This window comes from Furipterus horrens, unplaced genomic scaffold (genome assembly GCF_987537825.1).
Source record: "Furipterus horrens unplaced genomic scaffold, mFurHor1.1.pri manual_scaffold_3, whole genome shotgun sequence".
Lineage (NCBI taxonomy): Eukaryota > Metazoa > Chordata > Mammalia > Chiroptera > Furipteridae > Furipterus > Furipterus horrens.
Genome location: NW_028327173.1, coordinates 131,113,750 through 131,185,838, shown reverse-complemented (window position 1 = coordinate 131,185,838; position 72,089 = coordinate 131,113,750). Strand labels below are relative to the sequence as shown.

Below are 72,089 nucleotides of genomic sequence, written 5' to 3'. Positions count from 1 at the left end.
TGAGGTGATGCCTGAACTAGGTATTGAAGGATATTAATTAGATTCAGAGCAAAGGAAGAATATTTCAGCCAAATAATCAGTCATGTGCAAAGTTACTGTAGTGGAAGGGATTATAAAAAATGTCCAGCACCTGACTGAAGTGGAAAGGTGCGGGTGAGTGTAAGATGTGACTGGAGAGTAAGTTTAAGACCAAGGCATACAAAGCCTTGTGGATCTTGTAATGGAGTTTTCCCTTTAACCCGAGACAATGGAAAGCTAGAGAAGGTTTTAAATCCTGTGCACAGAAGGTCGTATGATGAGATATGCATTTTCTAAACATTGTTTTATCTTAATTGGAGAGGAACTACAGTGGACACAGGAGGACAGATCTGTTTCTTATACAAATTAGGGAAATAAATAAGGTACAGATAAAGAATATGGGATTTACAGCTGAGCAAGCTTGGACAGATCCAGATTTCGACATTTCTAGGACATCATGAGGATCAAATGAGAGAACTTAAAAAACTTGACAAAAATTAATTCTTTTTCACCTCTCCAAAACTATGTTCTCATTAAACATTTGTCAAAAAACTCTATGTTAGGGACAAATCACATTCACTTTCAAATTTTAAAATTCACCTTAAGCTTACCTTTAAGATTTATATTCTTATATTATCCTGAATAGCTATATTATTAGCATCTATCCTTACTTTTTATTCTTGACTTCTAGTTATTTGTTTAATGTGAAAACTAAATTCCAGTCTTACAAACAAAAAGAAAAAAATGAAAAACTCATTATATAGACTTAATAAGTAGGTTGAGGTAAGCAGAGAAGATTACAATTTGGGCCAACCACCATCAACTCTAACCCCTTAAACAATGCCTTCTTTTATGTACTGCACTTCATATGGGTATCAGAGTAGAACTGTGTAATGACAGCCCTAATAGCTACCAGTCATAAAGAAACAACAGAAGAACAAATGTTGAGACTTGAAAGTTGGAAGGATCAATAGCTAGATAGCATTTGTTATTTGAGAGCTGAAATTAGATCTTCAAAGAAATGCTGCCGAAAGCAAAATAAATTAGGTAATTTAGTATGTTCAAAAAACAACTTATTTTAAGGTTTGAATCCCAACACACACTATATATTTCTGTCACTGCTCATCTGGCTTAAAGGACTTATCCAATTCTACTTTTGTTTATCCTCTGGCTATTTTCCAGCTCAGTCTAACCTATCTGGTATAATTTTAATTAAAATACTACCTTTTGGGGTGTGTGTGTGTGAATTTCATCTTCTTTGGGTAAGCTTCTTAAAGTCAAATACTATTTACTTTTTTATTTCTAGCAACTGAAAAATTATGTGAATCATGGTGGATTCCTAAAGATATTGTTGGTCAGGTTAACATTTAAATTAATGTAGAGAGTCTCTGCTAAAAGACTAGTTCTTCAAAAATCCTCTTACTATCTATTTGCACCTCACTTAATGTTTCTTCATGACACTTATCACTATTTGCCTACATTTGTATTATTTGTACATTTACTTGTTGTCTGCCTTCCCCACTAGAACACATGATGCCCGAGGGTGGGGTCTTTGTCTTCCTTACCTCTTTGTCTCCAAAGCCTGGAAGAGAGCGTGGCACAGAATAGTTGTTCAAATATATTTGATAATTGAATGAATAATCAATATTTTTAGTATTTCCTCTGTGTTCCCTTTTCATATTTGTCAGTATTTAATAAGGTAAAATTTTTTATGCTGGTAAATTATTATCCTTTAATTGTTGGGATATATTAGAGCTTTCCAGAAAAGCAGAACCAATAGGTTAAATATACATTTAAATGAGAGACGAAGAGATATTTATTTTAAGGAATTGACTTATGTAGTTGTACGGTCTGGAAAGTCTGAAATTGGCAGGGAAGGACAGTAGGCTGAAAATTCCAACCAGTTGATATTGGAAGATGGTTTGGAGGCATAATTCCTTCCTTTTCTCTTAAATTCTCTCACCTGATTGGATGAGGCCCACCTACATTATAAAGAGTACTCCTCTTTATTAAACGTCTACTGATTTAAATGTTAATCACATCTAAAACATATGTTCACAGCAATATTTAAATTGGCGTTTGATAAAAAATGAGATGTCATGGCCTGTCAACCACAGTGAGCTGCTAGCATAGCTACTGCCAGCAGAGGGCACCATCAGGCACTGGTTTTGAGGCTCTTAGGTCTATGCCAGATCTACTCTTAAGTGTGGTCTGCAGACTCCCAGCATCTCTACCACCTGAGAGCTTAACGGAAGTGCAGAATCTCAGACCCCATTTTAGGCCTACTGAATTAGAATCAGCATAATAGTAAATCACGAGGGGATCCCAATGCACATTAAGCAGTGGTAATGCTCTTTCCAGGGAGTTTGGGGCAAGTTAAGTCTTCCTGTTCTACACCCTCCAGTTTTTAGATCCTCCTTTTCTGCACTTTTTATTTGTGTATGAGTGGTCATTTAACTGGTTTGGGGGTAGAAAAGAGGCTGATGTTAGCTGGCTTTTTCTGCTTTTCTCTATTTAGAAAGAATACGGAGGCCTAATAAAAGTCTGTTAGACTCTCTGCAAAACATGAAAAGTAGGCCTAGCCTTCACATTAATATAAGCATTCAAGGAAAAAGCAGCATGGTAGAAGGTAGACTTCACAGCCTGTTGGAAGTCAAGGGTTCTTGATGTGAGTGCAACAGTTTCTAGACATGTGACCTTGAAAAATGTTTTACCTTTGGCTGCAGTTTCCTTTCCATTTATTGAGAAGTTTAAATTAGTTCATCATTTTTGAGCTGAATTCAATTTCCGATATTCTGCTTTCAAATGAGATATGTATGTGAAAGTACTCATAGCTGTGGAAGAACATGGTGAGAGGTAAGGTAATCACAAAGAGGACTATTTAGCATAGCATCAGAGGATTTTCATAAAAGAGGTAGATCACCAAATTCTGAAATTCCATTTTGAAGATTATGAAAAATTTAGCCTTTTAAATCTACATGAAAACATTAACAAGAGGCTTTCTTTGTCTGGGTATGGCATGGAGAAAGAGTGTACACACTCTGAATCATATGGAAGAAGAATGGGAATTTTTGGAGGGAATAGAATGGTCCAGAAAGTAGACTCATGGGGACCCTATATCATGGTTTGCCTAGTGCTATAAAAGAAGGTGCCCATCTAGAGTGTTGGGTGGACTGGTTTGGGATAAGTCAAGATACATGATTCTGCTGTAAGATGAGCAAGCACTGATCTTTAGAGTCTCAGATTTAACAAGATCCAAATTCTTACACAGTCTTAGGTCTTATTCAGTTCAGAAACACTAGTATCTTAGGTGGAGTAGTTCTATTTAAATTTAAAAAAATAAAGATTCTAGGAGGACGGGACTAAATATTTGATTGGTCATGAGTTGAAGCAACACTATTCATACATCCACTCAGGTATCTTGACTTCAGTAAGAAACTTTTTACTTTTTCTCACCAACCACATACACTCAATTAGTAAGTCCTCTACTGCAAAATGTACCTGGACTTTCTGTATTTCTCCATCTTAGGTCTACCATTGACGATCATTCAGACTGCCCTCATCTCTTACCTGGATGACTACAATAACCTCCATGTTCACTGCTACTGCTCTGTCATCCACTTCCATAGAGCAACCAGCCAGATCTTACTACAGTTAAATCTTATCACATCTCTGTATTTAATAAAAACTTATATTACACTTAGAATTATAACTAAACTTCTGTGGTAGAGCCTCTCTCCAGCATCACTTACTTTAATGTCTTAATCATTCAACATATTCCAGATGCACTGACCTCAGGTATTTCCTACACACCAGATCTTCCCTGCCCAGGAGTCCTCCTCAATGTTGGCATCTGCCCCAAACTTTCTCTGCTGTTCTCTACATGGTGAGCTGCTTCTCACCCTTCAGTTTCAGAGAAGCTACCTTATAGCCATCTAGGTCCAATCATGTTAGAATACACACATACAGTAGGTTAAATAGGAGAAGTTTATTATAAAGAGGATTAACTGTGATGAAGGAATAATTGTAAAATTCAAATAAGGAAACTCTGCAGGGCCCACTAGGGCTTAAGAAGAGTACCCAAAGAAAGAAACACTGGGAAGTGGTTCAGACTACTAGACAGCAGAGAGGGTTGCTAATGGAACTAGGGCAAAGCTGGTGTGGACTTGATGGGTGAACAAAAGGCAACCCTCTGGAATCTAGAAGGGGAAGAGATGATCAGTAGTGGGTGGCTGAACATACAATAGGAGTTTGCCAGCCAGCAGTGACAGAACGCCATCTGAGCCTGAGGACCATGAGGAGTTTGGGGTAGGTGTGAAGAACAAATCATTGCAAGGCGTGTGACACAGTGATATGTGAAAAGTATTTAGCTGGGAAAGGGGCTATGATGATGTTTAGCCTCCTGGAAGCTGTGCTCCAGAGGGCTGAGGAAAGATTATCACCCACCAAGGCTGCAATATCGCAGAGAGACCACTTTTTGGGCCTTACTGGGGCAACCTCTAGGGAATGCCCTCATATTCCTATACTCTCACCATGAACCACCTCTATCCTGCCCTCTTCCCCTGTCCTCCACCTCCTCAAAATTAGAGGAAACCGCTCCTTTCTTCACTCTCTCCTCAGCACCCTCCACTGAGAAAGCTTAACACCAAACTCACTTGAAAGCAGCGGTCCCCAACCTTTTTGGTGCCAGGGACCGGTTTTGTGAAAGACACTGGATGGTTTCAGGATTATTCAAGTGCATTAGAGTCAAGCTCATCTCCTGCTTTGCGGCCTAACCCCTGCTTTAAAAGACACATTCTCAGAGAAATTCTGTTGTTTAGTCCAGAGCATCTTTTGAAGGGTTTACTCAGAGCTTAGAGGCAATACATTGATAAATAACACAACATCATTGTACCTCAAACTTAAGCGACCCTGCAAGCTAATCCCTCTGTTTCCTCAGTAGCACTTCGTTGATTTCCTCTGTAATTTTATTTGGTTACTTTAATTTTTCTGAGTCTCTAATCAAAATGTAAGAAAATTAAAACAGGGGCCATATATGTTGTTCATTGTATTCCTAAAACCAGAAAAGGTGCTTAAAATAATTTTTAAATTAATGTTGAATGTTTCCAGAATTGAGCCAGAAGAAACTTCTCTTAGACTAGCAATAAGAAGATGTTTTCACCTCCAGGTCTGACAGGAAGATAGGAGTGACAGGAGAAATGAGAACACTAAGACAAACCTTGCAGGCCTGTTTCACTTCACTGTTTCCTTCCTTCCTTCCTTCCTTCCTTCCTTCCTTCCTTCCTTCCTTCCTTCCTTCCTTCCTTCCTTCCTGCCTTCCCTCTTTCTCTCAAGAATAGAGAAAAAGAAAGTATCATTATAATACTCATACATTTGGATACATTTAACCCCTCAATGCTGTGTTGATATTCCTATTCAAATATTACACTTATCTTCTTTGAGTTATGGGTATAGCATCTTGGTTTTGAGTTGTATGGAAACTGCATATTGCCACCTAAAGGTGGAATTTGCACAAAAGATCTGCAATGTACATTGCAAGTCCATCTTCATTTGCTAAAAGTTATTATGCCACCGGAAACGTGTTTCTAGGCCTGAAAATAAAGTATCACTAAAAAGCATTTAAGCCCACGATTAAACATATCTTTGAGTAAAGAGTAAAATAGTCATTTGGTTCCAAATTTTCTCAGTATCCTCCCCTCCACTTATTTTGTTATCTCTGAAATATAGTTCCTAAAATTTCCTTTGCATGCATTTATTTCAATCATAAAAACTGAAAATCACCGATGCTTTTACATTGTATATTCTCATATACTGAGGTGGCTATGTCCTCAAAGTAAACAGTTTACAAAATTCAGGGATGCAAGAAAACTAACAGAGAAAGAGACTATTAATATGTTTACTCAACTAGTTGATTCTTCATTCTTAAATATTTCTAATGACTTTTCTAAAGTTGTTTTTCCCTCCCCAGTTAGAATCATTGTTATGATGAAAAAGAATGGGGAGCAGGCATGGTAGGAGGAAACTGACTTATGTTGGCTTCAGGGAAAGCCTTTCTAAGTGACATCTAAGTTTTGACTTAAAGTTTGAAAAGGAGTCCGCTAAAAAAGAAAAAGAAAAAGAAGAGGAGTGAGTGTTTCAGGCAGAGGAAAAGCATACTTGATGACACTGAGGGAAGAAGGAGGTGGCATTTTCTGGGAGCCAAGAGAAGGTGGCAGAGCTGAACAACAGCGAGCACAGTGAGTGAGGGGCGAGGCTAGTAGGAGATGAAACTAGGCAGGAGCAGAATGTGCTCTGCTTTAAAGGTTACATGAGGGGCTTTAGATTTTATCTCAGCTGCCCTGGTAAGCCACTGAAGGAGGTAGACAGGGAGTAGCACAATCCTCTTTACTTTTAAAGAACCCCACTATATTTATTCATTATTCTATGCAGGTATAAAGAAATAAACTCAATTTGATATTTCATAATATAATTAAATTAATAATTTATTAGGTATAAAATTCTAATAATTAAAACTTCTTTTTTGATTTTTAGTGAGGATTATCTTTTAGATAGAAAGCAATACATGAAAAATTTGGAAAAATAAATAAAATATTTATACCCTCAACACATGAGATAAAACCATCTTTGCTATCATTATACCACCTATATTTCTGGTCTGTTTCCTGATTCTTTTAAAACATTTTAACATAGTACTGCAAGGATATCTATGTGAAGGTGACCGAGCAAGGTCTCCAAAGATCGTAAGGGTAATGGGAAAAGAAAACCTGTAGGACAGAGCCTTAGGTCACACTTAATAGGGCTGGATCAAGGTAAGGGGTGAATGAAAGAGACAAAGGAGAAGCAGGAAGAATGAAAATCAAGAGAATAGAATGTTGTGATTCAACGAGAGAGATTTTTCAAGAATGAGAGTGTAATCATCAGAGTCAAGTTGATGGCCTTGGATGATTGGCCTACCATATAATTAAGTAAGAGTGTCTGCCTTCATGGTGGGATATGCTAAGCAAAGTGATGATATTTGTGTTAAATTTTATGTTATATTTCAGGTTACAGTTATATATTCAGGCTATATTTCATGTTCTCTTAAATAAAAATATTTAAGTTGGCTTGCAATATTGGAAGGAATTAGTGTGGGAGGAAGGAAGCTGAGTGGTGTTTCAAAGAAAAAAATTTTTTTATCCAAATGTGTATATATACCCAGAATGAAAAATAGGTTGGAAACAGAACTAAACAAGTTCTGCTAGTGGACTATAATTTTAATTTCAAACTCCCAAACTCCCTTAAAATGGTCCACAAAAGAAGGAAGTGTTTTGCAGATTTCAAACATATGACATATGAACATTTACATATCTACATTTCTTTACTTATTAGAATAAGAAAGCAATTTTAAAAGAAAGAGAAAAATGTTAATATTTTTTGGATGGAGTAACTCATTAATGCACAATATTTGTGTTTCTGAGTTTTTCTCTTGTTCCTATAGTTCAATACCTCTACACTCTCCCCAGGACAGGAAATGTATTTTCCTCCATTGTGTTTTACCAAAAAGTACTGCTGTTGTTCAGTGAATATAAAATAATAATTATATAAACAACTATTCTGGCATCCTAAACAAGGCTAATATATGGCAATGGAAACATGCAAATGAAAGAATAAAGTCAAAGCACTTACAGTAACTTTTGTTTACTGATGTCAGACACCTGTGCTATCTTATTAATTCTCACAATGTCTTTTAAAGGTTTTGTTATTTTTATCTACATTCTGGAGGAAGTAAGTGAAGCACAGAGGATCAAAGCAATTGTCTCCTAGTTGAATGACAAATTAAATGAAAATCAAATATCCAGTTACCCAAAAATGTATTAACCATATGTTTCATTAGCTATTTACACATACAAATTTAAAGAAAACATAACCAAGAATAAACAAAATAAATATTTTGTTATTAAAAAAATTTCAATTTTAATTTCAATTAAAGATCCTTAAATAAAATATCTTGGTATATCTATTAACCAGTGTAAAAATGAAAAGTAAAAAAAAAAAATGTGGTAGCCTACGAACTGGAATGGGGTCTGCAATAATCCTGGGATGATTCCAGTACCTTTTGTTTATCCATGGGTGGATTATCTGTTTTGTGAATTATTCATAACTAATTTTGAATCTTAGAGTCCCACTGCTTGGTTAGCTCTGAGGCCCTTTCCTCCCACTACCCAGCTGGTGTGTGCTCAGGGAAGGAAAACTCTTTTAAATATGAATCCAAGCAAAACACAATTAGGAGAGCAAATGTGCTGAAAAATAATAATATCATGAATTACGAGGCCAAATATGAAATATTTGAATGTCACCTACCATTTTGAAGCATCCAATTGTTTTTCCTATGTGATGCTTAGGTAATTGCTTTGGGCCAATTATATCACAAAGAGACTTTGATCTATGAGAGGTCCCCCTCTTTTGATTTGATCAGAATAATTGAACTACAAAGTCCATGTCAGAGCAGTAGCTGTAAGCCTGATTCCTTCCCAATAGCTTGCAGTTTCTTCCAGAAGAGAAAGAACCAGCTACCATGAAGACCCATGGCCATTGCTTAAAACTATTTTTCTCTTCCAATTTGAAAATACCCAGAGCTAAAAAGGATACATGCCTACATCTGAAAAGCTTCAGAGCTCCCAACCAGGTCACAGACTATCTCCTGAACATATTGCATGCATGCACATGTGAACACACACACACATGCACACTCACTCTTTAGAACTCCCAGCACCTGAAGGATTTCACTACAGATTTTGTAGCTTGAGTAGGTTAGCTAGTACACACAAATACCACCATTCTTTTAAACAAATCAACTTCCATCATATTTATGAACATTGTACCCATTTACAAATGACAGAAAGCTTTTAGCAGAGTTGTATCCAAATGATCCACTTCCTTAAAAATTAATGAATTGCACATACAGGTGTATAAATAAAGTATAAATTTTCATAATGTTTTCATTATTCAAAATGGCCAATATCTAAAATGTTTTTTAAAAATTAGGAAAAGAAAACATACTCATTGATAAAAATTAAACTCTGAATGCTATTGTAATTTGATTGATCACTAAATTCACTACATTATTTTTCTAAATAAACTGACTCAGATGAAAATACTTAAAATATCCACAGATAATTTTAGAATACACTTAAGTAATTAGTTTTTATATCTATTACAGCTTTTCTTTTGCAAACAAGTTTTGCAATACCACTTAGTGTTCATATTTAAATGAATGTTTATTAATATATTAGCATTAACTGTTACAAGGAAAGTTTCTTTAAATTACTCTCATAATGTAAGGGATTTGAATTAAAGCATATGCTGTACTTCATGAATTTTGTTTCTTCTTTCACAATAATATGCCTCAAGATTAGCATAATTTATTTTTAAGAAATTGGTGTTTTTCTTCAGAGTAATAATTATTCTCATTTTGACTTGTTGAACTAGCTTTGTATTTACAACAAATAAGTTTTTAAGTGTTAATCAGAATGTAGAGTCTTCTGATGCTTCCTAATCACCACCTCCACCCATAAAGGGTAGTTCTTTGCTGACCTAACATAAGTATACCTGACGAACCTTTAAGAGACTTATTTTTCTACAATAAGTCTTTCTCAAATTACTTCACATATATTTTTCTTCATGTCATAGATGAACTTTCTTCTTGTTTTATTTCAATCTTTGATTTTGCTCATTGCTCAAGGGAATTAACTGTTGGTAGCATTTTTAAAAGTTCAAATTAACAATAGAGATTATAACAAAACTTCATCAAGGTTTAGAGGTATACCCACTTCATTCACATTAATTAGAAAACTTTTGTTCCAATTGTAATCATCTAACAGGAAATATTTCTTTACAGTACTTTGCAAAATTTCAGTACATCTTTAACATTATTGAAGCATAGAATGCATGAAATGGAAAGGACCCATCTTATTTTACAGCTATTTTAACCCCATCTTATTTATAGCTATGTTGATAGAAGCCCAGAGAAGTGAAGAAATATGCATAATGTCACACAGCTAGTTAGTATCAGATGGTATGCTATTCTTATGTAAGTTAAGAAAATATTTCCTATATTTGTTAATCACTTTGAAGTTATTTGTATATATACACACATACACATACATCAGCGTGTTTTAACTTTGTCAGTTAAAAATGGCTGTTATCTCAATGCAGTGCTATAGCATCCTGGCTTTGCTTCTAGAGTAGGAAGAAAAAATTAATGGAAAAACAGGTGAAATCCAAATAAAGTCTAGAGGTTAGTTAATAGTTATATACCAAGGTTTATTTCTTAGTTTTGGCAACTGTACCATATGTAATGTAAGATGTTAACATTAAAGGTGTTAAAAACAAGATAACAAGCCCCATATGGAGTTGTTTATACTAAGCCCTATGTCACCAAACCAGCCTGATTTAATAACAATTTCAGCTCTCCAGAAATGGAATCTTAAATCAGTGAATTAGGAATCACCTGATCAGCACTAGATCTGCCTGATAGATTCCTATCATCCCATAAAGAAAAGTTGCTTTGCAACAACCAACCTACTTTTCTGCATAGTATAGCTTCCTTAATCCACTCCCTCATGCCTATAAAAGTCTTTCATTTTTCCATAGCTCTTCGGAGCTCCTTTGTCTCTGCTAAATTGAATGCTGCCCAAATCAAATTGAATTTTGCTCAAATAAACTCTTAAAAATTTTAATATGCTCCAGGTCTTCTTTTAACAGAGGAAAACTACTTGGAAGAAGAAAATTTTGAGCAAAAGTCTTCTGGCTTTAACTACATGTGCCCAGTAAAATTTCTTCTTTGCCTAATTTCACATTCATCCTGTAGCTGCTGAGGCTCAACACCTGGCCCCCTTTCAGGGATTTTAGGATCAAAGTGTTCATTCCCTCCAGCTGCAGGGATGTGTGAATGTGGAGGGTACAAAGGCCTTTGTACTTACCATGTTCACAAGTCATTGGAAGTGGGCTACCTTGGGGAGCGACCATATTTTGGGCAGGTGGTGCTCTTCAGTCAGGTGCAATTCCTAGAGAGGGACTCATCTGTGAGCTCCCAGTAGGGAACACCTGGTGGCTAGGGGAATGAACACCTTAGTCCTAAAAGGACCTGAGTGTTATGCCACAGCAGCCACTGAATTGAAGCTAACTCTTTAGCACAATAGTTGGACACAGAATAAAAGTGTAATTAGGCAAGGAATAAACTTTTTTGGCTAGGCACAGGGAGTTAAAACCAGGTGAGTTTGGCTCAAAATTTTCTTGTTACAAGTATTTTTTCTCTTCATTTTTTTCTTGTTTGTACCTGTAATTATCTACCATTTCATAACATCTATTCCAAGATGTTAGTTATTTGAGTTGAAGAGAATATTTAGAATAATTTAAAAAATATACACCTTTGGATCTTTAAAGGATGCATTTTTTTTGTTAATTTTTAAAAAGTAAATTTATTGGGGGTGACATTGGTTAATAAGATTATATAGGTTTCAAATGTACAATTCTATGCTATATCATCTATCATATATATTGCACTTTGTACCCAGCACTCAGAGGCAAGGGATGTTTTTTTATATGCAGAAAATATGTGCAGTAAGTCCACTGAACTTGCCCATCCAAGGGTATAGTAAATCCTCACCCCAACCCTATCTTCCACATTTGTCCAGGTGAACTCATCTTCATTTTCATTAGGCATAGCTAATTTAAATAGTAGTAACAAATCAATCCACAAATCTCAGTGGCTTAACACATCAAATCTTAAAAACCATAAGAAAGCCCAGTGAGTAGACTGGCTTCTGCAATCCAAAGAGAGAGGTCTCAGAAGATATTAAACCTTCATCTTGGATTTCTAGCCTCCAGAATTGGGAAAATACATTTCTTTCGCTTAAACCACCCAGACTGTGGTATTTTGTTAAGGCAGTTCAGTCCTAATACACTAATGCAACATATTTTTTGGATTGAGTAATGCCAACATTTTTGCTTCCTATCTAGTTTGCCAAGCAATCTTAAAATATATACTGTGTCTTGTCTCATTTAACATTAGTCTTTGGGTTGGTGAAAATTATATATTATACTTTAGTGGTTCACTTCAGAATAAATAATTCTTACTCGGAATCTTTGGGGTAGTGATAAACAATTACATTTGTTATTTAGACTCTAGCACACATTTATCCATAATAATTTTTAATGTTGGAAGAAGTAATGTTGAAATTATATTCAAATTGTCACTTTGCCCCATCTATTGTACTCCCCCGAGCCAAGTTTATTAATATCAAAGATTTCTATTCATTCTATGTAAATTTACTTAAGTCTGTTAAATCTCCTGATTGCTGACATTTTAGAGTTTAATACACTTTTTGTCTCTCTTTTGACAAATCATACACATATCTTCAGGGACTCTTATTACAAAGCTAAGTACATTGTCTGACAAAAGCTGAAGAATTTTAATAGATAAATGACAAATTTTAACAAAGAGCTCTACTGAGTTAATTCCTGAAAACGTTTACTGTATGTATAGAAGTAATTTGATGAAATGCACATTTTCTATACATAATAAAAGAATTATTGTAGATATAGTTGATAAGATCCATAATTTGATGGATATCCGCAAAATAATCTACCAATACATTTATGTTTCTTGCTTTCTTATTAGGTTATTTTTCTCCTGGACTAAAAAACAGTAATGTTACCATTTATTAGTATCTATCATTTCTATCAGTTAGATCCCTGCCTTAGCAGGGTCTAGAATGAATCCAGAAAGATCAAGTTCAAATAAGAAAAGAAAGCAATTCTGCTACTACAAAATCAATGTCATCTTTGACTTCAAAATCCAAAACGCTTTATATTTTAAGTATATACCTCTGGGTAGTTAGACTTTTTTTTGAATACTCAAGTTTACATTGTGTGAAGTATATGTCTCTGTGTGTGGTGTGTGAAGTGTATGTGTGTGTGAAAGAATGTGCTTGATAAAATCATCGCGTGATCTGTTCTCTGCAGATGCTAGGAAAGGTCACAGAAAGAATCATCATCAAAAAGTGAAGGAATTTTCTTCGTTACAAGCCCCTGATGTAAACAGACTAATGAACACACACGATCCTTACTCACTCCCATGACATCACACACAATCACAGCTAAATGTTTCTATCTGTCACAGCCTGGAGAGTCACTTTGAGATTGTGCCTGACTGACATGTAATCCCAAATGGTATTTCTGTGGTGTTAGTTAATCAGTGCTTATTTTGCATGATTTGTGGGCTCAACAGGGGCAGGTCAAAGACAGCAAGCACAGAGAGTAAGTTTACCGTTTAGGCTGTTCAGAAAATGAGCAGGCTGTGTTGGTAATTGAGCAGCAGCATTACTGAACATGTTAACTGAAGAGCAATAAATCAATAAGCAAGCAAATAAATAACATTTCTTATTGTAAAATCAGAAATTACATATCCCTTTTTTGGGAAAGAGAAGGTTTGTAAGCACATGGCATTTAATCTTTTGTTCACAATTTATGCTCCTGTTCAAGACATTTAAAAAAACCCCTTTTTTTACAGGCTCTAATTTTGCTGCTACATTTACTGCCAGTTAAGCAACAGCTTTTAGTATAGGGAGGCCCCACTGAAAATTCACCTTCTGAGTTTTCTTACCCAAGACATTTAAGTCAGAATCTGGACCCAATCTGCCACATCAGAGCTACCAGCAAGTGAGGAGGACTCAAAGATCCTGCTGGTATAAACATACTCCTTGAGGAGCAGCCAAATAGTTTCAAAGTTTGAATTTTTTCTTTTAAGAAAAAAGAAACACTCCCTGGGTAAAGAATGTTCCAGAGTATCTTAGAAAAGATTTATATACTTTCTGGGAATGATAAAATTATTTTAATTAAAAATGAAAGTATGAAATTATGCAATGTGTAAAATTTACAAAATGTCAGATCAGACAGGAATGGGAAATAAAATTTTCTATAATTTAGGGTAATAGTTTTTCTACTAATTAAATCTTAATCTTGTGCAATCTCTTGTGATGTATAAGAGCTATAGGCAATAAGGCAGACTACTATTTTTAAGACGTGGAAAAATAAGATAGAAAATTTCAGCAGCTGTGTTACAGCCCACTCCATACATGTGTCAAATCTTTGTTTTGGTGTCAATACCACTACCTAATAAAACAGAAAAATATAGGCAAGCAAGCAAAAGGAAATGTGCAATGATGCACATCAAATGTGAATATCAATGAAGTAAAGCACCACGTATGTCATTTGCTATTAAAAATAAAATAGACTTGTAATATTTTTTTCTATTCTCACTGCCAAATAAAAAATTATCTAACATATTTGAAGAGACATCGCATTATTCAATCATAATTATGGTTCCATCAGGTATGATGGAGTTCTTCTAAAAAAGTTAGTGGTAGCTTTCGCAGTTCATAGATTTTCACCTAATAGCAAGTTGCATCAGTTAGTTTCCCTCAGTAGTCTAAACTTTTGATTGATCTGAGCCATGTTTAGCTTTAATCTATCCTTGCACATGCCTATGGAAAGAGATGTTCTATTGGATTCTGTCCTTGTAGCTTCAAGTCTTTCTCTGTGTGCATCTAGAGTGGGAAAAGTTTTCAAATCCAAGTAGGGTCAGGATTTAACCCTTATTTGGATTTTATTGTGACTGACTGAAGGAAGACTTGTAACCTCCACAAAAGAACAGGTCAAGACCTAGGGGGAAATACAGAGGATTTACGTGGGGTTTTGACTCTTGGCTTGAGCAAATAGAGTTAATGGCTTGGAAAAGGATTTTAGCTTATTCTGGTATGAAACTCAGTGCTGAGTCACAGAAGAGCCAGAGCTGACAGCTCCACCAAGGATGGGTTGGCAGTGGGGCAGAAAGGAAGTCGATGCTAAGTGGAGAACAGCAGGAGCTTAATGCAGGGCTGGAAGGGATAGACAGAGTGTGTTATGAGTTGGGGGAAGAGCAGATGGGGTGTGACTGCCAACCCACTGGCTAATTAGAAAATCCTGGTTTGTTAAACCTGAGCTCTAAGAGAAAAGTCCTTAATGTGTACAATCTGAAAGAAAGGCCAATTGGTAAGTGTTTTTCTTATGAACACATTCTGAATTAGTCCATAATACCACTTTTATTTATGAAATATGCTTAATATGTTTCCATGACTTGAAATGACAAGATATGCTATTTCCTCTAAGAGAAAAAGCCTTCCAGAAAAAAATTCAAAATACGAGGCATAATACCTCAAAATGTTATATGAGGATAACACTGTTTATTATTATATTAAACAAATATAATTATACTTGTGCTTGACCTGAAAATAAACCTTTGTTCATTTAAAAGCAGTTTATAAGCTAGGAATAAACCATCAGATTTGGGAAAATGGATCCATCAAAACATGTTAATGAGTTATCTTCCTGATAAATCAGAATATAATTCATTGTACATTAAACATACAATTTGAATTTCAATCAGACCGTATTTTAAGTTTCTGAACCCAGTTTTAAGGTGGGTGTGTGCAGAAGGAGGTGTGCTTCCCACACAACACCGAGAAATTCTCGAACACCAGCAGGGCAGCTGAGAACTCAACTTAATTCAACTCAGTTTGGATACTATTTACCCAGAGGTAGTCAGATCCCAGAGTTGAGTCTGGTCCTACAGTACTGCTTCCCCACACCCCACACTTAAATTGCCAGTCGGAAGCCCAGATTATCACCTATGCTTCTGACCAACCTGTTACAAATCGGAGCTTCCAATGACCCTACTTGGACTTCAGACAACAGTTGCAAATACAGGTGATTACCTATAGTTTTGCCTGACTGGCTATAAATCAGAAGTTCCCATGACACCCAGTAGGGTTCAATTAATTTGCTGTATTGGCTCACAAAACTCAAATAAATATTTTACTTATTAAACCACTGGTCTATCGTAAAAGGATGTAACTCAGGCACAGCCAGATGAAAGAGGTGCACAGGGCAGAGTATGGGGGAGGGGGAGGAGGGACGATGCCATTTCCCTGCATCTGTGCATGCTTACCAAACAGGAAGCTCTGGGAACCCTGTCTTTTTGGGTTTTTATGGAGGCTTCCTTAGATAGTTATGACTGATTAAATCATTGACCACTGGCTATTGATCTCAATTTCCAGCCCCTCTCCTGTCCCAGGAGGTTGGGGGTTGGAGGTGACTGAAAGTTCCAGCCCTCTAATCATGTTTAATTCTTTTGATGACCAGCTCCCATTCTTAGGTTCTTCCAAAAGTCATTAACATAACAAGATGCACCTCTGTTCTCTTAACTAAGGAAATTGCAAGCCTTTTAGCTCTTTATCAGAAATGGGAATGAAGACCAAATATAAATTTCTTATAATAAATCACATTATCATAAGCCCTCTCTCAACAGTATATTTCCATCTGCTTTATAGAAAAAATGATTTAATATTGACATATCTGGGGCCACATGCATGTTGGGCAAATATGTGACTAAAGCGTTGCTTGACTATTGTCATTAAAAAATTTTTGTATTGTATTTTTTTCCATTACCATTTAGTCTTTTTATACCCCCCCCCTGCAATCTCCACACTATTGTCCTTGTCCCCGAGCCCTTTATTTTTTGCTCAATCCCCCACTCCCAAACCTCCCCCATCTATTACCTGTCAACTGCTCTCCATCTATGGGTCTGTCTCCATTTTCCTTGTTAGTTTAGTTTGTTCATTAGATTCCACATATGAGTCAAATCATATGGCATTTGTCTTTCTCTGACTGGCATATTTCACTTAGCATAAGGTTCTCCAGGTCCATCGATACTGTCACAAAGGGTAAAATTTTCTTCTTCTTTATTGCTGAGTAGTATTGCATTATGTAAATGTCCCATAGTTGTTTTATCCACTGATCTACTGATGGACACTTGGGCTGCTTCCATATCTTGGTGATTGTAAACAACACTGCAATGAACATAGGGTACTTATGTTATTTTGAGTTAGTGTTTTGGGTTCTTTAAGATATATTTCCAGAAATAGGATCACTGGGTCAAAAGGCAGATCCATTTTTAATTTTGGGGTATCTCCATATTGCTTTCCATGATGGCTGCACCAGTCTGCATTCCCACCAACAGTGCAAAAGGGTTCCCCTTTCTCCACATCTTCGCCAGTATTTGTTGTTTGCTGATTTATTGATGATAACCATTTTAACAGTTGTGAAGTGATATCTCATTGTGGTTTTAATTTGCATTTCTCTGATGATTATAAAGTAGAGAATCTTTTCATATGTCTAGTTCTGTTGAATGATAGACCATATCCAACAAATCACTCTACCCTGATCTAATAATTATTAGTAGTATTAATAATTACTAGTAGTAACAGTAGTAATAGCAATAATAGAAGTATTGTTTGACTGACCAGAGTTGTTACGTTATTATGTTTTTATAACTTAGTATATGGTAGATATGACCTAAAGAGGTGGATTTCATTCTGTTGTTTCCATTGGGAAGTAATTCACTGACTTGAGTGTTCATATTACCAAGATAAAAATACCTTGCAGATAATTATATTTAAAATATTTTATTGTTGCGACTATTGCCCATTTTGGATCAGAAAAAGATAGTATCTTATTTACTCCTCTTGGACTATGTTAGATATATATTTTTCAATTTAATTTATTTATATTTAGAGAGAGGGCAAAGGAGGAAGAGAGGCAGAGAAGCATTGATGTGAGTGAGAAACATCCATCAGTGACATCTCATGCACTTCTGACCAGGGCCAAGTCTGCAACGCAGGCATGTGCCCTGACCAGGAATTGTGGAACTGGTGACCGTATGCTTTGTAGGATGATGCCAAACCAACTGAGTCACACTGGTCAGGGCAGACTATGTTAGATATGTTTTAAAGTTTCCTGCAATGCTTCAAATTACTACGTTTCTGCAGAGTTGGCTTAAGGTAGTTAAGTTCCTGAAAATAATTTATTAAGAAAATTAGGAAATGAGAACATTTTCCTATTACTAGCAACAAGTCCAAAATAACAGCCAAAAAAAATCACATAGTCTATTGGGCAATAATGTTGCCTGGCCCGTGAAGTTCAAAAATTGCTTTGGGGAGAAATTGCTCATGTCTAACAACTTTTTCTCTCTCATTTTTAATTGCAGTAGAAGGGAATGAAATTAATCAGGAATTTAGGGTTTGACAAAATGGCAGACCTGAAAAGAGCTAAAACTTATAATAAAAATATATAAAAATGTTCAGATAGAAGGAATCTCAGGTTATTTAGATCAAACTCTGCATTTTATTAATGAGGAAACTAAGGCTTCAATTAAATGTCTGTCTTTCTTCTTCACTTCCCATTCTCTTCTCAGCCTCCTCAGCCTGGTGTTTATCCACACTGGTTCAGTGAAACCTTGTCAAGGATATTATTGATACCTATCATTTGCCAAATCCAATGATCTATTCTAAGTCCTTCTCAAACTTGATGTCTTTGCAGATTGTAACAAAGTTGTCCACTGCCTCATTATTGACATATACTGCTCACTTAGCTTATGAGATACCACACTGTTCTTCTCTTCCTTCCTGTTTGCTCTCCTGTTTCTTTGTAGGCTCCTCTTCTTTATTTTAGAGAGCCCTGACTCATTTCTTTGTCTTCTCTTTTCTATCTACAGTCATTTCCTATGCAATCTCCTCTAGTCCCATGACCTTCAATATATCATCTAAATGCTGACGATATCTAAATCTTTTCCACCACTACAGACTTCTCTCGTGGGCTCTCCTTTTTTTGTATTCAACCACCTACTCAAGATTCCTTTTTTGTTGTCTAATATGCATCACAAACTTGATCTTAATTAGAACCCTTTTTTCATACTTTTTCCCACTCCTCCTTCACAACCTGTTCCTCTCCAGTTTTTCTTACCTCAGCACCTCAGCACTACACATTCATCTGTTTGCTCAGACCAGAATCCTTGGATTCAGATAAAATGGAAACCAGTGACATATCTCTCCTCTAAAGGGAAATCTTTAATGTTTCTTGTCAATTCAGGATCACATTTAAACCCATTGCTGTAGCTTATAAAAAGCCTGTATGATCTGGCTCCTGCCTAACTTTCTATCATGATTTCCATTTACTTCCTGCTTAGTTCTCTCTCTAGCAACAATGACTTTCTAGCTTTACTGCTTAGAAACCACTTATTTAGACTTAAGTTCTTTTGTACTTGCTCTTCTGTTTCCTAAAGATTCTTCCTAAGATCTTTACATGGCTCACCGCCTAACTTCTTTGACATTTGTGTTCATATTGCACCTCCTGTGATTGACCTTCACTGATCACCCAATGGGAAAAAGTGTCCACCTCTCCCATCACAGATTGTCAATACCTATCCCCATGTTATCCTCATTTATGTTTCTTAGTAGCATTTGTTCATTGTATGTCTCCTGACTAGACTGTAGGCTTCGTGTGGGCAAAATCTTTATCTTCTTCAGCACTATATCCACAGCATTACAAGTGTCTTGAACACAGGTTTTTTTTTATAATAAATATATGTTCAATGAATAAATAAATAAATGGAGTATATTGCTTGAATGCTCTACTTGACTCAGTTTGGCAATTAGGTTTGGAAGCATAGGTGTTTCCAGACAGTGTGATGACTTTGTGCTTCTAATCATTACTCTTTAGCAGATGGCTCATCACTTTGTCACTATTTCTCCTCCTCTGCCTCACATACTTCTCACACACAGACAGTCAGTATAATCCCTGCCTTTCTGTACTAACCCTCTAAGGCTACTTCTTTAGCTACATAAATGTATGGGAGTGTAGGATAAACCTGTTAAAGCTGTTCTTGTTTAGCTGTGAACAGTGGCGGCAATATAGGGTGGATGGAATGACTTTAGCTTAGAACTACATGAAAGATAATGTTGGCCTACCTTCAGTGTTTCTCAACTTCTCTCCATTTTGGCCAAAACAAATACTGCATCTCAGTTTCTGTGAGTTCACTCTCCCTATCTTCTTTCCAAAGTTTCTGATTTTTTTGGTCACTGCTGCACATTTCTTTAAAAAACTCATAACAGAAAATTGAGTCCCCAAACAAAATTCCTTACCATATGTAAAAGAGCATGTCCCTCTCCCAACTAGGGGTATATTCTGAAATCATACAGTAACAGCTCAGCAGTCATTTGCCATCGCCGGCTGAGTAAGCTGGGCTCAGGTTAAAAGGGGGTTATAGGCTGCCGGCCAAAACAGTGACAGCATTGCTGAATTCAGGGATTCAGAAACTCTAGCTGTCCCAAGGATTCTGTGGAGGTGCCATTAATTACATTCCCTGTACTCTATTATTGAGGGTATCTAAATTCAGTTCTTTCATGTGGACCAAAACAAGTATGAAATTTAATCATAGAACTTGTTAACTTATGTTTTTTAAAGAATTATTTAGCATTAGGGTAGAGTGACAAGAGAAAATTGGGACAACCATAACTGAAAAACAATAAAATAAAATAATTATGTTTAAAAAAAGAAACAATGTATAACATTAATTAAAAGATCATGGAAGAGTATTACCATCATAGTCAAACAAAATCAGAAATGAACATGATCACATGTTTTGCACCAAATCGCTCATAAATTTGGATGGAAGATGATTTATACAGATTTTGTGGGTTATAGTGGACCCAATAATAATTCTTAATGATGTTTGAGCTATAGTTTATAGGAGTAATAATAATAGAATGAAAAGAAATCAGAAGGAAATAACTTCCTAATAATATATTATATATGTGACATAGTCACATATATAATAGTTCACAGTAGGGGCTTAAATTGTCATTTTTTACTTCATCCATTTTTATACAAGGTCTTGCAACTGATAAGCAGCTCTTGAGGGCTTCATGATTTGAAAAGCACATTTAGATGAGTCTGTGTTACTCATAATAATGATGCCATTCATTGTCATGTGTGATTTTCTGAGTAGTAAAGGTCATTGCTTTTGAAAGCATCATACTTTTTGTAAAACTCCTCATGACAAAAGTTCTTCAGGATTTTTTTCCCCTGCAACAATATATCAGTACAGTAAACTCTGACAGGTTTGAAAGTGAAGTTTCATTTTGTGGAGCTTTTAAGCTGTCTCCAATGTGTAACTTGGGGACATTTCAATCAGCATTTACATTTTAAAAATTCTTACATTCTAAGAAAATATTTTGCCTTTATATTTATGGAGTACCCAGATAGTGTTACTTTCTATTTAAAGCAATATTTAAAAAGATAATTGTAAAAAAAGTTTGCCTTGTGAATCAACACTTACCTTTGTGATCTTTATCTAAGATATTCAGAAAAGTCAATGTTGAATTTGTTATTATTAAAATCAAGTAGACACTTTTCCACAAGGTTACATCTGTTTACACTGTTTTATTATCTGTTGAATGGTATAATATAAAGTCTTTTTATTGCAGCTTAGCTAAAAAAGTACCATGCCTGTGATAGAGCTGTCAATCAGCATTTAGTCATACAGTATCTATTTCTATCCCTGTTCTTCTTAGCACAGAAGGGCTATTATAGTCTACATTACTGCATAGCTACTTTGGATATAGATATCCTTGAGGGGCAGGATTTATTTTGAAAGAAGATACTCAACATAACATGACATATCATTTAGACATCCTTAAAAGTACACACTCAGGTATTTCAAAGCAAACTATACCAAAGGCTAATTTTAAACATTTAATTTAACATTTTACTAATGCATTTCACTCTTTTCTTACTTTAATAGTACTGCAAAAGACCAAATGGGGTCATGTGACTCTTTGTAATTGCAAGTGTCTTTTTAAAGTGATCCCTGTGCAAATCTTCATCGCATCATCACCTGTGAAGGACTAGCTTTTGTAAGACATTATGCATGTCAAAATTAGTAAGAGGGAACCATTTAAAGCCAAATAAATAGAAAGATAGTGCTGAAATGAATTTATAAACACCTGAAAAGTGAAACTTTTCCAGATGTCCAACGATATATATTTCCAAGTACACCAGTATATATGGAATAAAACTAAAAATTAACAAGACTGATTACAAACCACAAACATGAAAATCAGTCATGCAGCTGTATACCATACTGGATGTGCTTCCAGATGTGATGATAAAAATGGATACAACCTTTTAAAGCATGAGCTTTGGGTATACTGTGCATGTGGCACTCATTAGCTGAGAAATGGATGTTAATCTTTATGACAGTCGATCGCTGTGTTGCATTCCTATGAAGAGCTTATCAGCTGGTCTGACCAGATCATCAAGAGCATCATGACTTAATTTGCAGGAGGATTATTTCCCCTTCCCCTGCAATTTCATGGACTTCATATGCACAAGAAAGTTTTTCAAAAGAAATGACTGAAACATTTAAACTTCCCTATTCCTGCCCAGTCAGGTGACTCAGTTCGTTGAGTATCATCCAGTACACCCAAAAAGTTGTGGATTTGATCCTCAGTTGGGGTGTTTTTGGGAGGCAACAAATGTTTCTCTTTCACATAGATATTTCCCGCTATCTCTTTCTCTTTCTCTCTCTTTCTCTCTAGAATCAATAAACATACCTTGGGTGAGGATTAAATAAATAGCCTTCCCTATGCCCCATAGTTTTGCAGTAAATAGGTAATGACAAAAAGAGATTTAGGTTCACAGATTCCATTTAGAATGCCTCAAGATTGAGTATCTAAATTCTCATGTTCATGGTTGAGACATTAACCTCATTTTCCTAACTAATTTGATTTCCATTGAATAGTTAAAGATGGTCATGTAAGAAAATATTTAGTCTTTTAAAAAAACAGACGTTTTCCCTTTATAGCATATAAATATTATCTTCAGTAAATAATACTTACAAGGGAAATATCATATCATAGCTCAGGAAGAATCAGTAGCATCTCTAGGGGTCTAACAAATATTACTTCTCATAGGAAAGCTATTATATTATTGTGTTTGCCTACATACTCATGGTATTACCATCAGGAAACTTGTGCTTGAGTTAATTATGAAAGTTGTGATAGAATACCAGACCTACCCCTATGAAACTGAGAGCTTGGCATGCTAGACATAACGTAGGAAGAGGTAATTCAAACTTCTCATGTAACTCTGTCAGCACACATTAACCTAGTCAACAATAACTTCTTAGGCAATTTTAGGTGGAGACAACTATTGTGCCAATATTTTCTCTCTGGTGTCCTCTAGGGTGGAAGATACCAGTAAACTGCATTTGTATTCTCATAATAGCAGTTAGATAGAAATTGAAGATGCTCTCTTCAGAAAGAGACTGAACCAGCTCTATTTTTGGTAAAAATCTAGAGTATCATGAACACTTAATTAATGAGTTTATGAAAGTAAGTAAATCACTTCCGTTCAGAGTCTCAATGCTTTGGGCGCAGGTTTAACTCATTCAGTCCAGTATGGAGCTATTTAATGTCCAAAAATTTTGTACTATGCCTTTTTGGTTCTCTGGATTAAGAATTTTTTGAAAATGTCTGACACTTCCATGAACAAAGTCATGAACAATATCTAGATCATTCAATATTAATGAAACATCCTCAATTTCATAAATAGTAAGGTGTTACTTTTAATTAATCTATGAAGAAAGTCCAATCCCAAATTGTAAGCAGTTCACTGAAGATGGGTGGAGGAGTGGCTCATGACAGACAAAATGGAAAAACAAAAGATGAATGAGTCAGATTGTTCTTTCTTTAGAAGTGATTATATATTGAATGACTGTGATGCATAGTAGAGAGAGAGCCTTGGAGGGCAGAGAGGCAGGATGGTGGATCCTGCTGAGTAGAAGCAGGGAGAAACACCTTTAGTGACTCTAGCACAGCTTTTTCCAAAGTGTCTTCTAGAGAATACACGATTAAACACTAGATTAATTCTTAAAGATATTATTTTATAGATACTTTCGTGTGGTACTATTATTGTTTACAGACTCCAAGATATAGCAATACTCAAATTTTTTGACCCTTGAATTTTATTCAATACATATTTCTTTTTTATGTTTTAATATTTTATTCAAAAACTTCAATTTTAAGCATCTGTAAGATATTCTTCAATTCATTATTATTTTACTTTTATATTTTTCAAGGAATATTTAACAAGGTAGATACCATGTACTTTTACAACATGTATTTATATTACAGAAGCTAACATCCGGTGCATTGGGTGAAAACAGTCTGCTTTTAAGTGTATAAACTGAATACAATTTAAAAAATACTGTAATTATAATTTCAGATTTTGGGATTTGAATAGGTGGGGTTAGTGTTTTATTTTACGTTTAGCATAAATTTAACTTCAAGTGAAAGAGGACACAAAAATATGTAATGAGATTACATTTTAGCAATACGTCACTGAATAGGGAAACCAGAAAAGTTTACTACCACCAGAACAAAGAAACAAGTCTAATTTATTAGGTATACCTAGGTTTTATTTTCCTTCAGATAATTTACCTGGGAAAATTTCACTTTCACAAATCAGCTCTTACAAACAAAGCAGCTAATATTTCTAAAAATAAAATCTAGTATCTAGAGTCTCAAAACTCACAAAACCAAATGGAAATGTTTGGTCAAGTCAACTTCACAACACAGGGAATAATCTATACCTAATTTCAGTTGGTAAATTCCAATTCTAAATATAACCAGGGACTACCACTATTATTCTCAACTGTGTTGACAATAGTTTTGTTGTCGAATTGTACAGGATACCATTTTATTTTTGTAACTTTTTATACTATCAGCGAACACAACTGGACAACTATAAAGGTTTGGATTAACTTAATATTTCAAAAATGTCAAAGCTTCATTATACAGTATTTCCTCACTTATCGCGGGTATTACAGTCTAGATGCCCCTGCGATAGGTGAAAATCGATGAAGTAGGAACCTTACATTTATTTTAGTATTTATATATATATTTTAAGGCTTTATAAACCCTTCCCCCACACTTATAAACTGTTCCCAGTCCATTATTAACCTTTTCCACACTTTTATAAACACTACTTATGTTCTTAAACATACTCTACACTCTTAAACCTATGTAACTTTAACAACATATGTATACAGTACTGTAAAACCCCACGATATAGCAAAATATCCGCGATAAATAATTAAATATAATATCTTTAAAAATTCTGCGATACAGTGAGGCCACAATAAGTGAACTGCGATATAGAGAGGGACTACTGTAATCACCGAAATGTAATTTCTTCCACATGCTAGAATAAGAAAGTCTGAAAACATGCTTAACATTATTATAACAGACAAAAAAATTTGCTAAATAATCATTACTAAAAGTTTTTCAGTTGTATGTACAAGTATGTAATTCAATTCAAATACCAGTGGAAATATTACAATGTTAACTCCAATTCTCTATCACACTTCTTGTGATAAAGGACAAAAGCTAAATGCAGAAAGTAAGATCTAGATATCTATCAAACTTTTCTGGAAGGCTGTTTTATATGGTTTCAAAATAGCCTAAATTAGCCATATTATAATGTGAATTCTTACCACAATGCCATATAAACTTAAAGTATATTGATTAACTTAGTGATCTTTAATTCTCTTCTATGGAATAAACCTATTTTAGAGGCTTGGCACAATATTACCAAGAAATTTAAACAAAAAGCTCAAGTCCAGATGTATAACTAAGAAATATTTTCTATATATAACAAAATCACCAATTTAAATTATAAATAGCTTCCATTAATTATGACCACTCAAAAATTCAAACAAAATAAATTAAAAACAGATATGGCAGAAAGTGCTCTGAAGCCATGTTCACAATACAGAGATAAGTGATGGCATTAAGCTAGCAAAAATTCAAATGGGCATATATGTAAATATTTGTATGCAAACTTTCATGAGTAAGATATAGAAAATGATTCATTTCAATAATTTTATGTACAGTTTGTATATAATTTAAAACAAGTAAAACTGAAAATTTTCTATGGAAAAGCCACAATAAAGCCAAATAAAATAACAGTCTTACAAACTGGTCTCTCTTAGGAGAATAATGTTATTCTAAGAAATGCCCTCTTCTTGATCAATCATTTCTGTTTTAACTGAAAAGACATGTGCCAGCATATGTTTTGGAATTTCTGAACCTCTGGCTTTCAAGGCATAACAAGCATTCTCCACTTTGGCCAGACTTTGTTTCAAGGTCTACAGCTACTTAGAAACCTCATAAGGTCCTGTGCTGCCAATGAATGGAAACCCATCATAAATCTGACATAAAACCTGGCTCACTTCAAGGGGGATGTCAATGTCCGCATTCCACATTCTGCTGATACACATCCACGTTAACTCTTCAGTTACAGCAGCCACTCCCAGAAGGTGATCAACAGGTGTGATTTTCGGTCTCCAGGAATCAAAATGCTTATCCCAAGCATCAGATGAGGGGGTCTTATTTTCTTTCCTAGTGTCTTATGTTGTAAATACTAATTGTTTATTAATTTCCTCCAGACTGATAAGTGATTGTGTTTTGGTAAAGTGTCGTTCTGTAATAAAATCGCTATGGAATTGATGCATGTATTCTCCTAAGGGCTCCTGGGATACTTGCAATATCTTTCGTCTGACACCATTTAATTTAATTTCTGATTCAGTCCATATTTCTTCCATATCAGGAGTCCTTGTAATCCTATGGAGCAGGAAAACTGTCCTTTTACTTTCTGCAGCTATAACCGAAGTTTTACAAGTCAGTCCTAGTTGTCATGTCTTGCATAAAGGTCCTACTGAAATGATTTGAAGGCCAGCATCACAGGTGAAGATGAATTAACATCCTTCCTGTCTCTTCTCTGGGTATGTGTGAGAGTGTCATGCTTCCTTTTCCCGAACCCTCTTGATCCTTCTTTGTTGCTCATGTTGTGTCAGCCTGCGGTGAGGTGAGTGGACGCTATGGGCCTCTGAGCTGGAGGAGTGGTGAGTGGAGGCGGGAGTGCCTCCTGAGGCGCCCTTTCCATCCCGCCCCCGTGCACGCACCGGGAGACCTTAGCCATGCCAGCAGTCCCTCAAGCCAAGAAATATTTCTTGATACAAGTCTTCTATATAAAGTTCACCTTGGGTGAAGTGATTAAGAAGTACAATTTAGTAGTTACAAAGTAGTCATGGGGATGTAAAGTAAAATGGGAATATAGATATTATATTAACTATAGATGGTGCCATATGGGTACTTGAAATATCCTGGAGATAACTTTTTGTTTTGTTTTTAATTTTGGTTGAGTTTAAATTATTTTTCTTGGATGTTTTGGGGAGATAACTTTGTAAAGTGTATGGTCATCTAACCATTACGCTCGCCACTTGAAACTCATACAGGATAATATTGAATGTAAACCATGATTAAAAGTAAAATTAAAAAAATTCACATTGGGAAATAAAGTTCTACTTACCTTAATTAGGAGATTCAAGGCTGAAGGCCAGAAAAAAAAAAAAAAAGAAAGAAAACCACTTACACTCAATTTCATAAGCTATACTAGAGTTCTAAGCTAGGGTAGGGATGCTGGGAAAAAGTGATAAAGATTCCAGAGATATTTTAAGGGGTAGAATGAATAGACTTTGGAGATTAATTAGCAAGATATTCATATGGCAGTGTTTAGCAGGCACAGAGAAATGCAGGACTCTAAGCGAAACTTGGGAGTCATTCACATAGAAATAAATACACGATGATGCCAGGCTTGATGAAGTTGCAATGAGAATCTGTGTAGGGTGAGAAGAGAGGAGAATTCTATCTTCAACTTTTGAAAGTCTGCCTACTTGGAAGGACCAAACAAAGGGAAAATGTAAAAATGAGTAGAGTAAAATATGTATATAATGAAGAATTGGGGTAATGGGAACTAATGTTAAGGGAGAGTTTCAAGTTTCAATTTGATTGGTATGGGATAGGAGAAAGACTAAAAAGATGTCATGAGTTTAAGAAGGTGGGCATTAGCATTGTTTAAAATAGGATCTGGCTGGCAAAGCTTCAAGGAGTGAAAGAGAGATAATGAATACAAACTATTTTTTTCAGAGTAAATAAAAATTCCTGAGGAAAACACCGGGTTGGTTGAAAAATAAGTTCTCATTGTTGTTGTCTCTTTTTGTTTTTATTTCTTTTTTTTATTTTGGTGGCAAGACTTTACTGGGTTTATATGCTAAGAAGAAGCCTTTGAGAAGCTTGGGGTTACTGAAGATGTAGAATAGATGTAAAAAACAATGTCATTAAAGTTCTGATTGAGAATTGATTATGATTTCTATGTTAGTGAAAGCAATTTTTGTATGTAAATTAATTATTGGACTGGATATCTGTTACATGCAAGGAAATAAAAATGTAGCTCTGAAAAACCATTTTTTTTAAATTTAAAAGTTAACTAAGCCCTTTCTAATTTCTAAATATTTACATGGGCAACCAATAGAACCTACTCACTCATAATATGAAAACAGAGAAGGAGATTTTAAAAGCTCCACGGCAAGAGAAAGATAGTAGGTCACATAGAAGACACCACAAACTTCTGCCTACTTAATCAGCTATAATATTTTGAGCATTTATATGTAAGTACCCTGATACATGATGTAAAAGATATTATTATAAAACAGGACCCATATTCAAAGATCTTATAATTAACATGATGCGACAATTCAGACCAAAAAATATATATATACTACCATTATGAATCTGGCACTTAGCAGAATGTCAGCCTCTACTTTTTGGAACATAGCTTTGAATCAACAGGTGGCTATATATATATATATATATATATATATGAAAAAATATCTGCTACAAAGCCCAAGTATTTTACTTCATAAAAAGAATCTTGGATCTTGTTAATTTTATTATGTATTATTATTTTGCCAAGAAGTTTGTGTTATTAGACTTCTTCATTACTATGAGTACATAAAATTTAGAATTTTAAAATTTAGATAAATTGTGGCTCAGGCTTTACTCCTGGAGAGTATTTCTTTCTAATTCTGGCAGACAGGGTAGAGGCAGATTGCCCTAATCCAATTTAATTACTGACCTCTCAATCCCGTGAGACGGTTTCTTGGTCTAAGACTAGAGGAAGAACCTCACACTCCAATTAGGAGTTAGCTTATTTATGGCTTGGTATCAGTTTTGTGAGAGTTAGTTTATTTCTCATATGTTCTTAATTCTTAGTATAAACCTTCAGAATTGCAACTGGAATACTAGATAAGCATTCTTTCTCCTTGGTGGACTTCAAACTCCAGTACTTAAGGACTTAGATAAACCAACCTATAACACCAAAAAAGCCCCAAGTTAGATATAAAGAAAATGTTTGTTCTCTGAAAACAGTAGATAAAGGAGTTGTTATAAGAAAGTTTGTACCTGAGAGCATGTGATTATGAAAAACATGTGATTTGGATAAGTATCTGAGTCATATTTACATAAAGAAAATGAAAATATTACAAGTAACAATAATATAAAAGAGTTCTGAGGGAAGATGGTCCCTTATATGAGGTATATAGCATAGTACAAGCTGGTCGAGTAAGAAACATCTGAAGTTTACATTTTCTTGAATGCTCTTATTTTTGAGAAAGAAAAGGATCACTTTAATATTTCAAAACATTATGTCTATAAATCTTTGAGGTACAAATTACTAAACAGTAGTTGAAATCTTAGGCTTTATCTTTTTTCAATGATCAGTCAAATTTGGCACATTCTCTAATTTTCATTTCTGCTCTGACATGAATATAAGACTGGCATACTAAAGTTAATTTCATTCAGTTTAATTGTTTTCTGATTTTTGACTCATTATTTGAGTTGACTAAGTCAAAATGTTAGAAGTGGACAGGGAATTCTGCTAAGTGAAACTTTGAAAGCATGCCGAAATGGAGAGCCAGAATTGACTGAGGTTAAATTTGACTCCACTTATTTTCATATATTTGGAAAGTCATATAAAGATTTAGTTTCTATTTTTCTTGAATCTAGTTTCCTTACTATTTGGCACAGGGAGGCAGACATCATGTGTCAGACTGACTAATACCTGACCAGAGGCAGATATGTGGGTGCTCACGATGGAGAACGCTCCACCAACATATAAATGTGCGCCTGTTACTAAAGAATATAAATGAGACTTCCAAACCCCTGACCAGTTCCTAGATTTTCTCTTGTGTCTATGTTCATGAGTTATAAGAAAGCAAAGTAACATATTTATGATTATGTAATTAATGAGTTAACAAGTGAATTTTCAGTATAACTGCAAAACAACTGAGGGATAACTGCATAAGACAATTCATAAATGTAACTCGTTGTTGTAGGCATAACAATAGTCTTCATGTCCAATTTGATTGTATTATTGGATTGGAATAAAATGCTGTTTAATAATTAGAGTAATGATTAAAAGTACTTCCTGATGAAGAAATCTATAACCCATGGCAAATTATTTCTAAATGTATTCAGAACTACATAAGATAGTTTGCTAGGATCTGGTGGAATAACTTAAAGTATTGCCTTAGTGATGCTTGTAAAATGGGATGCTAACCTAAAATAAATGCAGCATCCATGTATTTAAAATAATTTTTCTTTGGGTTAATCTTCAACTATTTCTAAAGACAAGTGATTGTGTGTGTGTGTGTGTGTGTGCGTGTGTGTGTATGTTTTAGCTTATACAGATGGGGAATAGTTGAACAAGAGTAAAAGTTTATGTAAAACTATGATTTCCATTGATAAATAAGAAACTGTAAATGCACAAGTTTGGAGTAGCTTTTCACAAATTGGCTCTAATAATTCATATGAATACTCTGGTGCTAATGCTATTGGTATTCTTATGACTAATACTGGTGTTACAAATTTATCCAAGTTCTTATATATTCCTGCTCTTGTGCTTTACCCCATAGAACAGAAGTAACTTTTTCTTTTCTGAAATATTTATCTTTAGATTGGTCATGCCTATCACATGAAGTGTTGCTCATATGAGAATCATGGTATCCATTCGCTTCAAAACCTCCTGTTTTATCTTACTTGCGATGGGTAACACAGTATGGAATCTGTGCAAACAAAATCTCTAGAAACCAGATTCTACCTGATGCTAATAATGCTTCCCCTAGGGTATAGTGAGAAGGGTCTCAATTCTCCTCCTCTCCAAGTTCTAACTAGACACAGGAAGCTGTTAAGCCACCCGCGATGGAGTTTCATAAAAGCCACTTCACTTTAGGTGTAACAAAGCTCCTTCCAGAAAGCAAACCACAAACTATTCAGATTGTAGAATTGCCCAAACATCAGGGTCTCTGCTTTTACACAGCACAAAATTGCGGAATAGCACCAGAGGCTCCTTAACACACTAACAACTCTATACAGAAACAAATCTTAGAGTTTCTGATTGAAGCAAAAGCTGAATTGTCATTTCAATTTTCCCTCAAGAAAATTATCCAATTAATCTGAATAGATAGTTTTTGGGGAAAAATCTTGTGTTATTCAAATAATTGCTAGGAAAGATGAATGGAGTGTTTAAAACATTTACTAAAGCTGATGCATTTAAAAACTTACTTCTCAGGCTATTCAGGTCAGGAAATTCTTACAAAGGGTATTTCTCAGGCTTTTTCTTAATACTTAACTGGTGCTCACTGAAGCCACACAAATCAGTTAGAGCCAGCAATCCCAAAATTCAACACCAAAAAAACAAACAGTCCAATTAAAAAATGGGGAAAGAGCTGAATAGACACTTCTCCAGAGAGGACATACACATGGCCAATGACATATAAAAAGATTCTCAGGGTCGCTTATCAGAGAAATGCAAATTAAAACCACAATGAGATATTACCTCACACCTGTTAGAATAGCTACCATGCATAAATGAACAAAAGACAAGTGCTGGTGAGGTTGTGGAGAAAATGGAACCCTTGTGTAGTGTTGGTAGAAATGCAGACTGGTGCAGCCGCTGTGGAAAGCAGTATGTGGTTACTTCAAAAAATTAAAAATGAAACTACCTTATGGCCCAGCAATTCCACCTCTAGGAATTTATCCTAAGAAACTCAAAACAGTAATTCAAAAAAATATATGTACCCCTACATACATTGTAGAATTGTTTATAACAGCCAAGAATTAGAAGAAGCACAAGTGTCCATAAGTAGATGAGTAGACAAAAGAGCTATGGTAGATTCACACAATGAAATACTACTCAACCATAAAAGAGAAAGAAATCTTATTTTTTGCAACAGCATGAATGTACCTGGAGAGCATTATGCTAAGTGAAATAAGCCAGTCAGAGAAAGACAAGCGCTATATGATTTCACTCACATTTGGAATATAATGAACAAAATAAACTAACAAAATAGAAACAGACTCATAGAGAACAGACTGAAAGATGTAAGAGGAGAGGGGATTTGCAGGGCTGAGTGAAAAGGGTGAAGAAATTGGCAAAAAAAAAAAAAAAAATCTCATAGTCACAGACAACAGTTGGGTGATTACCAGAGGAAAAGGAGTGGGGGAGTAGAAGAGGGTTTAGGTGGATAAATAGTGATGGAAGGAGACTTGACTTAGGGTGGTGAACATACAGTAAAGTTCGAATGACGTGTTATAGAATTATACCTCTGAAAGCTATATAACTATATTAACCAATGTCACCCCAATAAATTCAATAAAAAAATAAAAAACAAAACAAAAGGAAAAAATCCCGAGAGATGATTGTTAAGGAAGTCATGCAATCTGCCCCAATTAGGCTTTTTTCCACTTAATTAGACTTTAGTTAATTTCATTGTGTCAACATAAATTTCATTTCTCTAAAATTCCTTAGTTCTTGTCAAGTCCCTTTCAGGAAGGACAAAAGCTAAATGATAACCAGCATGACTTAAGTCAGCAGCACAGATACCTTCTGAAGATTAGGGATTCAGAATAGTCATATAAGCAAGGAAGCAAGCCAGTACTGCACCTTTATTAATAAAGAACGAAAGAAAAATGGATAGATCAGATTACAGCAGCACTTTCTATGGGAGCTTTTACAGCATGTTGAAAAATATCTAATATCCTCACACATCCCCTTCAGTTCAGCGACCATTTACCTCCCTTCCTGAGAAATCAAGTGCTTAGTTGGTATCAGTTGCACACTCATCTCCTTGCTTGGGTCAGGTATATATACCTTTTAAGTAAGGCAAAAAAAGTAAAAATATTATTGTACAGAGAACATACATATGAATCATCGTTTGCTTTGACACATAAAAATTGCATGGGTCATAATATGAAATTTAATATGCAGTTGGCATAATACATACTCCATGATCCCATCTAGTTTTTCTTTGTCATTCAGTTTATATCCAACACTTGACAATTGATACTAACATTTTAGAAAAAAAGGGCTGCCTACTTTTGACTTCTAGGATCTGTTCTACTTGCAAGATTCTTTTATGTTCTACTTTGAGATATTTATTTGTTTAAAGTATATAAGTAACGAAATGACATTAAGTTTGTATTAAGATATCTGCAGTTATTTATAGAGTTAGAAAAGCTAAGTTGTAAATTATCCGATTGTGAAATTATAAACATATGTGTAACACTACATTTCAATCAGGGTATTAACAATACTACACACACAAAATGAATAAAAGACAAAAGATATTTCTAAAATATTTTAGTAGAACTTACTTCTATTACTGAGCAAAAAGGATAAATGTTAAATCATAAAAAGGTTTCATTAATGGGAATTGGAAAATAAGATTAAAAAGAAAAGATATACAATTTAATATATTACATATTATATCTTTTATATTGTACAAAGCAAGTAACCAATAATCACACCATTGTACCTGAAAACAAAACAAAACAAAACTTGTGCATTTTATTTGAAAAACTCAAGTGATAAGATGAGACAGTTTTGCTTAAGGTGATGTACTTTGACCAGAGTAGCAAACCTGTCTTTTGCCTTGTGGCTCCAATAAACAAAACCATCCTGCTTCCTATGGTTGACATACCTATGTCTGTCAGTGCCCTTCTCCTGGACAGCTGCCATGGGAATCAAAAGTCCTGATCAACTAAAATTGCTTTGTTGATACCATGTGACTCTAGAGCAATTGAGAGGTAAATGACTGGTTATAACAACTATTTTCTAATGATATTAAAATGAAAAGGAATTAGAGGTGGTTTTTCATTTAAGAGCCTTTTTTTTTTTCTGGATCAGATACAGTAAACAAGAATTCAACACATGCAGAAATATGCAATTTAAAATTTTATGTTGCATTTCGTTGAAATGTTAACTGAATAACATTGCTTTGGTACATATGTTATATTCATGTCAATATGTTTCATATGCTAAAAAGATCTGTGCAAGAGCGCCTAGCCTTCCCTGTTTACAAAAGAATTAAACAGCTGTGTAAGTTGATAGAAGCAGAGAGGAATTTAATTTAAAAGTTCTAGAACCATTTCAGATTACCCAATCACACTTACCTAATAAATTTTGTGGTTTAATACCGAAAATAAAATATGAGGATAATATTCACTAGATGATCCAATTGAGAAAGAAGAGCCATTTAGCTGAACTGCATGCCAGAGGGCTCTTTGCCTTTCTTTACTTTTTTTAAAAGCTATATTTAATAAGCTATGTTAAATTTCTTCATTAGGTTCTTTTTTTTTGACTCCACAATAGGTTAAACTCATTCATCATCATCATCATCATCATCATCATCATCATCATCATGTTATAATGAAAGCTATAAAATGAGTATTTGACTACAAAAATAATCCCGAGGCTTTCTCTAATGCTACATATTCCAGCCCAAATTCTCAAATCAGTTGCAAGATTTAAGACTGTATGAATAGCAGTCACAATGGAGAAACAGCTAGGAATATGTTTAGATAATTCCCTGGTAATGTCTTATAGAAGTTATTTTGAATGGTGCCAAATCTAAATTTGGCAGTATACTATCCTAAATTTTTCATTGCCATATTTTCCTTATTTAGAAACAATACACCTCTTTCTTATCTTCCACTCTCATCCTAGGAAATTTATTTTGTCAATATCTTAGCAAAATAATTCACAGCAGAAAGGAAATTTATCAACTGTTTTTCTATAATGATTTTTTTAAGTGTTTTATTGTACTATCAGAAAGATGACATTTAACAATATATGTTTGTGCCTGAATATTGCAAGAATAAAATTATTTGCATTGTAAATCATATTGAATTTTCAGCAATTTACCTCATAGTTTATGTTCTATTCATATTATAAGCATTATTGTTTATACTGAATAGTCAAAGAAATATTAGACAATTACCTTTTTCATAAGTACTCTTGAATATGCAAAATGTATACTGCTATGTGAAAAGTGTCTTCATAAATAAAACCTACTCAGACATATTGAAGGGAAGAAGGAGAAGCTCATATCTTTTAATCTGAATAGCCATCTCTTTTTTTATAATTCCATAATATAGGATTTCCAGCTGTTAAGTCTTTTATTTGAGGTGATCTTGGAAATGGAGTGTTTGGGATTTTTAGTTTACCTCGATACAAGCCAACCCAGTCCTGCTTAGAATACTTCAGATTTATATCTGCGAGCTTAATTACTAGATTCTTGAATAAAAGTTGTGTTATCCAATTCTAAAAAATAATGACAAGATAATTCTAAATAGAACTTCATTTGATTTTATTAATAATATATTCTGGAAATTACCCATTTTACTATAAAGTTTGGGTTAGGGTAAATAAAAATTGAAGAATTTAATGAGTGTTATTAATGAAATAGAAACATTCTACATTGTTGTTCATTGTCAAATATTGAGAAACTAATGTATTAGTACCATTATGATATACATATATGGATGGTGCTTCTTGTTGTGTTTATATTTATAAATATTATCCCAAAATATGAATCATATAGTTTGTTCCAAAGTTTTAAAACATGAATTGGTAATAGTACAGATACATTTTCATTTTATTTACAGTAATGAGTTTCATTCTATAAATAAAACTGATAGAAAATAACATCACTTTTAAACACATGAATGAAAATATTGCCACATACAGTTATTGGGGCTTGTTCTGAAAATAAATTGTTTCAATGATGGGGAGAAATCTCCAATGAGGAAATCATGAGGTGAAAACCAACAACACTCATATACAACAATAAAAAACCTTTCAAGCATGAAGAAATTGTAATATATATGGGAATTGTAGGTGCATAAGATAAAACATTCAGAAGCCAGTACACTTTTTCATGCTGTCAGAGTATTCAACGGTACATATGAGCTGTCGTACTTCAGTCAGCAACATCTATAAAAGCTTAGCATTTTACAAAACAACTTCCCTATAGAAACAATTCAACTTCATACTAACAGACATTATGGATACTAACAGATAAAGTAAAATAGTAGTTGCCAGGTTTTGCATCTTTACTATCCTTCTTCTACCTCTTTTTTGATGAGGGTCTGGTAGCCTATGGTGCCAACATCCTTTTCCTTTTGCTAAGTTAGAGAGAGGGTGATGGAGAGGTAGAGGGAGTCAGAAAAGTCAAGAAGTACTAAAGGGCAAATGGGTGTGTAGTTCTCAGAATTCTATTTATCATTTTGTCTTCTACTATCTTTGAGATTTACTATAAGTCTATCTGGGAAAAGAGAAGCAGAAAAAAAAACTATTGAGAAACTCATCATGTTATGCCATCACAGGACAGACACTCCAGAACCACCTTTTATATAAAACATTAATACAGATGTCATGGTTCACATACGAAGTAAAAAGAATCTATGAATTTATTAAGTAAAAGAAAGCTTTATCAATTTGACTATTGTTACCTCCTTCACCCCTCCCAAAAACATTTTGATAGACAAGATTTTGATTTTCCTGATGCTTAGAGTTAATTCTCTTATGCAACTCTTAATTCAAAATGAGCAAAAATATTAGTTTGGTTGAGCTACATTTATTAATTCTATAATTTTTTGTTTTTAAAAATACATTTTATTGATTATGCTATGATAGTTGTCTCAATTTTCCCCCTTTGTTCCCCTCTACCTAACACCACCCTCTCCCTCAGGCAATTCCCATGTCATTGTTCAAGTTCATGGGTCATGTGTATAAGTTCTTTGGCTACTTTATTTTCTATACAATCCACCTGTCTATTCGGTACCTACCAATTGGTACTTCTTAATTCCTGCACCTTTTCCCCCATTCTCCCCCTCCCCACTCCCAGCTGATAACCCTCCAAATGATCCCCATACCTATGATTCTGTTCCTGTTCTGGTTGTTTGCTTAGTTTCTTTTTGTTTTTATTTTTTAGGTTCAGTAGTTGATAGCTGTGAATTTATTGCCATTTTAATGTTCATATGTTTAATCTTCTTTTTCTAATATAATTCCCTTTAACATTTAATATAATAATGGCTTGGAGATGATGAACTCCTTTAGCTTTACCTTGTCTGGGAAGCACTTTACCTGTCCTCCCATTCCAAATGATAGCTTTGCTAGATAGAGCAATCTTGGTTGTAGGTTCCTGCTTTGCACCACTTTGAATACTTCTTGCCAGCCCCTTCCTCCCTGCAAAGTTTCTTTTGGGAAATTAGTTGATAATATTATGGGTACTCCTTTGTAGGTAACTCTCTTCTTTTCTGTTGCTGCTTTTAATATTCTTTCTTTATCTTTAACCTTTAGCATTTAAATTATGATTTGTCTTGGTGTGGTCCTCTTTGGGTCCAACTTGTTTGGGAATCTCTGTGCTTCTTGGTCTTGCATGTCTATTTCCTTCACCAAATTCGGGAAGTTTTTTTTCATTTTTTTTTTCAAATAAGCTTTCACTTTCTTTCAAATAAGCTTTTTCTTCCTCTTCTCCTTCTGGCACCCCTATGATTCAGATATCAATATGCTTGGAGATGTCACAGAGGCTCCTTAGTTTATCCTTTTTTTTAAATTCTTTTTTCTTCTTGCTATTCTGATTGAATGCTTTCTTCTTCCTATGTTCCAAATCATTGATTTGATTTTTGGCTTCATCCCCTCCACTGTTGGTTTCCTGTATATTTTTCTTCACTTAGTGTAGCCTTTATTTTTGCCTGGATCTTTTTTATACTGTTGAAGCACCCAGTGAGATCCTGGAGCATCCTGATCACCAGAGTTTTGACTTCTTCATCTTATAGGTTGCTTATTTCCATTTTGTTTAGTTCTTTTTCTGGAGTTTTGATCTGTTCTTTCATTTGGGCCATATTTCTTTGTCTTCTCAATTTGGCAACCTCCTTGTTTTTTAGGAAGAGCTGCTTTGACACCTGTCTTAGTAGTGTGGCCTATTGTAGAAAAGTGCACCTGTAAGTTGTATGGGGCAGAGACTTAACTAACCAACAGGATGGGGCCACCATGTCACAGCTCTGTGGCTGTGTGGGGGAGGGCTTAGAGAGAGTACAGTGCTGCTGCCTGGCCTTTGTAGTTTTGCCCTGAAGGAAGCTGTCTTCCAGCACTCACCCTGTTTCCAGTCACTTCATTTTCTCCCCATATGCCACTGGTGCCCTTCCAGCTGTTGCCCTGGTGCTGAGTTCCAGAGGTGGTGGGTTTGTGTAAGTCCTAAAACACTTGTGGGCCACTTAGAAGGAGTCTCCTGAGAATCCTGCAGTTTCTTCCACTGTCCCAACCACCACTGGTTTTTACAGCCAGAGATTATAAGGATTTATCTTCATGGCATTGGAACCCTGGCCTGGATGGTCTGGTGTGGGGTTGGTATTCCTCACTTCTGAGGTTTCTCTCCCAATTTTTATCCACCAAGCATAAATGTGGAACCCCCTCTCTGCACCACTCCATGTCTCTCTGTCTCTCTGCTCCTCTCTACCTCTCCATGCCTCCACTCTTTGCCCCTCCTACCCATCTGGGTAAATGTGGCTTCTTTAAATGCTTGGTTGTCTGACTTCCATATAGGTAGATTTTCTGACAAATTTAGGTGATATCTGTTTTGTAGTCTAGTTGTAATTTTTGATGTAGTTGTGTGAGGAGGCAAAGCATATTTACCTACACCTCCTTCTTCACTGGAAGTCTAATCCTTTATATTTTAGAGGAATCCTTTATATATTCTTAAAATATAATGGCATGTACACCTAAAAATTATTAACACTTCCCATTTTACCAATTATATCATCCTTCCTTCTAAGACCAGTCTTTTCATACTCATTTTAGTTTAATTTTAGTGTACCTTTATAATACTAGTATTAAAAATAAAGCATTCAGGTAAAATCACTCAACAGGAACTCCAATATATATATAAAATATTTCTCACTCTGCATTTATAGAAACCTAATACTATATTTTTCCAAGAGAAATAAGAACATTAATGTAAAAAGTCTTTCATTGAAATATATTTACTATGTGTTCCTGTGTATCTAGAAATAAGCAAGATACCATTCTTATCTTCAAGAAGCATAAAGTTTATAGGAAAGATAGATAAGAAATATAACTACTTACTATTCAAAATATGGTCTAAAGACCACATACAGTCATTATTTGAGAGCATGTTAAAACTGTACAATGCCAGGTCGTACCCCAGACCTACTGGAGCAAAACATAAATTTTCACAGAATCTTCACATGATTTGTATGCACATTAAAGTTTAAGAAACACCACTCTGATTCAAACCTGAAAAGTGTTACTGTCATAAACTTATAAGAAGCAAAGTGATGGAGAAGGTTGAAAATGGGAAAGTGTCATGATGGGATGAAAAAATTCTAGTGTCTGAACTTACTTTATTCTTCAAACAGGAGACATCACCAGTCAGGCAACTTTTACTAGCATGAAAATAAATGTTTTAAAAGAAATATTTGTTTTTGATTAACAAATCATTTGAAAATACAGTCATATTGTTGACAATATGTCAGTTTGACAGAAATATAATTATATAAATGCATATCAAAAGAAAGTTTTACTCTTTCAGTGCATTTTATTGGGGTGACACAGGTTAACAAAATTACACAGGTTTCTGGTGGACCATTCCACAACACATCATCCATATATTGTATTGTATGTTCAGCACCCCAAGTCAAATTTCTGTCTATCATCATTTATTTCCCCTAAACCATCCTCCACCTCCCTCAATCACCCCTCCCCCTAATTTTTTCTCAATCTATTTCCTTCACTCCCCTCAACCCTCTCCAACAGCTATCAGACTGCTCTCTATCTATGACTCTTGCTATTTTGTTAGTTCATTTTGTTCATTAGATTCCACATATGAGTAAAATCATATGGTACTTGTCTTTCTCTGATGGGCTTATTTCTCTCAGCATAATTATCTCCAGGTCCATCTATGCTGTGAAAGGTAAGATTTCTTTTTTTATGGATGAGTAGTATTCTATTGTGCAAGTGTACCACAGCTGTTTCATCCACTCATCTACTGATGAGGACTTGGGTTGTTTCCAAATCTTGGCTATTGTAAATAACACTGTAATTAATATAGGGGTGCATATACTTTTTGAATGGATTAAAGACTTAAATACTAGACTCAAAACCATAAAAATCCTAGAGGGAAATATAAGCAGTAAAATCTTGGACATTGTTCATAGGAATATTATTTCTGATATATCCTCAAGTAAGGGAAACAAAAGAAAAATAAGCAAATGAAACTATTTCACACTAAAAGTTTTTGCATGACAAAGGAAACCATAAAAAATGAAAAAAACCCACTAAATGTGAGAACATATTCACTGATACAATTGAAAAGGGGTTAATATCCAAAATTTATAAAGAACTTACAAAACTGAACACCAAACAAAAACAATCAATCTAATTTTAAAAAGTGGGGGCGGGGGAGACAAAACACCTGTATAGACACTTCTCCAAAAGGCAAATAGACATATGAAAAGATGCTCAATGTCACTAATCATCAGAGAGATGCAAATTAAAACCACAGTGAGCTACCCTCTCACATCTCTCAGAATGGCTATCATCACTATATCAACAAACAAGTGTTAGTGAGGTTATGGAGAAAAGGGAATCTTAGTGCACTGTTGTTGAATGAAGATTGGTGCAGCCACTGTGGAAAGCAGTATGGAATTAACTCAAAAAATTAAAAATGGGACTACCTTATGACTCAGTGATTCCACTTCTGGAAATTTATCCAGAGAAATCCAACAGTTTTACTTTTTATTTCATCCACCTTAAGTTTTGCAGAGGAATGAGTGACCATGGTGGCAGTGACAACATAGGAAGCTTTTCTGAGTCAAGATTCTAATCCAGACTACATCAGTAGAACCAGGTTACATAAAGAAGATCATTAAGAAACAGAGGCAGTTAAAATAATTTTCATGTTTTTTGCAAGGTTTTAAATAGGTATGGGAATAAGAAGGTCACAGCAATATGTTTTTATCATGTCTAATTTATGCAAATCAATACCTCAGTCATTCTCCTTCTGCCTCTTCACATTGACTTCTCCATTAGGATACTGTGAACATGTTGACTGTAACCAGGAGTCATATGAGCAATTGACTATTCTATACTTTGCCTTTACATGTTATACGGGTGTGTTTGAATGTTAGCTCTTACATATTAAAGATCAAATAAAGGATATCTTCTGGGATATTTTTTCTGAATGTGACTGTGTATACATATATGAATAAGTGACATGCAAGAATCACAGATAAGGGCTGAGAAAAACATACGTGGTATTAATCCATAATTCCATGATTAAGACACAGATACAAAAGTAAAAAAAAAACCCACAAAAAAACTGTACCTTGAATGCAAATGGAGATACTAAATTATTTTAAAATAATTCTTGTTAACATGTCATATTTACTTGGGGTATATCTCAAAAAGCAAGGGTATCTTGGGATATAATAGTTATTATCTGGAGCTAAATTAGGAAAATAAATTGTTACAAAAAAAGCTTTATATTTGGAACTTGATCCAGTTATTTTTTTAAAATTTTTAAGTGTATTTTATTGATTATATTGTTACAATAATTCCAATTTTCCCCTTTGTGCCCCTCCACCCAGCACACCCTCCCCCAGCAATCCCCACCCCCCAAGTCCATGCCCATGGGTCATACACACAAGCTCTCTCACTTCACCCTTTCATGTATTCTTCTTCTTTTAAAAAAATAAGTAAATGATTAATAATTTTAGCAATAAAAAATAACAATCCCTCCATCTCAGATTTAAGACCCTTTATAATCCTATAAAGGACAATGGGTGAAGGTCTTGAGCTCCTCTAGCTGCTTCAAGCTGGACATGGTCGTCGTCCACCTTACCTTTGGGTCCAGAAATCCCTAATAAGAGTGGGGGTGTAGATGGGAGGGTGGTCTTCCCACATGGGGAAGGATCGTGCGGACTCCAGGTGAGTTGGCTGTCCCCAGGCAATGGCGAGCTTGGTTTAACAGGCTGGCATCCTTGTTGTATTCTGGGGGCAACAGATTTGGCAACAGGGTTAAAAGACATCATTCAATCCATAACCACTAGATAACAAAAGGCAGGGATTAATTTTTCAATGTCACACATTAGGAAAAAAAAAAAGGGCTTCTTTGGAGGAAGGTGTTCCAGGCACATCTCACCTGTCCAAAACCCTTTTGCCCATTATACTTAGTTTGGGCTGAGGGAAATATTTTAGGTTCCCCCCCCGCCCCCAGACCTCTGGGCCCTTTCTGTCCAAGCCATTAGGATAGAAAAGAGAAGCCAGTTTTAAAGTGAAGCCCACAGACCACCCCATAGTTTACCAACCCAGCCACTTAGTTCAGCCAAACCATTGAGTCTCAGGAGGCAGTGCTGCAGACAGGATTAAGTGAGGCCTATACGTACAGAAAATTACTCAGGTAATGAGATCATAGGCTTATGCCCTTTAAAAACAGAAAACACATGTTAATTTATGTAACATAACCCACAAACAAGTCTCTAAATATGTAAGACTGTCTTATTTGAAAGACATCCAGTTGCAAGGCATTTGACATTCTTCTTGCCTGTGAATTAAACATCTTTGATGATACCACAGACGTAGTTTAACTTTCAAATGAAAACAAATTTTAAATGAAAAGAAACTTTAAAGACAGTTAGCTGCACTACTTTATAGTCTACCACTGAGCATTGTGATTTTCCTTGAATAACAATTTTTCTCCCTAATATTACCCTCCTTGTCATTAAAAGGACTGCATTAAGTCCATTTTTAATTTTTCCCATTCATTTGCATAAACACAACAAGAACAGCAAATGATCACTTATGATCTTTAGTTCTGCTTTGCTGGAACTTACACAACGAACATTTAGGGTGACCTTCAGTCGGCCCTTTAGGGCACAGAAGCTGGGCCACATACCTGGCATTCAGCCTTGTCTGTACACACCTGTCTTTTCCAAGTCCTTCTGGTTTTCTATTGTGCCTTAAGGTCCCTTCTAGCCATCTTTCAGGAAAACAACCTTCATTCCTTCCCTGGAAAGATTGCTGTGGACTGCACAACCAACCACGGTACCAGGCCTTTTATCTCGTGGGCTTTTATTTCCTTTGAAAGTCAATCCCAGTTCCTAAGGGCTTTTTGGTAACAACCAGAGCTCAAGCAGGTCTCCTTTAGGCATGACATTCCGGTCAACGTCTTGGTAAAAAAGAAAACCTCTATTAACAACTGGTCTTATTAGTTTTATGCAAAGAAACTTATGCCATTACTTACTTCTTTAGAATCTCAAACTCTGGAGGGATCAGGTAGGGAGAAAAATATACAGTGTGAAGGAAAATTCCTGTCCTAATATTCACTGAACTGGCATTTCCATTTTTGATATTTTCATTTTTCCCCAACTAAATTTTTTTTTCCTTTACAGTTGTCCCACTTTTTCCCCCCTCTCTTGCTTCTCTGCACCCTGTCCCCACATTCAGTCCCCACTCAGTTGTCCATGTCTGTGGGTCATTTATACATGTCCTTTGACTAGACCCTTCCACTTCTTACCCCATTCTCTCCCTCCCACCCCCCCCTTGTTACTCCTAGTCTACTCCTTGTTTACATACCTCTGGTTCAGTTTTGCTCATTTGTTTGTGTTGTTCATCAGTTTCCTGTAATAGGTGACAGCATAAGGTATTTTTCTTTTGTTGCCTGGCTTATTTCACTAAGCATAATTCTCTCTAGTTCCATCCATGTTGTTGCAAATGGTAGAAGTTCATTGTTTCCTTCTGCTACATAGTACTCCATTGTGTAAATGTACCATAGTTTTTTGATCCACTCATCTACAGATGGGCACGTAGGTTGTTTCCAGCACTTGGCTATTGTAAATAGTGCTGCTATGAACATAGGGGTGCATAGGTTTTTTTGAATGGTGTTTCAGGATTTTTTGGATATAATTCTAGCAATGGAATTGCTGGTTCAAAATGCAGTTCCATTTTCAGGTTTTTGAGGAAATTCCATACTGTTTTTCATAGTGGTTGCACCAGTTTGCATTCCCACCAGCAATGCACCAGGGTTCCCATTTATCTGCATCCTCTCCAGCACAAGCTGTTTGTTCATTTGTTGATTTGTTGATGATGGCCATTCTGACTGCTGTGAGGTAGTATCTCATTGTGGTTTTTATTTGCATCTCTCTGATGGCTAGTGATGTTGAGCATTCTTTCATATATCTATGGACCCTCTGTAGGTTCTCTTTGGAGAAGTATTTGTTCAGGTCCTTTCACCATTTTTTAATTGGGTTGTCTGTCTTCTTGGTGTTGAGTCGTATGAGTTCTTTATATATTTTGGAGAACAATCTCTTGTTTGAGGTATCATTGGCAAATATATTTTTCCATATGGTTGGTTTCCTTTTCACCTTGCTGATGTTTTCTTTAGCTGAGCAGAAACTTTTTAGTTTGATGTAGTCCCATTTGTTTATTCTTTCCTTTATTTCCCTTGCCTTAGGAGATATATCAGTGAAAATGTTGCTACATGGGATATCTGAAATTTTCCTGTCTATTTTTTCCTCTAGGACTTTTATGGTGCCATGGCTTACATTTAAATCTTTGATCCATTTTAAGTTTATTCTGGTGTATGATGTAACTTGGTGGTTTAGTTTCATTTTTTTGCATGTCCCTGTCCAGTTCTCCTAACATCATTTGTTGAAGAGGCTCTTTTCACTCCATTTGATGTTCCTTCCCTCTTTGTCAAATATTAGTTTACCATATAGACCTGGATTTATTTCTGGGCTCTCTATTCTGTTCCATTGATCTATATGTCTGTTCTTATGCCAGTACCAGACTGTTTTGATTACCATGGCCTTGTAGTATAGTTTGATATCAGGTATTGTGATTCCTCCTACTGTGTTCTTCTTCCTCAAAATTGCCGTGGCTATTCGAGATCTTTTTCGGTTCCATATAAATTTTTGAAATATTTGTTCTAGGTCTGTGAAAAATGTCACTGGTATTTTAATAGGAATTGTATTGAATCTATAAATTGCTTTGGGTAGTATGGACATTTTAATGATGTTGATTCTTCCCATCCATGAGCATGGTATACGCTTCCACTTATTTTATCTTTCTTAATTTCTTTCTTCAGTGTTATATAGTTTTTTGAGTACTGGTCTTTACCTCCTTGGTTAAGTTTATTCCTAGGTACTTTATTTTTCTTGTTGTTATGGTAAATGGGATTTTTCTTTTAGTTTCTATCTCTGAGATTTTATTGTTGGTATACAGAAATGCCTTCGATCTTTGAATATTGACTTTGTACCCTGCTATTTTGCCAAAGTCACTTATTAGGTCGAGTAGTTTTTTTGTGGAGTCTATAGGGTTTTCTATGTACACTATCATGTTATCTGCAAATAATGACAGTTTTACTTCCTCTTTTCCAATTTGGATGCCTTTTTTTTCTCTTTCTTGTCTGATTGCTGTGGCTAGAATTTCTAAGACTATGTCGAAATGGAGTGGAGAGAGTGGACATCCTTATCTTGTTGCTGACCTCAGTGGAAATGCTCTCAGTTTTTTCCCATTGAGTATGATGTTGGCTTCAGGTTTCTCATATATGGCCTTTATTGTTTTGAGGTATGCTCCCTCTATTTCCATTTTGCTGAGAGTTTTCATCATAAATGGGTGTTGTACTTTATCAAATGCTTTTTCTGCATCTATTAATATGATCATGTGGTTTTTGTCTTTCGTTTTGTTTAGGTGGTGTATTATGTTTATTGATTTATGAATATTAAACCATCCTTGCATCCCTGGATGAATCTCACTTGATTGTGGTGTATGATCCTTCTAATGTGTTGCTGGATCCCGTTTGCCAATATTTTGTTGAGGATTTTAGCATCTATGTTCATCAGCGATATTGGCCTGTAGTTTTCTTTCTTTGTGTGTCTTGACCTGGTTTTGGAATTAGGGTAATACTGGCTTCATAGAATGAGTTTGGGAGTCTTCTCTCTTCTTGGATCTTTTGGAATAGTCTGAGGAGGATAGAAGTTAGTTCTTTCCTAAATGTTTTGTAGAATTCACCTGTGAAGCCATCCAGTCGAGGGCTTTTGTGTGCTGGGATTTTTTTGATTACTGCTTCAATTTCACTAGTTGTTATTTGTCTACTCAGACTTTCTGCTTCTTCTTGATTCAGTTTTGGAAGACTATATGTTTCAGGAATTTTATCCATTTCCTCTAGGTTGTCAAATTTCTTGCCATACAGTTGTTCGTAATAATTTCTTACAATCCTTTGTATTTCTGTGGTATCGGTTGTAATTTCTCCTCTTTCGTTTCTGATTTTATTTATTTGGGTTCTTTCTCTTTTTTTCTTGATGAGCCTGGTTAAAGGCTTATCAATTTTTTATATCTTTTCAAAGAACCAGCTCCTACTTATGTTGATCTTTGAATTGTTCTTTTAGTCTCTATGTTTTTTAATTGTGCTCTGATCTTGATGATTCCCTTCCTTCTACTTGATCTGGGCTTTGCTTGTTGTTCTTCCTCTAGTTCTTGTAGCTGTGGGGTTAAATTTTTTATTAGAGATTCTTCTAGCTTTTTTAGATAGGCCTGTATTGCTATGAACTTTCCTCTCAGGACTGCTTTCTCTGTATCCCATAGGTTTTGGGTTGTTGTGTGTTCATTATCATAGGTTTCCAGAAACTTTTTGATTTCTTCCTTGGTGTCATTTTTAACCCATTCATTATTTAATAGCATGTTATTCATTCTCCATGAGTTTGAATGTTTTTGAGTTTTTTTCCTTGAGGTTGATTTCCAGTTTTAAGCCATTGTGATCTGAGAAGATGCTTGATATAATTTCAATTTTCTTGAATTTATTGAGGCTTGTTTTGTGTCCTACCATGTGGTCTATCTTTGAAAATGTCCCACGTACACTTGAGAAGAATGTATATTTTACTTCTTTGGGGTAAAATTTCTATATATATCGACCAAGTCTATTTGATCTAGAGTGTTGTTCAGTGCCTCGATATCTTTGGTGTTTCTTTGCTTCGAAGATCTGTCCATTGTTGACAATGGGGTGTTAAAGTCACCTACTATGAGTGTGTTTCTGTCTACATCTTTCTTGGAGTCTTTCAAAATTTTACTTACATATTTGGGTGCTCCTAAGTTGGGTGCATCAATTATTTTATTAATAATCACTTGATTTAGTAAGGCATAAGCATTTTTAGATTTTGAATCTCTTTAATTTTTTGTTATATTTTATTGATTATTTTATTAGAGTTGTTCCAATTTTTCCCCTTTGACCCTCTCCACCCAGCACCTCCCACTCCCTCAGGCAGTCCCTATACTATTGTTCATGTACATGAGTCATGTGTATAACTTCTTTACTCCATTTTTTATACTGTGTTTTATATCCCCAAGGCTATTCTGTAACTACCAATTGTACTTATCAATCCCCTCATCTTTTCACTTATTCATTTACACCCACCTTTCATCTAGTAACCATCAAAATGTTCTCCACATACATAATTTTATCTCTGTTATTCTTAGCTTAGTTTGATTTTTAGCCTCTATTGTTGATAGATATATATTTGTTGTCATTTCATTGTTCATAGTTTTGGTCTTCTCCTTTTTAAAAAATAAATCCCTTTAACGTTTCATATAATCATGGTATGGTGATGATGAACTCCATAGTTTTTTCTTGTCTGGGAAGCTCTTTATCTGCCATTTTATTCTAAAGTATATTTTTGCTGGATAGAGCAATCTTGGCTGTAGGTCCCTGTGTTTCATGACTTTGAATGTTTCTTGCCAATCCTTTCTAACCTACAAAGGATTATATTTTTGTTGTGAAATCAGCTGACAGTCTTATGGGAATCCCCTGTAGGAAGATCCAAGATGGAGGATGAATAAGTGGAAGCTAAACTATCCTCCTCCCAGGACCAATCTGGAATTAAAACTACATTATAGAGAAATCATCCAGAATAACCAACTGAATAGTGCCTGGAAAGAAACCTTATAACCATGGATAAAGAGAAGAAACCATTTTACCACAACATGACAGATTGACTCAACAACTGAAGGAGACAACCGCAGACAGTGAATTTCTGGTAGTCTAGAACAGGCTGCCTCAGGCCAGACTGGGACACCATCTGACATAACTAGGGACAGATTCAGAAAGAGAAGATAGTGCACCTGTACAACAACATACAAGACATGTGGGCAGAGTGACTCACAGTCAGCCGGCTGGAGGGAAGGGCCCACCAAAGAATGACCCAACAACAACAAACCCCATTTACAACCAGAGAGCCCACATATATGACATTAAGGGCATTTCAAGAACACCAGGTTCATGAGATCAAGAAGACTGCACAACTGACTCCCACAGGTCTCCTATCACAGAAGTTCACACCATGAAGGCAGAGTCAAAGCAGAGCTTACAATCTAAGAAGCAGAGGCAAATAAGAAGAATAACCTAAAATGGGGAGACAAAGAAACAACTGCCAATCAAAAGGAGAGGATAAATCTCCAGAAAGAGTGCTAAATGAAATAGAGGCAAGCAAACTATCAGATATCGTGTTCAAATTAATGGTTATAAGAATGCTCAATGAGCTCATTAAGAACTATAAAGAACTCCAGGGAAACTATAAGGAACTTACTGCAAAATACACCAGCATGAGAAAGGATGTAGAAACTATCAAGGAGGAAATGAAGAATACAATATCTGAAATGAAGAATGCATCAGAAGGAATTAAAATCAGGCTAGATGAAGCAGAGGGTTAAATCAGCCTTCAGAGGCATAGCCTCCCCTATCACCCAAGCTGCATACTCAAGCTGCACCCTATGTGTGGGTTGAGTACACTCTCCTCTTATAGTTGAAACTTGATTGCTGTTGTCAGGTCAATGGGTGGAATATACCTAGGCCAGTCAGCTGCAAGGACTGGCTGTGACCACTTACCCTCAACCCTTCATACAGGATCAGCTGTGCAGAGGAAGGGTGGTGGCACTCTGAAGTGGTCTGTAGATGTCCACTGGGTGTGCATGTTCTGGGATTTCTCAAGTGGTACAGGCCAAGATCAGCCCCCACTTGTTTTTTCCTGGGGCCACCCTGCCTGAGCTATAAAGCAATCTGAGATGGCTGCTACTTATACTGGGCTTGGAGAGTCCCAGGTAAAGCCAACTGTGAATCTAAGCTGGCTGTTGCTAGTGCTGGGCCTGGAGTCACGTAGCAAGTGGCAAGGGGGCTAAGGGCTCATTGGTGCCAGCTATTGCTTGTTTGATAGAATTGAGGAAGTTGTGAAGCATGAGCCAAGACCAGCCATTCATATGGAAAAGTTATGGTTTTAACAGTTTGGGTGGGCCTGTAATTTGGGTGGGACAGAGGTGTGGGGCTCTCCAGAATGAGCCAAACAGTGTTAAGCAGGTTGATGGAGTCTCATATATGGCAACTACCTGCCAGCTTTGTGGCTCTGTGTGGAAAGGGCTCAGAAAAGGGACAATGCCCTCCGCCTGCCTTTCTGTCTGAAAGAAAGCTGTCCCAGCTCTCACCTTGATGCCAGACACTTCAGTTTCTCCTTGTTTGTTACTGTGGCCTTTCAAGCTGCTACCCTAGTGCTAGATCTCAGAACAAGTGATCCTGACTAAGTCTGTTTGTGGGTTCCTGAAGGTGATCTGTTTGAGCCTTAGCTGTTTCTTCAACCAACTCAATCCCTGTTTGTCTTTGCTGCCAGAAGTAATGAGGACTAATCTTCCTGGCACTGGAACCCTGGCCTACGGGGCCTGTTGGGATTCCTCACTCCCAAGATCCTCCTCCTGATTTTTTTTTCCATCCACATAAATGTGGGATCAACCTGTTCTGTATCTCCACTTCTCCTACTAGTCTGGATGGAAGTGGTTACTTTAATTCCATAGTTGTCAGACTTCCATTCAACTCGATATCTGACAGTTCTGACTGATGGTTATTCTATATTTTATTTTTATTTTTATGTGGTTCTGTGAGGTGGAAAGCTGTGTTTACATTTGCTGCCATCCTGACCAGAAGAGAGCCTTTTTTATTCTTTATATATGAGGGGGAACCCCCCAAAACAGAATTTATTTATTAAAAAAATTTGTATTTATTCTTACACGTTTTAACTTAAGTCATCTTTAAGGTATTCTCCATTTGATGCAGTACACCTATCAAGAAGTTTTTTTCCACTGCTTAAAACAGTTTTTGAACTAGTCTTTTTTTCAAAAATATTTTTTTTAATTTATTTTTAGAGAGAGAGGAGAAAGGGAGAAAGAGAGGGGAGAGAAACATTTATCTGTGGTTGCCTGGACCACAACCCAGGTATATGCTCTGACTGGGAATTTAACCACGACCCTTTAGTTCACAGACCAAAGCTCAATTCATTGAGTCATACCAGCTAGGACTGAACTAGTCTTTTGATTCCTTAGTGCTTCGGCCATTTTTTGTTTCACCTTTTCCATATTAGCAAAATGTTTCCCTTTAAGGACTTTTTTCATCTAGGGAAATTAAAAAAAAAGTTGCTTGGGGCAAGAGCCAGTGAATAGGGTGGGTGGGGCATGGAAGTTATGTTGTTTTGGGGTCAAAAACTGGTGAACACTCAATGAGGTATGGGCCAGTGTGCTTGTAAATCACCCGTCATAAAATGGAAAAATGCACTGAAAGAGTCTTCAAAAAAAAAAAAAAAAAGAATCACTGAAGCTGAATGCAGCCTCTCACAATGCCAGCTGGTACACTGGTACAGATGGGCTCCTGTTGTAGAACACTCGCGTAGTGGGAGCAGCTTGTACTACATGGGGCCTGCCTTCCAAAAGATAATTCTGTTTTTTTTTTTTTTTTTTTTTTTTTTGTGTGTGTGTCCTTCTTCATATGTATCAGTTTTCAGATCTAACTATAGTTAGAATATAATTCATTGTCATAGTTTATGTTTTATATTCATTCAATTGAGGTTTTCTTCTTTGGATAAAAAAATTCAGGGGAAAATTCTTAGACATAAAAAACTGACTATAATTTTTAAAAGATATGTTTTTATATACCATATAAGGTCACCTTACAAAATGTTTGATTTTTTTCTAATACATTCTAAATGTTTCAAGTATTTCTAAATATCTAGTCTAAATAATCTTTCTGAATTGCAACCCTATTATTAGGAACTCTTTGTAGGATTATTCCAAATAGTAACTTTTGTTGTAAATATATGATTAGTTTATTCAGATTATACTAATGCTTTCAAAAAGCCTCTTCTGCATGTGCCAGTGATAAATTTGTTAAACTTAAAATATTCCTATTTATATTTAACTAAGAATTGATGCTTGGGGACTATGCAGAAAACATAATCTACTTGCAATAGTTTATAAGAAGGGGAATTTAGTTCAGAAAATTAATTGTACAGGTGATGAAATAGCTGAGAAAAATAACTGGTAACAATAGGGATAAAGTAATTTAGAGATCAACACCACCAGGGATTCGCTAATATCCTTGGACTAGAGAATCAAGTGGAGAAAACTGGAAGACTGAAGCATGGAATCAGTGAGCCTCTCAGGTTAGAAGACAGAACCAAGGTGGGCCTGGATGGTGGCAGCTGGAGTCACAGAAGTGACAATATTCTACTGGTGACACTGCTAAGAGAGGGGACAGTCTAGCTGCCTCCCTCATCCTACCCTTCATCTCTCATCTTCACCCCTATTGACTGACCCAAGTCAGAAATTAGCTAGCATGGGAGCCAAGAAAATCAGCCATCAGGGATCAGAAGGATAAGGACTCAATCTGCTAGCAAACAGGCCCAAGACCTGCAAAATTATCTTACAGGTTTTTATAAACAAATGTAAAAAGTAAAGTTTTAAAAACGATTTATGACAGTAAAGACAGGAATGTACACATTGCCCTCAAACTTAGCTCTCCTGAGAAATCTAGCACCTGCATTTTTTACTCATCAAAGAGGGCAGTGAATTGCAAAAGAAATCACAGCAGAAAGGGAATTATATTAATCAAAGCAATTTCTGGTGAAAGAAGGTATGGAAATCTCTAAGCAAGTTACAGAAAGAAAGCTACACTCTTCAAACCACTGAATTGAAAACAAAGCTTCAGATGATAACTATATGATTTGACAAAGATACCTCAAATTGCTCAGGGAAATCTCTTTCTTTGCAGTAATGTTTCAGGCTATTTAAAACAGAATTCAGTCAAGGAACTAAACAAAGATGCTAGGATTGGACATAGAAGACAGATGAATTTGGCTGTTATCCATGTACAAATGAAAGCCAAAATTATGCTGACTAAAAATGGAGCCAAGCAATGTCATATAGATTTGAAAACCATGTTGTGCCAAGGAAGATGTTAATGTTTTTCAATTTTCAGGTTTAGTGAGGATTAGAAATTGTTTGATTTTTAATCTAATATACATCCTAAATACCTCTTCAACTTTGGTGTGCCCTGTTTTCTTTTAAATTCTAGATTCGGCAGTTTGGTCTAGATTTCAAGCTTGAATGGGTGGTACAATCCAGTATTTTGGTTCATTTAGGTATATCTTATTGATTTGTATTACATGACTTATCAGTTGATATTAACTCATTGTAGTAAAGAGATTTTACAATTATTTGTAGGTCTTAGACAACCAGTTGAGCCAGTTATATCCTTGAAGGAGACACACTAGGACTTTACTAGATGTGAAGTATTAGAGGGATGTTTCCTGCTTTCTCTTTCTTGTGCCCTATGACTGAATATAAAGATCAAGAATCATTTTTTGTTTAGCATAATAATGTAGAGCAACTAGACCAAAGAAATATGTGGTTGAATCAATTGCAAGTGTGGGATTTGTGAGCATATTTTCAAACATGTTCAAAAGCTCATGTGCACATGTATATTTATACATTAGGGACTGTTAACATTTCCTAATATTTAAATCTCTGAAGTGACTATTATAACATTTTGTATCCTCAGATAAGAAATAAAGTTTAACTGGGAAAGAAATCTTTCATAAACCTTTTAAAGGTTGCCATTATTTTTGTAAATCTGCGGATGATAGCTAAAGTAATTGCAATCTTCCAAAAGATAAACCTCATAATGTTAAATGACACTTGTATATTTGTACCACTACTTTGTTCCAGAAAGGATGTCCAGAGAGTTGTTTTAAAGGTATGTAAAATGGAACAAGTAGCACGAGAAAAATTGAGTGAAATTAGATAAACACATGTGTGTGGGTGTGTGTCTGTATTTACTGTAGTTTGTTTTCATTGTTAACAGGATACAAAATAACCCTAGTAGCACCATTAAATGTTCAGGTTATATAAGGAGGTGATAATGGTAATAATATATGTCAACATATTTTATAAATATTATAGAATAGTACAACCATGAGATATTATTATAATTATTTTATTTGAGCCTTAAAACACTCAGAAGAAAGAACAATATTAAAGCCTACTGCTTTGTTTTTGATGGTTTTAAAATCAGAAAAGATGTAAAATTTTTCATAAAATAGACCTTTAAAACTTATCTTTTTCTTCAACTTCATATTATTAATGTGACTTTCTCACTATAGAAATTGTATACAATTAAAGACACTTTTAAGATATAAGAGGGTGAAGTAAGTGGAAGCTACATTAACCTCCTCCCAGGACCAATCTGGAATTATAACTAAATTGTCAAGAAATCATCCTGAACAACCAACTGAACACTAGCTGGAGAGAAGCATTATACCAAAGAGAAGTTGAAGAAACCATGTGCAAGAGGGCTAGCAGGGCTCCCATGGATGGCAGCTGAAGTTTTGGAGGGATATTTCAGTGGCTGGGAGGATGCCCCTGAGCAGTGTGGGGTCTGAACCCTAAGTGGACTCCCCAGCCTACAGCACCAGATCTGGAAAATAACCCAGGTAATATCCATCTGTGTAAAGCAGCAGGGTTTCTGCCTGCCACAGAGAGATGGCTAGAGATGCAGAGAGTCTATTAAAAGGCCTGTACACAAAATTTTGTTGCAGCCACTTACCCTGGGCTCTGGCACAGGGAGTGCAGGGTGGAATAGAGATGTTTGAAGAGAGTCTGGGGTTGGTGACTCTAAGGAGAGACCTGAAGGAACAGCCACCAGGATCTCTGTGCTGAGTCATTCCCCATACTGCAGGAGCCACCTTGCTTAGGCAGATCACAGCACTCCAAGTGGCACCAACCTGAGGGGGAGCAATAGCCCCACCTGCAGGAATTTTAGCAAACATTCTGAGAACTAACACCTATCCTTCTCAAACTATTTCATAAAATTCAAGGGCGAAGGCTCCCAAACTCAATTTATGAGGCCAGCAGTTTCTAATTTAAAAACCAGATAAAGACAATACAAAGAAAGAATGTTACAGGCCAATAACCCTGGTAAACAGAGATGCTAAAATCCTCAACAAAGTATTAGCAAGCTGAATACAGCAATGCATGAAAAAGTCATACATCAGGATTAAGTGGGATTTATTCTGGGAATGCAAGCTTGTTACAACATTAGCAAATCAATAAATGTGATTCACCAGATAAACAAAGTGAAGTATAAAAAAACATATGATCATATCAATAGATGCAGAAAAAGCCTTTGATAAAATCCAGCACCAATTTATGATAAAAATTCTCAGTAAAGCAGGATTAGAAGGAACATACCTCAACGTAATAAAAACCATGTATGAAAAATCCAGTGCCCAATCATATTCGATGGGCAACAATTACAAACATTCTCCTTAAGATTGGAAATAAGACAGAGATGTCCACTTTTACCTCTCTTATTCAACATAGTATTGGAAGTCCTAGCCACAGTAGACAAGAAGAAATAAAAGGCATCTCAATTGGAAATGAAGAAGTAAAGCTGTCATTGTTTGCAGATGACATGATACTGTACATAGAAAACCCTGAAGATTCCACCAAAAAACAATAAATGAATTCTGCAAAGTAGCAGGATACAAAATTGATACCCAGCAATCAGCTGCATTTTTATATGCCAATGATCAACTAACAGAAAGGAAAATTAAGAAAACAATACCATTTATAATTACTTCAAAAAGAATAAGATACCTAGGAATAAACCTATCTAAGGATGTAAAAGACCTGTACTTGGAAAATTATAAGACACTGAAGAAAGAAATCAAAGAAGATACAAATAAGTGGAAGCACATATTGTGTTCATGGATAAGAACAATTAACATTATTAAAATGTCCATATTATCCAAAGTAATCTATAGATTCAATGAAATTTATATCAAGATTCTAATGATGTATTTCACAGAACTATGGATCCACAAAAGGTCCTGCATAGCAACAGTGATCCTGAAAAAGAAGGACAACGTTGGAGGAATCACACTACCTAATATCAAACTATAGTATAAGGCCATAGTAATCGAAACAGCATGGTACCGGCATGAAAACAGACACACAAATCAATGGAACAGAATAGAGAACCCGGAAATAAACCCACACCTTTGTAGTCAATTAATATTTGATAGAGAAAGCAAGCACATACAATGCACTAAAGATAGTTTATTCAATAAATGATGTTGGACAGATAACATGCCAAAAAAAAAAAAAAAGAAAAAGAAACTAGACCACCTTCTTACACCACACACAAATTAAATTCAAAAGGTACTAAAGCTTAAATCTTATACATGAAACCATAAAAAATCATTGAAGAAACCATACGCAGCAAAAATCTAGGATATTGCTCATAGTAATAGTTTATTAGCTATGTCTCCCAGGCAAGGGAAACAAAAGAACAATTAACAAATGGGACTGTATCAAACTAAAAAAGTTTTTTGTACAACTAAGGAAATCATCAACAAAATAAAAAGACAACCCACAGAATGGGAGAACATATTCACTGATACACCTGGTAAGGGGCTAATATCCAAAACATAAAAAACTTATGAAACACAACAAGAGAACAAATAATCCAATTAAAATGGTCAAAGGACCTGAATAGACACTTCTCCAAAGAGGACATACAGATGGCCAATAGACATATGAAAAGATGCTCAACATCACTAATCTTCATAGAAATTCAAGTTAAAACCACAAAGAGATATCACTTCACAATGGTCAGAATGTCATCAATAAATCAATAAACAACAAGTGCTGGGAAGGATGTGGAGAAAGAGAAACCTTTTACACTGTTGATTGGAATGCAGACTGGTGCAGCCACTGTGGAAAGCAGTATAGAGATACCTCAAAAAATTAAAAATAGATTGGTCTTTGGACCCAACTATCCTACTTCTGAGAATATATGTGAAAGAACCCAAAACACTAATTTGAAAGAACATAAGCACCCCTATGACTATTGCAGTGTTATTTACAATCACCAAGATGTGGAAGCAATCAAAGTGTCCATCAATAGATGAGTGGATAAAACAACTGTGGGACATTCACACAATGGTATACTACTCAAACATAAAAAAAAAAAAAAGAAGAAGAAAATTTTACCCTTGTGACATTATGGATGGACCTGGAGAATATTATGCTAAGTGATATAAGCCAGTCAAAGAAAGACAAATTCTGTATGATTTCACTCAAATGTGGAATCCAGTGAACAAACTGAACTAACAAGGAAAATGGGGAGAGATTCATAGATGGAGAGCAGATGACAGCTAGTGATGTGGGGAGAGAAAGGGGTAGAGAGTGAGCAAAAAGGAAAAAGGACTCATGGGCATGGACAACAGTGTGGTGATTGCTGGGTGGAAGGTGTTATAAGGTGACTCAATGATAATGGAAAATAATACAATAAAGATTAAGTCAATCAATAAGTAAATCAATAAATAAAATAAAGGCACTTTGTAGTGATTGGATCCTCCAATTTTAAACCTGGAATTTATTTCAATGTCTTAAGTCACTATGGGAACCTTGTCTCCTAATCTTTGTTCCTTGTACAACTGTCAGATATAAAAACTTGATGACTCTGTAGCCCTGAATTACCTCTGATTTTCCTGCTTCTGCTTCCAGACCTCAGAATATTTCTGGTAATGTCCATGGTCCTATCTGCATGTGTTGCTCATCTTGTCCCTCATCCTGTTCTCATTTTTCTCACTTCTCACTTGCTTCAGCTTCCAGGTTTCTGCTGAATTCTGCCTTATGTCAGTTGTGTGAACATACCACTGGTGAGCTTCTTTGCAAATGGTCACTCTGTTGTCCCAGCTAGATGTGCTGCACTAATTTCTCTTACTTTTGCCCTCATCCCTCCAGGCTGTCTCAGGATTTTAATACACATTTGCCCTCATCTCCCTTGTCATCACATTATAGTTAAGACATTTTATTCTCATTTCTCTTCCTTGTTTTCTTATTATAGTCCTAAAACAGTAAGTTTTAAGTTATGAAAATAACTTAAAAACATCTTCAAAAACAAGTTCATTCATTCATTCATCATTTTCCCTGCTTTGTAAAAATAGCCACAATCCAGAAGCGTGAGAGATAATTAGTTACAATATGATGTAATATGTTTATGATGGAAGAATGTTTCAAATACTACAAGAGCCCAGAGGTACTTGGAGAGGGGGCAGGGGTGAGAATAACAACTTTTCCAGGAACATATGACATTTCACCTAGATCTCCAAGGATTTACAGGAAAGTGTGGCAAACGTCTTCAGAGGAGTGGGAAAGCTTAGAAAGTATGAAACTTGATATAAAGAGGACTAATACTTAGATGGGAACAGAGTGCCAGGCTTAGAAGACAAGTGGTAAGAAATGGCACTGGTCTTGTAGGTTGGGGCTTCTTATAGAACCCAGATGCATCTGAATTGAAAACCCATCCTCTTAACTGCTTTGCATTATTATCCCAGGAAGGCCTGCCAAATTTTATCTATAATAAATCCATAATATAGTTCAGAAACTAGTTTACTCAAAGACATAAGAGTCTGTATCATCAGATGTTATAATGCAGGCTTAGCAAACAACTATCTACAGTAACATCAGTCAGGAATTCTATGAGACTGTGATACAGCAGCTTTACGATAAATATGGAACTCTGTGAAATCTGGAGAATGAATGTTTCACTGAAATATGACTGCCCCTCAGCTCTACAGATCAATCTCATGAGAAATGCCAACTCTTTTTCTAGAAATCGTAGAAATCCAGATGTTAGTTAACAACTGGCTGTCAGTCTGTTCAATGTCTCTGTGCCTCTGATTCTATTTTGTTCATTAGTTTATATTATTCATTGAATTCTACATAAAAGTGATATCATATGGTATTTGTCTTTCATTGGCTGCTTTTTCACTTAGCATAATGTTTTCCAAGTCCTTCCAGGCTGTAAAAAAGGTAAGATTTTCTTCTTTATTATAGCCAAATAGTATTCCATTGTGTAAACATACCACAGCTCTTTATTCCTTTTATTTTTTTAAATTTCAGATTAAATGTACCGCAACATTTTTTCCTTTTTCTTTTTTTAAAGTATATTTTATTATGTTGTTAGAGTAGTTTGAGTTTTTTCTCCTTTGCTCCCCTCTGCCTAGTACCCACCTTCCCTCTAGACATCCCACCTCCCTTAGTTCATGTCCATGGATCGTGCATATACATTCTTTGGCTTCACCCTTTCCTATATTATTCTTAACTTCTCCATCTAGTTTGTATTTACCAATTATGCTTCTTAATCCCTGCACAATTTTCCCATTTCCCCCTGCCTCCTCCCAGCTGATAACTTTCCAAATGATCCCCATACCTATGATTCTGTTCCTATTCTGGTTTGCTCAGCTGGATTTTGTTCTTATTTTTTAGATTCAGTTGTTTATAGTTATGAGTTTGTTGTCATTTTAATGTTCATAATTTTGACATTTTTCTTATGTAAGTGCCTTTGACATTTCATATGATAATAAATTGGTGATGATAAGCTCCCTTAGCTTTACCTTGTCTGGGAAGCACTTTATCTGCCCTCCATTCTAAATGATAGCTTTTCTGGATAGAGTAATCTTGGTTCTAAGTCTTTGCTTTTTCATCACTTTGAATTCTTCTTGCCAGTCCCTTCTTGCCTGCAAAGTTTCTTTTGAGAAATCAGCTGATTGTCTTACAGGTATCCCTTTGTAGGTAACTCTCTGCTTTTCTCTTGCTACTTTTAAGATTCTCTCTTTATCTTTAACTTGTGGCATTTTAATTATGATGTGTCTTGGTGTGGTCCTCTTTGGGTCTAGTTTGTTTGGGACTCTCTGTGCTTCCTGTACTTGTATGTCTATTTCCTTTGCCAAATATGGGGAGTTTTCCTTCTTTATTTTCTCACAGAAGTTTTTGACTTCTTGCTCTTCCTCTTCTTCTTCTGGCATTCCTGTGGTTTGGATGTTGGCATGTTTAAAGATGTCCCAGATATTCCTAAGCATCTTCTCATTTTTTTCAGTTCTTGTTTCCTCATTCTGTACTGGTCGGCTGTTGTTTTCCTCCTTATGTTCTAAATCATTGATTTGAATCCCAGTTTCCTTCCCTTCACCATTGGTTTTGTGTGGATTTTCCTTTGTTTCATTTAGCATAGCCTTCACTTCTTCCCTTATGTGTTTGCCATACTTAACTATATCTGTCAAGCCCATGAGCATCTTTATCACCAGTGTTTTGAACTTAACATCTTTTAGGTTGGTTATTTCCTCATTTGTTAGGTTGGCTATCTCCTTGTCACTTAGTTCTCCCACTGGAACCTTGATCCATTCCCCCTTTTGGGCCATACTTCTGTCTCCTCATCTTTACAGGCTCCTGTATTTCTTTGCCTCTGTGTCTTATGTAGAGGTGTAGTTCCTGTTACGTCGAAGGGGTGGAGCCTTAGGTTTTATGATCATAAGAGGGTGACCTGTTTCACCACGTTGTGGTGCTCGCTGTATGTGGGAGAGGGGTCTGAGAGGGAACAATGTCGCTCACTCAGCAGTAGCCCTTTTTGCAGGCACTTCTCCTACTTCCCATATGGGACTGATGCCTCTCTATTTGTTGTCCTGGCTGTTGTTCCCAGACTGGTTGGGTCTACGGATGTTTTAGGACTGTGGGGGCCCTTTAAACAAGTGAACTCTGCTGCAAGACTGGCTGTTTCTTCCTCTACTCTAACCCCCACTGGTTTGCAGAGTCAGAAACAATGAGTCTTTATTTTCTCTGGTGCTGGGACCATGAGCTGTGTGGTCTGGTCTCATGTTGGGAGTGCTCCCCAAGTGTCCCTCCTAACTTTCTAAAACGTGTGACCGTGCTCTCTGGCAGCCTGCCACTGCCACCACTGCTGCTGTCACCATAGTGCATCCTCTCCTCCCCAGCTTCACCCCTCCTGTCTGGATGAGTATTTCTTCTTTATATCTTTGTTTGTTGGACTTCTGTGCAGGTTGGTTTTCTGGAACTTCTGATTGTCTCTAGTTTTGAGGTAGTTGTATTCCTTCTTAGTTGTGAAGGGAGACGCAGAGTGTCTATTGAAGCCTCCATCTTGGCTGGAAGATTCTGTTACTTTTTTTTTTTTATCTCAGATTAAATGCCACTTTGTCCCCTCTTAAATGTCTGCTTCAGGTCACTGCCCTTTTCTTTAGAACTTCTCACTATTAAAATTAAATGACTATTTGACAATTTTAGTCGCACTATTCTATAGCTTTATGAGGTCAGGGTTTGTATCATGGAGGAGAGCACGTTTCACACAGCAGGAACTCATTATTAGTTGGATAAATAGATCAGGGATTCATCTATTCATAGATCCGGTATCACGTTTAGTATTTCTTGTGATATTTATATAAATTAATGCATACAATATGTTTAGCATAGCACTAGGAATATAGTAGTTGCTCAGTTAGTGTGTTGTATATTCTTAGATATATATTTTTACTTCCATGGTTAGAAACAGAAAAGAAAAGGATAACACAAATCACAACTTATATTTTCTAATACAATTCCAGAGATGGATTTCCTGAGATGTTTTATATTAGGTTTTCCAAAAAGCAGACCTCACGGCGTAGGTGCAATGTCATAACTTTTGATGTTAACCCAGGAAGCATGGTAATGGAGTGGGAAGTTGAGGCAGGGATGAAAGGAAAGCCAATAACAGTTTGTTAATTAGCAAATCACCACTGGGCTCCATCCTGCTAGAGATGCTCTAAAAGAAACACTATGTTAAACATAATAATCTTACAGTAGTCACACCAATGAGCAAAACAGTTGCTTTATTGCTATATAAACTTCTGTCCCTCAATAGTTAGGAGTTGCCATTAAGAAGCAATAAAGGAAAATCCTGATGCATATTTTTACTGATTGATTTTATACTTTTTTTTGTCATGATCCCTGAAGTTCTTTGTAAGAATCACATGTGCTTTCTTCATAGTAAGTGTTTACTTTTCCTAGAATTATCCTAAATTGGTGTGAATTGTTAAAAAATTTGTAAAAAAATACACACCCTTTGATCCACATTATCTACCTTAAGATGCTTTTCGTAAGGCAATACTATAATATATACTCTTATTTTTCTTATTTTACATATATATTATTTTTTGTAGAAAAAGAGAACTAAAATGTGTAGAGAATAAAATTTAGAAGCACTGCCACAACACAGATATAAGTTATTAAATATAAAATATTCATTTTTTTGAAAATAATAAAATTTTACTACCCATGTTTATGGTAAACTTCTGCTCATTTTCATAAGGCTAGCTTGTAATAAGGGTGCTATCCTAAAACATTCTGAAGCATATTTAAAGAGACTATATCAGTTTTAAAACAATTATATAACAGTCCAATAATATTGCCTAGGGCTAGTTATACAATAAATAAATTTCAAAATAGCAACTTAAAAAGAAAGCAGTTAATGTCAAATCAAAGTACTTATTTCCCAGATGAAGAGCTCAGGTTAACTGTATTTATTTCTATTATAGTAGTGTTAGTGCCAATCATGCACCGTAATACTTCCGTGGCTTTTATTGTCATGTAGCTCCCTGCCCTCATCATCTCCCTCCTCCATACCCCATTTTTGTGTCCCTTGCATGCCAAAGTTGTGCCAAAGCTAAGGTGGCAATTCTTAACATAGAGGGTATAGAGACAACTGTACTCTGCATCTTGTTTCCTATCTTGTACTCTTCACATTTCCAGCCCCCACTTTTCTCACCTTTCCATCTAAAGCTACTTCTTCCATCTTTACTATGATTCTCTTTTCTTTCTGCTTTCAGAGGAAAATAGTAAGTCTCTTCCATGGTAAAAGAAAAAAAAACAAAAACAAAAGTCTCTCTTTGCATCCAAGTTCTCTAATGACTGACCATCGTGTTTCTGTTTACAGCAAATGTTATGTGGGGATTCCTTTTACTGTCCTCAAACCTCATCTCTCCCCAGCCCTTCATAACACTGGAGAACACAATTCTCATTGAGTTAGATACGACACTTGATTTTGACTAACTTTTGGCATCTGAATCAAAAATGACCCCAATTTTTCTCTATCACATCAACTTTTTAAGGTACAGGTTATCCTCCCTTTGTCCCAAAATTCATACAAAATGTAAATACTAAGGAAAATAAAGAAAAACTTACCTGAATATACTATTTATTTAGAGTTATTTTATTCATATAAAGGCTATATATTGTTACTGTAAGTCAAATTGTGTACAAGTAGTAAAGTTCTGCTACCAAACATACATATTAAGGCATTTTATCTTTTCAAACGACAGGCTAGGAAATGCCAAAATGAGATACTTGAAACAGTGTCCTTCAGTTGGCAAAACTTTAACAAATTGCTTCATGAGACCTAGTTTTATGTGCAGAGGTGGAAATAGAATCTTCTTTCTGTCAACAGGTGGCTCATGTCGAATGTTTGGTTCAACAGGTTTGAGGTCAGATTTTGGAGGCCAATTCAACTCCACCCAATGCTTCTCATGAGCTTTGCTGTCCCACATACACAGAAAACAGGGATACTTGGTGTATCCACATTGATGACCAAGAAGGAAGTAGACCATTTTAAGGTCAAGACAGATGATCCAATTGTCCTTGTGATATTACAACAGATCAATGACTCTCTTGATGTCTTCATATTCTTCATGAAAACAAACTGAATGGCCAATTAGGACTGCACCAAATAAATTTTCATTGTGGTGGAGCACACACTTCAAGCTCCACTTTGAGCTGTTGATGAACAGTCGCTATTCAGTTGTGTTCTAGATTGGAATTCCCAATTCTTCCACTAAACCATGTATGTTATGGCAATACATAAAGCCCCCATCACTTTGAAAGTACTGCAGAAATGCACTTTCTCTTGATCGAAAATAGTATACCTTTGCTCCTTTTTCAAACAAGTTTTTCTCATGCAGTCTTTTTTTTTTTAATGTGTTTTATTGATTACAGTGTTACATTTGTTCCAATTTCCCTTCCCTCTGCTCCCCTCCACCTGGTGGTCCCCCTCCCTCCCCTTGTCCCCCCCTTTTAGTCCATGTCCATTAGTTGTGCATATAGTTCTTCTCAACCTCTCTGTGTCTATTCCATTCCCTCCTACTATGTTTCTTAATTCCTATACCATCTCCCTCCCTCTCCCCCTTCCCCCTCCCTGCTGACCTCCCCCCATATGTTCCCCATACCTATAGTTCTTTTTCCACTCTCATTGCCTATTAAGTTTGCCTTTGTTTCAATTCCCTAGCTTCTATTGTTGTTTCTTGTGATGCAGTTTTCATTTTAGTATTCATAGTTTTGATCCTCCTTTTTCTAAACCAATCCCTTTAACATCTCATATAACAGTGGTTTGGATCTAATGAACTCTTTCAGTTTTATTTTGTCCTGGAAACGCTTTCTCTGCCCTTCTATTCTGAATGACAGCTTCGCTGGATAAAGTATTCATGGTTGTAGGTTTTGGATTTTCATTGCTTTGAATATTTCTTGCCAGTCCCTTCTTGCCTTCAGGGTCTCCCTAGAGAAGTCAGCTGATAGCCTAATTGGGACCCCTTTGTACATGATTCTTTTCTTCTCTCTTGCTGCTTTTAAGATTCTCTCTTTATTTTTAACTTTTGACATTTTGATTATAATGTGTCTTGAAGTGGTTCTCCCTGGGTCCAGTTTTTCTGGAATTCTCTGTGCTTCCTGGACCTGTAAGTCTATTTCCTTCCCCAAGTTTGGGAAGTTCTGCTTTATTATATTTTCACATAATTTTTCAATTTCTAGTTCTTCTTCTTCACCCTCTGGCAATCTGATAATTTGTATGTTCGATCTCCTATAGCTGTCCCAGAGGTTCCTGATCCTCTCATCATTTTCCTTGCTTCCTGTTTCCTCTCTCTGCACGGGTTGACTGTTTGTTCCTTCTCTATGTTCTGGTTTGTTGATATGAACTCTGGATTTTATTTTCTCACCATCTGTCTCATATGTGGTTTTGTTCCTTTCAGTATGAGTGTTTTTCAATTCTTTCTCATCTTTTTCCAGATCTTTTGTTAATTCTGTAAGCCACCTGATAACAATGGCCCTGAACTGAGCCTCTGATAGGTTTCTTATTTGTTCATCTGTCAGGTTCTTCATTTGTTGCCTGGTGAGCTGCGCCACTGGGATTTCTATAGTTGTCTGCCTCATTTTGACAGATGCGTTTTGTTTTCATGGGCCGGCTATAGGGAGCAGTGCCTGTGTACTCGTCACAACCCAGCGACCGGCGGTGATACGCAACCTTTTTCGCCACGCTGTGGCACTTTGTCATCAATGCCCAGTGACCAGTGGCAATCCACAACCTATTTTGCAGCGCTGTGGTGCTTTGTGTGGGGGCGAGGGTCCAAGATGGATTCTTGCAGTTATTCCACTAGGAGACTGGGATATGTCCTCCCGCCCTCTGGGCCTCACCATTAGAGGTGATGTGGTGGCTCCTTTTTCCAGCATTGGGGTCGCAAGCTGCCAGGGTTAGACTGCAGCTGAGATTGCTCTCCCTGCCGCTGTCCCTGGTGCTACCACAAATAGCACCGCCCCCTTTTGCTCTTCTTACCTGCCCAAAGAGTGCCGCTGGTTTATAACTTTGTACGATGGGCTTCCATGTAGTCTTATTCTCTGGAATTTCTAGTTATTTTTTGTTTTGAAGTAGTTGTATTCCTCTCAAGTTGTAGAGGGAGACTGAGCATGTCCGTCTAAGCCTCCATCTTGGCCGTCTCATGCAGTCTTGATGCTAGGAATTCTGAAGCTTTTTTGGATAGTCTCAGATCTCGTGCCAAATCATTTAACTCATGCTGATCAAATCCCTTATTAACTGAGTCATGTTTAATTTCAAGTTCTTCATCGTTGCTGTCACTTAGTTCTTCACCATACTCCTGTTTTTCAAAAGAGGGTAGTTCAGTGAAAACTGGCACTGGAATTTCAGCTGAATGAGGCACTGGACATATAGCTGATGGTAGACTAGGATACTCTATTTTACATTTATTTTTCTTGTTATATCCTGATGTTTTCACTATACAAAAGTAACAGTCACTTGAATGATCTCTGGACTCTAGCCAAACCATAAGTATAGCAAATGGAAATTTATCATGTGTTCCCTTCATCCACATCGACAAACTCTCAACACACTGCTTGCACACCTTGTGAAGGGTCCAAGACTTATCTTGATCACCAAGTTTTACTTTAAAATATGCAAAATAGACTTGCCTGACAAATGCACTGTTTTCCCTTTGACTGGGAATGATGAAACTGCCACAGATATAACAAAATAAATCAGGGTTGTTTAGGCACTTATGATGAGAAATAGCAGAGGCAGACATATGTAAAGAAAAAAATAAATTCTGCTAATTCCTTGTATACAGACAAGAACTTGGACTACACTTCAGAATACGATTCACTATATAGAGTAGTACAGAACCTCTCACCACACTGTCTTATGTGTAACTGAATAGCCTAGACAAGTATGAACCTGTCACTGGTCTCCAAGATTTTCTTCTAACCCTTCCCACTTGAGAGAGGTTTGCTTTCAGCCAATAGGAGAGCAGTAGTGCTTCCCTCAATCCAGGCTCAATTAGCCTAGAGTGGTTGCATTAAGAGAAGCTGTAGAGAAAAACTTGATACGATAGAAGAAATCTCCTGCAGTTTTGATATCAGCATGCCTATTTAAGTCTAAAACAGCTGGAAAATCGAACTCAACAGAAATTATGTTAAAAAATTTCCCCTGTGTAATCTGTTTGTTCCAGTGACCTTAGCAAGGCCATGAGCTGAGCCACTCTTCAAAACTGAGTCACATTGACAGCATCTTTCATCACTCTTGGCTGCCATGATATCACAATTATTTTAGGTTTGTTAGCTTGTCTGGTTTTATTTGGTTTTAATATGTTTAAATATGTTTCAGAATGTTTTAGGATAGCACCATTATTACAAGCCAGCCTTATGAAAATGAGCATAAGTTTACCATAAACATGGGTAGTAAAATTTTATTATTTTCTATAACTTTATTACACATGGATTTCCTAAGCTTGATAACATCTATTAATTCTTTAAAATTATTCAATGAATGTTAATAAGCACATTATTACATGGTGAGAACACACAATGAACAGAGAACAGGAGCTTATATTTTGGTGATGAATACACATAACAAATCAATATGCAAAAAATATTTTTAAAAAGCAATTTCTATGGTTATACAGGCTAAAGAAGACTAAGAAACAAAACAGGTATGACTGAATAACCAGGGAGATAGTGGTTAGTTTGGAGAAGGTAGCCCTGAGGCTGAGAAGAGATGACATCAGGCAAAAATTACTGTTGAAGAAGGTGCCATGAAGAAACAGCTGGTACAAATGCTTTGAGGCAGGATAGAGGCTAATGGGTTTGAGACACTAAACAGAGATCAATGAACATGGATGTAGAAATTAGGGTACTAGTGACATGGCATGAGATTGAAGAGGTAGACTTGAGCCACAAGGATATTTCGACCCATAATCCAGAGTTCAGATTTATTTCAAAGGCAATGAGAAGACACTGAAGCATATTTAGCAAGAGACAAATACATTATTTTTAAAAACTCCACTTTTTAAGTTAAGTGCAGCTAGGGAAAATTACAGATACAGTATGTGAATAGCTCACTGAAATTTTATAAATTGAACACATGTATGTAACCAGTATCTAGGCCTACAAATAAAATATTACTCCTATCCCAGATGTCCCCTTATGTTCTCTTTCAGTCACTACCTGTTCTCTGTCCTCTGCCCAGAGTAACACTGTCCTGACTTCTAACATTGATTCATTTCACCTGCTTTTGAAATTGTGAACTATAATTATATACAGAGTACATGAATTATAAATGTACAGTATTTCATAAATAAAATAGTCATATACCCACCAACTGGGTATAGAGACATATAGAATGTCTCTATTTCTCCTTGTAGGTCTCACAACTGTGTATATTTAATAAGTGCATACAAATTTAGAAATATTATACTTTATTAATTCTTTTTTATTATGAAATATCTCTCTTCATATCTAATAATATCACTTTCCTATTAAATGATCTGCTTTATCTGATATTAATGTACTTATACGATCTTTTTGTTTTTGGTTAGAAGCTTTGTAGCTTCACTGGAGAGGACACTCCAGCGTCATCGCAAGATGTCGACTCAACACGGGAGGAGACAGATACCGGTTATAAGCTCATCCGATTGGCGAAGGAAACGAGCGCCAGGGGTCTCCTCTGACGGTGGGAGAGGTCATCGCACCTCACTGGACAGCTACCGTCTCGCCATGGCTCGCCTGCCCCACTGGGTGCGTGGGGATCAGAGAGGCGCCTCTCGAAAAGTGGGCCACAAAACACCCGCACCAGTTAATTCCAAGCAAACAACAAGAAAGAAGCCTCCGGCTCTTCGCCTCGCTAGCTGGAACATCAGGACCATGTGCCCCGGACTTACTGCAGACCTTCCGTGGATCAATGGTGCCAGGAAAACCGCTGTCATCTATAGGGAACTGGCATGACTAAACATCGACATTGCGGCTCTACAGGAGACCCGGTTGGCCGACAACGGAACTATCAGAGAAACCAACTACACCTTCTACTGGCAAGGGAAGTCTCCGGACCAACCAAGACAGCACGGTGTTGGGTTCGCTGTGAAGAACACGCTTGTTAACTCCATAGAGCCACCCACAGGAGGCACAGAGAGATTACTTACCCTCCGATTGTCAATAACTTTCGGCCCAGTCAGCATTCTTAGCGCGTACGCCCCAACCCTCTGCGCCACCACTGAAGAGAAAGAACAGTTCTACCATGCACTGGACGAAGCGTTATCCAAGATCCCCAGAAGTAACGCTCTTTATCTCCTTGGAGACTTCAACGCAAGAGTAGGAGCCGACCACATGGCCTGGCCCACCTGCCTCGGAAACTTTGGGAGAGGAAAGATCAATGAGAATGGTCAGCGACTGCTTGAGCTTTTGTGTCACCACGGCCTGTGCGTGACAAACACATTCTTCAAGTGCAAAGAGATCCACCAGGTGTCATGGAGGCACCCCCGCTCCCGTCATTGGCACCAGCTTGACCTCGTCATCACCAGAAGAACGGATATTGGCAGCACCCTCCTCACCCACAGCTACCACAGTGCAGACTGCGACACGGACCATGCCCTCGTGGTAAGCAAGGTGCGCATAATGCCGAAGAGGTTGCACCACTCCAAGATGAAGGGTCGCCCACGCATCAACACCAGTTGTGCCAGCAACCCAGTTAAGACCCAGCAATTCATCAACAAGATGGAAGATGCACTCGGCGAGGGAGTGGCGGCAGATGACATTATCGAATCCAATTGGCCACGTCTCCGCGACGCCATATACAACTCCGCCATTATTGCTTACGGGAAGAAAGAGCGGAAGAACGCTGACTGGTACGAGGCTCACTGGGAAGAAATGGAACCCGTGATCGAGGCTAAGAGGAAGGCCCTACTGGCTTACAAGGTCACGCCCACTCCCAGTACACTTCAAGCTCTACGGGCTGCCAGGAACAAAGTCCAGAAGACCGCCCGCCACTGTGCCAACACCTATTGGATAAACCTGTGCAGAAGCATTCAGGAAGCCGCCGATATAGGCAACGCACGAGGAATGTATGAGGGTATCAAGAAGGCAACAGGCCCAATCCCCTCCAAGATCGCCCCCCTTAAGTCCAAGACAGGTGAGGTCCTCACTGACCAGGAACAGCAAATGCGGCGGTGGACCGAGCACTACCTCGAGCTGTACGCAACGAAGAACACCGTAACAGACACTGCTCTTAAAGCCATCCCAGACCTACCAGTCATGGAGGAGCTAGACACCCCACCTACTGCGGCAGAGCTCAGCAAAGCCATCGACCGCCTCGCTTGCGGGAAAGCACCAGGAAGCGACGGAATCCCTCCAGAAATCCTAAAGAGTGGGAAACCAGTCCTGCTACAGCCGCTCCACCATCTACTCTGTCTCTGCTGGAAGGAGGGTTACATCCCCCAGGATATGAGAGACGCCAACATTATCACCATGTACAAGAACAAAGGAGACCGCAGCGACTGCAACAACTACCGGGGCATCTCTCTCCTCAGCGTCATCGGCAAAGTATTCGCCCGGGTCGCTCTTGCCCGCCTGCAGACCCTTGCTTCCCGCGTCTACCCAGAGTCCCAGTGTGGCTTCAGAGCTGGCCGCTCAACAGTGGACATGATCTTCTCCCTACGCCAGCTGCAGGAGAAGTGTCACGAGCAGCATAAACCACTCTACCTCGCCTTTATTGACCTCACGAAGGCGTTTGATCTGGTCAGTCGAAGCGGACTCTTCAGCTTGCTACGGAAGATTGGCTGTCCACCACATCTGCTTGCTGTGGTCATGTCCTTTCACGACAACATGCACAGCACGGTGTCCTACAACGGCGCAACCTCTGAGGCCTTCCCAGTCAGCAGCGGAGTAAAGCAGGGCTGCGTCCTCGCGCCTACGCTGTTCGGAATCTTCTTCTCCATGCTCCTCCAATACGCCTTTAAGGACTGCAGCGAGGGTGTCTTCATTCACACCAGATCCGATGGCAAGCTCTACAACCTGGCCCGTCTACGAGCCAAGACCAAAGTCAAAGAGGTGCTCATCCGTGAGATGCTCTTCGCCGACGACGCAGCTTTGACATCACACTCCGAAGAGGGACTCCAGCAGCTAGTCACTTGCCTTTCCCACGCATGCAAGGAGTTCGGACTAGCCATCAGCCTGACGAAGACGAATGTTATGGCTCAAGGCACGGGGACTCCCCCATGCATCACCATCGACGGATACACCCTGGAGGTTGTCAACGACTTCACTTACCTCGGGTCCACCATCTCGAGCTCTCTGTCAGTCGACTTGGAGGTCAACCGGAGAATCGCCAGGGCAGCCACAGTTATGGCCAGACTGAACCGGCGAGCGTGGAACAATTCCAGCCTCACTGAGAAAACCAGACTGCGCATCTACCAAGCCTGCGTACTCAGCACTCTCCTCTATGGCAGCGAGACGTGGACCACCTACGCAAGGCACGAAAGGAAACTCAACAGCTTCCACATGAGGTGCCTGCGACGCGTCCTGCATGTCGCCTGGCAGGATAAGGTCCCCAACACCGAGGTGCTGAAGCGAGCCAATATGAGCAGTTTGCATGCAGTTCTTAGCGAGAGACGCCTCAGGTGGCTCGGCCATGTCAAAAGAATGGATGCAGGCCGTATCCCCAAAGACCTCCTCTACGGCGAGCTAGCAGAAGGCAAGAGGATGACAGGGCGCCCAAAACTGCGGTTCAAAGACATCTGCAAAAAGGACATGACACAATGCTCCATCAATCTCAACACATGGGAAGTTCAAGCAGACGACCGCCTAGCCTGGAGGCTCGCGGTCAGGCAAGGTACGTCACGCGCGGAGGCTGCGCGCAACGAGGAGGCGGTCCAGAAAAGATCGAGGCGGAAGCAGCGTCAGCAGCAGCAACAACAGCCATCTGCCTTCACCTGTACCAAGTGCGGCAGGGATTGTCACTCCCGAGTCGGACTGCACAGCCATTCTCGGCGGTGCAGATAGACTCTCAAGAAGCTACGCCATCGTCTCTCGAGACGGACGGCTGCCGATGATGATACCCACCAACTGATTTAAGAAACAGGACATTTTCAACACCCTATAAGGCCCCCATATTACACTTCAAGAACAACCTCTTTCCTCCCTCTTAAATAACAGCTATCTGGATTTTTATAGTAATAACCCTACTTAAATATGAATCCTTAAACACTATAGTATAGTTATTCCTGTTTTTGAATTTGTTCAATATTACATTTTTTAAATTTGCTAATAGTTGTTATGTGAGCTATAGTTTGTTTTTATTGTTGTTATAGCATTCTAATACATGAGTATACCACAATTAATCTATTCTTACTATAACAGGTATTTGTTCTTCCATTTTTGAATAATATTAATAATTTTTAAATAAATAATCTTGTACATATATTTTAACGCAAGTCAAAATATCTCAACTTCGGCACTGTTGACAACTGAGGCTGAATAATTCTTTTTTTGTTGGAATGGTTGTCTTATATCAATACATTGTAGGGTGTTTAGCAGTATCACTTGGCTCTAACTACTAACTGTCAGGAACACTTTCCAACCAAGCTGTGAAAACACAATATGTCCCCAGATATTGAGAAATGTCCTCTGGGGCAGAATTCACCCCTGGTTGAGAATTACTGATGTACATATATGCACACTTCTTCAAGGATGTATAACTGGACTGGAATTGCTGTAACTCGTCACTTTTAAAACTAAAGAGATTACTAAAACATTTCTTAAAGATTTTCCCATTTGTATGACTACTCTCATATATAAAACTCTAATTTTATCATGTCCTTGTGGCACTAGATATTACCGTCGTCGGCAGCCGTCCGTCTCGAGAGACGATGGTGTAACTTCTTAAGAGTCTATCTGCACCGCCGAGAATGGCTGTGCAGTCCAACTCGGGAGTGACACGGTATCTGTCTCCTCCCCTGTTAAATCGACATCTTGCGATGACGCTGGAGTGTCCTCTCCAGTGAAGCTGAAGCTACAGAGCCTGGGCAGGGTGATATGGA

The 72,089-nt window shown here is 36.8% G+C and overlaps 1 pseudogene; it reads right to left on the bottom strand.

Moving 5' to 3' along the window:
- Nucleotides 1-26,002: 26,002 nt before the first annotated feature.
- Nucleotides 26,003-26,841, bottom strand: LOC150015956 (translin-associated protein X pseudogene; annotated as a pseudogene).
- Between the last annotated feature and the right edge of the window lie 45,248 nt (nt 26,842-72,089).